This window comes from Citrus clementina, unplaced genomic scaffold, assembly GCF_000493195.1.
Source record: "Citrus clementina cultivar Clemenules unplaced genomic scaffold, Citrus_clementina_v1.0 scaffold_8, whole genome shotgun sequence".
Lineage (NCBI taxonomy): Eukaryota > Viridiplantae > Streptophyta > Magnoliopsida > Sapindales > Rutaceae > Citrus > Citrus x clementina.
The window spans coordinates 8,681,869-8,753,957 of NW_006262022.1; the positions used below are offsets into that span (position 1 = coordinate 8,681,869).

The 72,089-nt window shown below is 32.2% G+C and overlaps 3 protein-coding genes and 1 pseudogene across 15 annotated transcripts; 3 read left to right on the forward strand and 1 right to left on the reverse strand.

Annotated features, from left to right (window-relative positions):
• The first annotated feature begins 17,910 nt into the window (after positions 1 to 17,910).
• On the forward strand, positions 17,911 to 19,074 carry LOC112096197 (protein FLOURY 1-like). The gene has a single exon (XM_024179339.1). The coding sequence runs from the start codon at positions 17,958 to 17,960 to the stop codon at positions 18,888 to 18,890; it is 933 nt and encodes a 310-aa protein (XP_024035107.1). The 5' UTR covers positions 17,911 to 17,957; the 3' UTR covers positions 18,891 to 19,074.
• A 1,614-nt stretch (positions 19,075 to 20,688) lies between these two features.
• On the forward strand, positions 20,689 to 33,450 carry LOC18035305 (methylmalonate-semialdehyde dehydrogenase [acylating], mitochondrial). 12 transcript variants are annotated; one of them, XM_024178854.1, is made up of 21 exons: positions 20,689 to 21,117; positions 21,883 to 21,930; positions 23,552 to 24,124; positions 25,362 to 25,519; positions 25,677 to 25,748; positions 25,863 to 26,024; positions 26,128 to 26,206; positions 26,295 to 26,449; positions 26,841 to 26,904; positions 27,781 to 27,860; positions 28,602 to 28,667; positions 29,804 to 29,854; positions 29,954 to 30,105; positions 31,101 to 31,191; positions 31,435 to 31,515; positions 32,263 to 32,340; positions 32,451 to 32,486; positions 32,571 to 32,614; positions 32,707 to 32,785; positions 32,957 to 33,047; positions 33,131 to 33,450. In XM_024178854.1, exons 2-21 carry the CDS (start codon positions 21,909 to 21,911, stop codon positions 33,256 to 33,258), a joined length of 2,262 nt encoding a protein of 753 aa, XP_024034622.1. In that variant the 5' UTR covers positions 20,689 to 21,117; positions 21,883 to 21,908; the 3' UTR covers positions 33,259 to 33,450. The 12 variants fall into 12 exon arrangements, with proteins under 12 accessions (XP_024034622.1, XP_006423642.2, XP_024034618.1 ...); XM_006423579.2 differs by having other exon boundaries at positions 25,362 to 25,456; XM_024178850.1 differs by having other exon boundaries at positions 32,451 to 32,614.
• A 1,495-nt stretch (positions 33,451 to 34,945) lies between these two features.
• Positions 34,946 to 45,141, forward strand: LOC18034172 (methylmalonate-semialdehyde dehydrogenase [acylating], mitochondrial). Of its 2 annotated transcripts, XM_006423580.2 has the most exons (19): positions 34,946 to 35,081; positions 35,163 to 35,248; positions 35,727 to 35,798; positions 35,904 to 36,065; positions 36,161 to 36,239; positions 36,354 to 36,508; positions 36,855 to 36,918; positions 38,724 to 38,803; positions 39,107 to 39,172; positions 40,274 to 40,324; positions 40,440 to 40,591; positions 42,717 to 42,807; positions 43,030 to 43,110; positions 43,648 to 43,725; positions 43,858 to 43,893; positions 43,993 to 44,036; positions 44,118 to 44,196; positions 44,485 to 44,575; positions 44,700 to 44,809. In XM_006423580.2, exons 1-19 carry the CDS (start codon positions 35,051 to 35,053, stop codon positions 44,807 to 44,809), a joined length of 1,608 nt encoding a protein of 535 aa, XP_006423643.1. In that variant the 5' UTR covers positions 34,946 to 35,050. The 2 variants fall into 2 exon arrangements, with proteins under 2 accessions (XP_006423643.1, XP_024034685.1); XM_024178917.1 differs by lacking the exon at positions 39,107 to 39,172 and having other exon boundaries at positions 44,700 to 45,141.
• Positions 45,142 to 45,765: 624 nt separating this feature from the next.
• Positions 45,766 to 47,198, reverse strand: LOC18034422 (annotated as a pseudogene).
• Positions 47,199 to 72,089: the final 24,891 nt, after the last annotated feature.

Below are 72,089 nucleotides of genomic sequence, written 5' to 3' on the forward strand. Positions count from 1 at the left end.
ATCACAAGGTGGTGATAGGATTTTTGAAAAGCAATATTGTCTCACGCTTTGGATTCCCTCGAGCAATAATCAGTGATGGTGGTGCCCACTTTTGTAACAAAGCATTCAAAGCTCTTTTGACAAAGTATTCAATCACACACAAAGTGGCGACCCCGTATCATCCGCAAACCAGTGGCCAAATTGAGATCTCCAATCGAAAAATAAAGCACATATTAGAAAAGACGGTGAGGCCGGACAGAAAAGATTGGTCATTAAGACTTGATGATGCCTTATGGGTATATAGAACGGCTTTCAAGACCCCGATTGGGATGTCACCCTACAGGCTAGTGTATGGAAAAGCTTGCCACCTACCTGTGGAACTCGAGCATCGTGCGTATTGGGCCATCAAGAAATTCAACTTTGACATGCAGCAAGCCAGCTCAGAAAGAAGATTACAGCTGGCAGAACTTGAAGAAATTCGCAATGATGCATACGAAAATGCCAAGATTTACAAGCAACGAATGAAAGTCTTCCATGATAAGCAAATTATGAGAAAATCGTTCACTCCAGGTCAGAAAGTGCTTTTATTCAATTCTCGCTTGCACCTATTCCCAGGTAAGTTACGCTCTCGTTGGTCTGGCCCATTTATTGTACATACTGTTTTTCCACATGGGGTAATTGAAATTAAGGACCCAAAGAACGGTGTCACGTTTAAAGTTAATGGTCAAAGATTAAAGCCATATCTAGAGTACCAACCACATGGAGAAGACACCGAAATAAATTTGAGTGACCCACCAAATTTGAATTGATTTTTTTTTCTTTTCGTTGATTTGATTTTTCTTTCTTTCTTTTTATTATTATTCTCTTGCTAATTGAAATTATTTTTGCATAAGTGTATTTATTTTACCATTAAGTTTTCTTTTATCGTTTTTAATCATGAGTACCTTACTTAGACCGTTCCTCCTGAACATTCTTAAACCACTTCAACGTGTCAAAACTCATCTCAAAAGGCAGATTCAATTTTGTAAAACACATCGCATTTGGGCTCTACAACCACCAGAGTTAGTAGCCTATGTTGAGGGTTTAGAAAGCCAACTCAGAGACATTGAGAGAAGTGTTTACGACATCCAGTTGAAGCTTAAGGTAAATTCAATAAGAGGACGATTTTAATTTTCTTTGTGTGTTTTAATTTGTTTTTCTGTTTGTGTGCTTTAGTTTGTTACCCCGGTGAAGTGGCGGATAACGGTACTCCGTGACAATCAAGTCGGTTACTTCAGTTTCCCATAATAACTGATATTCTGAGGCAAAGGTATGGACAGAAACGAGATTCTAGCGAAACTTCACAAGCGATTCCCTTCACTTCCTCAGAATGCCCTCCTTACGATCTATAAAGCTCGGTCCGAATGCATGCGATTACTCATGAGGAATAACATACCTGCTGACATCCGTTGGTTAATCGAGGCTAAAGTACGATCGGCAGGTGAGTTACCTCCAAAATTTATTGCATACATGCCTGGTTGTGGTAAAGGACATTATGCAAGAAAACGACGAGCTCGAAAAATTTCTGTTGCTTGTCATAAGTGTGCCAGAATGAGTTGCAATAAAAACCCATGTTCTTTAGGAATGATGTCTAATAACAGGGAAGATAAGATTCAATTCATTAGGGATGGCTTGAATAAGGAGTCATTGGATGATATCCTTTTGTCTTTTGAAACGCATTCCAGTGGATATGTGCAAGGAGCGATTCTTCAGTTATGGCCATTATTCCAGAAAGAGCATGCACGATATAGTCTCGGGAATCTGACTATAAACGACCCTGTTTGCCAATTTATAAGAAAACTGGATAGGAAGCCTATCCTCGACCCATAGAAGGCGTTCAAGCCGTTTCTGGACGTAAAACCAGAGGAAGATGTGAGCCACAGTCGCAACTACCTGTAAATATCCTTTTACTTTATTGTTATTTTATTTCACTATTGTCTTATTGTTTGCATTATTGTCTTTAATAATTTTATTACTGTTTGCTTTTTCCTTTTTACTGTTTTCTTTTTGACTTGCGAGCCACGTGCTTTACGCGTTATTTGACACTGACATATTACCTCATACACAACCATGACCCACTATCACCGAGATTCTTAAATGTGATTTCCTTTTTGTCAAGCACTCACAAATTATTTTCGAGAAGTATTACAATGGCAGCTACTCTCAATAGACAATTCAAGAACATTTGTGTGCTTTCTGGATTTACCTATGACAAACATAAAGAGTTCGTTGAGGCAGCTATAGATCTTGGTCGAAGCATAGCAGCGAGAAAATTACACTTGGTGTATGGAGGAGGTAACCGAGGGTTATCAAAAATGGTCTCAGAAGCAGCTTTTATCAGAGGAAGTCAAGTGTTAGGCATCATCCCAAGAGTCCTAAAACCATTGGGCAGTTCGTCTGACTCATCAACTGGAGAAGAGTTAGTCGTCTCAGGTATGCAAGAAAGAATAATTGAAATGCTTAATCATGCTGATGCTTTTATTTTCCTTCCAGGAGATCTTGCAACACTAGAGGCACTTATCACACTAGCATCTTGGGCCCATCTGCACATCCACCAGAAACCCATCGGTTTGTTAAATGTCAATAACTTTTATGATGGCTTTATCGCATTTCTTAACCATGCAATAAAAAACTATTTCATTCCTTCTAATGTTAAAAAACTTTTTATTTGTGCTCACACTGCTAATGAGCTACTTGATCTGTTACAAGCTTATAAACCGGAGCCAGACCCCTGGACCTTTGTGTTGGAGCATCCACATAATGATGGTAACAGTAGCCGCAGTAAGAAGTACAAATTAGATTTAACTCTCCGCTTGTAAATATTGTTTTCTGTGTTGCACCACCCAGGTGATGTCTTCTAAACTCTACTTCTTTCATTTCAAACATTGAGGACAATGTTTCGTTCTGGTTAGGGGGAGGGAATAATCGACAATTGTGGAATTTTTGTTAAGTTTTTACTAATTTTTTGTTGTAGAAACTAACTGTTGCTAACTTTTTGTGTTGAAAATGGCTGAATATAGAGTGTAGTGACTCTAGAAACGCATCTTCATCGTTTTAAAAAAAATTTTAAAAAAACTTAAAAAAAATTCAGACATTTTCTTTTTTTTTATTATGTGTTTATGTTTATTTTTCTTCTTTTTAATTTCTCCTCTATAAATATACATTTTCCAACTTTTGAGTCGAAGATGACTGAATATGGAGTGTAGTTCCTCTAGAAACGCATCTTCTTAAAAAAAAAAATCATTTTTGTTTTCTATCATTTTACGTGTAACTTTTCTAATTAGTTTTTATACATCATTTTCACATTTCTGCATGCATATTTTGCTTTCATGTTTAGAATAGGTTGGGGGGTAGAATGTTGTTTAAAAAAAAATTGTGATTTGTTTTAACATTGGATGACATGATTAATTTCAAATTTTAGTATTTGTATTATCTTTGGTCTTAAATGATGTTACGCTATATTTGCTACTTTACATGTTGATGTCGGAGACAAATGTGAGTTGCTTGAAGGAATGAACATGTCATAATAAGTACCAAGTGAGTTTTTGAGCCTATTATTTTTCTTGGAGAATAACCCTTTTGCCCACTCTTTATACAGCTTAGCAGTTTATTATTTTACACACGATCTCTAAATTGCTTTTGAGTTAACCCTTAAAAAAAATTGTAAAATAAAAAAAAAGAAAAAAAAAGAAAAAAGAGTGTGTTGCTACATTTGGAGGCCCATCTAACTAGTAGATATGGAAGATTATTTAGAGCCCTAAAAGACGATGGAAAGGTCATCTTTGATCCGTTTGAGCCTTTCTAGCCATCACTTTTATCAAATATCCATAGTTAACCCTTTTGAGCCTTTAAAAAAAAAAAACCTTTTTCTTTGTCAACTTATCATCTTGACCCACTCCGATTTGGAGTATTACCCAATGTCTTATAAGTTCCATCACCTATTTATGTTTGAGAAAATATAAATAATTATGTTGTTCAGTAAAGTTATGCCAAAAAAAACAAAAACAAAAGTTGTTGTTTCAAAAGAAAAAAAATAAAAATAATAGGTGAAATTCTCCTTGCAACTTCCAAAAAAAAAAAAATTCTCTGCATTTTTCTCAAACATACACTTTGTTTTCCTTATTTTCCTTCTTTGTTAGCCATGTCCCTAGCCTACGTTACGTCCTAATAAAAGTCCTTCTTGATTTTAGGGAACTATAGTTTGAAGTAGAAGCTAGTTATATGGGCTAAAAAGATGTAGTGATGCATAATAAAAAAAAAAGATAAATAAAGTGGGTTTACTAGCATTTTTGTTTGACTTGAGTTCGTATTATTTATAAGCTGAGGGCATATTTATTTCATCTTGGTGAGAGCATGTGATATCACTTCTTTATTATTCTCTCTCAATTACCATTCATTGGAGTGACTATTTTTATTGGTTTTAATTTCTTTGTGAGAGTGTCACTACTTCCAGTGAGATTTTGGGGTTTGACATGTCATTCTTGAAAGTAGCTATGACAAAGTCTACTGGGCTGATTCATGTGGATGGTTGATGTGGGTGTGATGTTGCTTTAGACTGGAGATAATGCTTATACTTTTATTTGATTGCTATCGTTAATCTGACGGAATAAATACGAGTGTTTCTATTAAAAAAAAATATTTTGAATTTGAATTTTGTTTTCGCTTTATTTGCTAGGGACTAGCAATAAGCTGGTTGGGGGGTGTGTTGAGTGTTAGAAAATGCATATTGATAAAGGAGAAAACCGTCATTTTACATTTCAAGTCTTACTAACAACCCTTACTTTTATGTATTTAACCTTCTTGTGATTTAATTACATGTGTTTTATTTTAATTAAGTATTTTATGTATTTTAGGGGCATTATAGTCATTTCACAATAAAGGAGAGATCAGACGGCAAAACGGACATCACTTTTGAACTCAGGACGGTCGAAAACCTTAGGAGGAGCATAAAAGGAAAAATGGCACTATTCATATGTACGGTACTATTCACGTGTACGGTACTAACTACGTTGCTGTTCAAAACACTGTTCACATAGACGGATCGATGACGTGGCATTGACCGATGATATGGCATTGACTGATGAGGTGTCACGATCCTGTTGGGCTAAAATTCTTATGTACTGTTGATGGTGACGTGGCAGCATATCAGTGGATGAAAAATCTCACGTACGGTACATGCATCACACAGGATTATTTTCAACCAAACCGCGTTACTGTTCATCCGAGTCAAACCGCATTACTGTTCATCTGAGTCAAACCGTGTTACTGTTCATCCGCGTGGTCAAACCGTGGACTGTTGACTGATGACGTGGCGCAATCCTAAGCGTCCAAACTGTTTTTAATCCGATGGCCATGATTTACTCCATGTATCTATAAAAAGGGGGCCTTCCCCCCCTAATTTGATATCTCTAAATCCATTTTTGGGATCCATTTTCTGTAATTCCTTCTCCATCTTGTATTTTCTTCGTATTTTAATAAATTTCCATTTTGCCCCTAGTTCAATTATGAGTGGCTAATTTTCTTTCAAGCTTGGGTTGAAGGTGAAATCTCAACATGTGTCATGGGTTTTATTTGGTAAATTTATTTTTTCTTCCCCTCTAGTTTTTGTGGATGTTTTGACTTCTCGTTGACAAATAATACTAATCTTGTCTAGTACCGCCTTGGTTTCACCGGCCCTCTAGTACAAGGTTATTATTATTTGACACGATAAGCCCTTAGCACCATATTGATTAGAGCGCGGTTCATGAGGTGTGGATTCCCCCCTCATGATTTAATTGGCATTAATAAGGATTATTTAGCCTATGATGCATGTTGATACGGATCCAGATACCCAAGTACATCATTTTAATAGAATTCTCTTCAATTTATTCTCGCCATTTCAATTCCAACTTTAGAATTTATTCTCGCCATTTTAATTTAAGTTTTAGCATATTCTAAATCATTTCCACCACAAATCCAATCACCCATTTACAAAATTAATTCTACACACAATTAAAATCCACCTCCTCGTGGGATCGACACTCGTCACCATTAGTCTATACTACAATAGATTCGTGCGCTTGCGAGTACATTAAAATTTGCACAACAATAAACAAGTGTTGGATCACGTCACCGGTCGGAAAGAAATCACGAGCGGAAATCTTCCTCAAGTCACAATATATATATATGCCTTTTCAGATTGTTTAAAGATCTTGTTAATTTTGAAGAAGAATAAACACATCTCAGAGCAGCGATTTTTGATGGCATGTATATACAGCGGTTGGGAAGTTGAACACAAATCAACTTCCCTCTCCCAAACGCGTATGGTAACCAACAAGTGGTTACCATGTGTGGGTCGGGTCGGGTCGGCCCATCTTGGGCGCCCACCGTCCAACAGTTCTTATATCGAATATTTTAGGTACTCAATTTTGCAACTTATAATCTAACTTCTTAAATAAAGTTTAATAATTTTTAATATTTTACATGTAAATGACATAAATTTAATAGCCTGATAATTTAATAAGTATTTTCTCATAAAGACATTATGTTAGTTTAATTAAAAAGTGATAATCATACCAATAAAGTAGAATTAACTATTTAGAAACAATGAATGTATAAAATTAAAAGTTTTTGAAGTTAAATTAATTTTTTGGTATTTTTACCCTTTAAGGATAAAATAGTCAATTTAAATTTAGGTTAAAACAATCTTATTAGTCAAATATAATTAAAAAATCTAAGTCACAATACAATGAATTAAGATAAATTTAATTGATTAATTCTCAAAATTCTTCTTTATTTGAAATTTTTAAAAATAATAAGAACTTTTTGTAATTATTTTTTAAAAGTGTGGTGAATTTATAGAATTTGTGAGGTGAAAATACCACCACCCCTGAAATAAAGGAAATAAAATAAGTTGAGGCTTATAATAATTTAGATGATATTTTGAAGAATGTCATTTTACTGGATGGGTAATTCAAAATTTATACTTTCAATTCAATATATAAACATTGTTTAAATTCAATATATAAATATTGTTTAAATTAAATAGGTCTTCACTTTTAGTGGTTTATCCAATAAATACTCAATCACAAGAGAAATTATTTTTAAACCGCCCATATATCTTTTATTGAGAGTTCATTTAGACCAAATAGATATATCTCATCAGACATGTAAGGTGAAGCCAAAATAATAGCAATTTAAATCCGAATCTGAATATATATCTAAACTCAATCGGATCAAAAAATTTGCTCACCCTATCTACATTATTAAATGTAGACAATCTTTTCCATGATAAATAAATTTGTAGTTTGGTGTATGTATGTGTGTGTGTTAGTTTGTTGACATGGAGTTGATGACACCACCAAAAGTTTTCTTCAAATGTAAAGTTTTTTTATTCTTAGAATTGAGGAAGGAAAATACACTCTCACAATATTTTGTGGGAACTCCAACCCATGTCCTCACAATTGTGAGGTTATGGTTCTAATGTTGATCGATTGGTCTTCAAATGTAAAGTTTGAAATGAGGGAAAAAGACTAACGCACCCCCAATGTTTAATGAAAGGGACATAAACCCCCCAATGTTTGAAAAAAGACATTCACACCCTCATTTATTAATAGAAACTGTTTCTTTTAAAAGAAATTATAATTTTTACATCTAATTATCATTATACCCTCAAAATGTCATATAAAAATAATTTTTGATTATCCAATTTGCCCATGTCGTATAAAAATAACCTTCCGAGGCATTACAACATTCAACCAAATTCTTAAATCTTCCTAATCATTTTTTTTTAATAATCTTACAAACTAAAAACAAAAAACAAAAGCAAAAACAAATATGACTGTCATCATCGTCGTATAAAACCTTGGATACAAAGATGATTTCTGATAATCACAGAAGATTATCGAATTGACGAGTAGTAGCTTACACCGAGTAGAAGCACCAACAGCGGTGGCTTGGATTTGAGGATACACTAGTGGCGGTTTCGATCGCAAGCAGTACCAGCAGATTCAGACAAGGCGATCAGTGGAAGCAACCTGGAGGCGGATTAGCGGTACCAGCAGCGGGGAAACAATGTGTGTGTGTGTGTGTGTGTTAAGGGTGCGAAGATCGGGAAACAATGTGTGTGTTAAGGGTTCGTGTGTTAAGTGATTGCACATTTTGTTTGTGTATGTTAAGTGTGCGTGTGTATCTGTGTGTGTTTTGTTCGTGTGTGTTAAGTGTGTGCATGTTTTGTTTGTGTGTGTTAAGAAGTGGAGGGAATTGCGTGGGATATACCCTGTTTCCCTCATAATACCCAAAATATACCTCCATCTATTAAAATCTATAATTTTACACATATATACTTTAAAAAATCAGGGAAAGTACAAAAATAGCCTCAATAAAATACCAACAAAAAATTAATACTTGACTCATTCAATCTACTTACTCGACTTCTTACTCGACTAGATACTCGATTTATGCAATTGCCTTCACTTCTTGCTCAACTTACCAGACTTCATACCCGACTTCATACTCGAGTAGATACTCGACTTATTCAATTATCTTCATTTCTTACTCGACTAAATGCTCAACTTACCAGACTTCATATCTGATTTCGTACTCGACTAGATACTCAACTTATTCAATTGCCTTAACTTCTTACTCGACTGAATGTTCAACTTATCATGCTTCATACACGACTTCGTACTTGACTAGATACTCGACTTATTCAATTGCCTTCATTTCTTACTCGACTGAATGCTCAACTTACCAGACTTCGTACTCGACTAGATACTTGACTTATTCAATTGTCTTCACTTCTTGCTCGACTTATTCAATTGCCTTCACTTCTTACTCTACTGAATACTCAACTTACTAGACTTCACTTCTTTAAAAATATTAATACTCGACTCAATGTACTTACTCGACTTAACACTCGACCTCTTTAAAAATTACATAAATTTTACTTGACTTGTTCAAAATATTTACTTGACTTCTACTTAATACTCGACTCATTTAATATGCTTACTCGACTTCCTACTAGACCATATACTCAACTTACTTATCTTCAATTCTTACTCAACTAAATTCTTGACTTACCCGACCTCGTACTAGACTTCTTCCTGCACTGAGAGGAAGAAAGGTGTGGATTCTTGATTTTTTTAAGGTTATTTTTTACTTTTCCTATCTTCGTGAGGTATATGTATGTAATAGGGTATAAATTTGGTATTTAAGGGCAAATTGGGGATATTTAAATAAAAAAAACCCGAAAGAGTGTGTGCGTCAAGACACTTTGAATTAGTGTTTGTTTGAGGGGGTTTTGTGGTAAATTTATTCGTTATTAGTATGTAATTACAATATTAGCCTTTTAATGATTTAAGGAAACAATTTCTGTTAATAAATGGGGATGTGAATTTTTTTTTCAAAATGTTAGAAGGTTTTATGTCCTTTTTATTAAACGTTAGGGGTGCATCAGTTTATTTCCCTTAAAATGATTAATAGTCTATTTCTTGAAAGTGAACAAAATCCTTCTAGGAAACATTCAATAATTTATCTAATCATTTACACTGATGAAGGAATCAATTTACAGAAAAATATTAAAGAAACCGCATGTCAAAGAGATTATTGTAACTTCCTCCTTTAACATCGTTTCTTTTATGATCTAACCTAAAAAGAATTCCATTCTACTACTCTACACGGCACTGAATTTCTTGCTAAAGCTTTAATCATGTTGGGTATATCATCAACAATTAATTTTTTAATTAAGGAAGCAACAAATTTTTTAAGGATAATGATTTTTACAAGTCAGAGCATAAACTTAGGGTTTGTTATACAAATGCTAAATTTACATTATTAGAAGTCGTAAATATAACATTTTATGTTTACAGTACTCTTATTGTGTTTATTAATGTCATCAGATTCATCATGACTAGAGATGGCCAATGGACCGAGCGGCACGAGGCGAGGCACGGCACGACACGGGCACGGCATGTGTTCGTGCAGCATGGCACGAAAAGAGCACGTTTCGGTAGGGCACAAGGCACGGCACGGCACGCACGTGAGCCATGTTAGGGCTAGAATTTTAAGCACGCAGGCCTTAAAAGCACGGCACGATTAGAGATGGGTCAAAACATGACACGCGAAAAGACACATAATAAGCACGCTTCATTGTTGGGCTAAGCACGCTGCCCGTGGGCCCAAGTATATCAACATAATTTTTTTAATGAAAAATAAATATAAAATATCATGATTTTATATCTTGAAATTAAATTTTTTAATATATTTTTTAGCATAGGTTTTTTAAAATTAATTCAAGTCCTAGTTTAAATAAATATTCTAATTTTTAATGTTTATAATTTATTAAATGGATAAATAAATATCATGATTTTATAAATGGTAAATAAAAAATTTTACGTCATTAATATTTCATTTATGAAATCATAACTTAGTTACTAGTTAATGGAGATATGTTTCATTTGTGAATGAAATATTTTTCATATTTATGTAAAAAAAAATTATGAACAAAATATTTTTATGATAAATTAAAAATTATATTTTCATTCAATGGAGTTTATGTGCAATTATAATAGTAGTAGTTCAAATAAAATTAGATGTAATTATTATTCTAGAATTGTAATTTTATTTTTATTAATTATTATTATGATTTATGAAATTATTATTATTATTATTATTATTAGGCTGGTGGGCTTAAAAAAACATGTCAGGCATGTGAGCTTAAATAAAGCATGCTGGGCCCTTATTAAAAAAAGTGGGCACAGCACGGCACGGCCCACCCAGTGTCGTGCCGGCCCACAAGCCCGCATGGACCGACGTTTGGTAGGCCGTGCCGTGTTGGCCATCACTAATCATGACTCAAGAGAATATAAAAAAACGTGAATGCTCTTTTTATCTTTATTTTTAGTCTCTAGTGTGAGTGGAAGATTTTCTTAACTCCTTATCAATTTAATTTAATGATATTCATTGGTTTAAAAAAAAAACTATTTTGTTTTATGAAAATTATCATAAAAGTAGCTGATAAGACAAATATTACTGCTATTTACCAAACATCGATTTTTCCATGCATGAAGCCAAAATATCACGTGCCACGGCAAGGCTTGTGATCTTAGGCTTCTATTTTATAATCTATGAGGTATGAGCTATCCCTCTGAGAGAGACGATTTTATTGGTTCCCTAGTTGGCATCATGTGAAAATTTGTGTATCATTTTTTATTCTTTATGTTTTTTTTAAAAAAGAAGTCGGATTGGCGTTTTATTTGCTGACAAGTTTAGAAGAAGCAGAGAACGACACGTGCTCATCATTATCTTGTATGTAATCAATTTTCTTTTGAAAAAAACGGAGAGATTATTTGTGAAAACATATCCTATAATCTTTTTTCGAACGATTTTCAAATAACTTCATTTTGTCTGAATATGCAAGTTTAAATCTTAAATATGTTTAGGAGGTTAAAATTTGATTTAAACTTTGCTCACCTTGCTATCTTTCAAAAGATTAAAAATAAAATTATGAGAATTATTTCATTTTATCAACATAATTTTAACACTTATCTAGAAATTTTGAAAATATTTGCGTAAAAGTGATATCGGTGGTCCGTGGAAGTTTCATTTTTGAAGGCAATAACTGATTTATCTTTTTATTTATATGAACTTTGAATTTAAAAATATAAACTTTAGCTATGATATTTAAGTATTTTTACTATTGCTCTTGATTTTAATGATTAGCTTCAATTTACATGTAGATTCATATATTAAAAAGAAAGGAAAAAAAACCGTACAAACATTTATTTGAAACTTTTAAGAAATACCCTTAAAAGTACAAACGTTTTTTAGCTCGTCCGAACTCAAAGTCTAATTTAATATTTTTTTGGAATTATCTTGATGTATTACTGTTGAAATCTAGTCTAAAATCGGTTCAAAATAAAGAATATAAGAATCGTCCCCCTCTCCACACATATTCTTGAAGAACCAAAGTTTGAATCTCAAGAATGAGATGATAAGATGTCCACTATTTGACTAAAAGTGATTTGCAACATTTCTTCAATGAGTAATAATATGGACACAAACTCTTGTATAATTTTTTTTTATTACCTGCAGGATATGAACCCTCATGAGTGAAAGTTAAAAATAAAATTTCTTGCTGCAATCCTGGAGCAATTGTAGATGCTTGGTGCGGCCCTTCGGCAAGTGTATTAGTGGAAGCAGATGCAGAATGAAAGCCATCAGACTCAGAATACGAAGTTTCACGAGTGCAAGATGGAAATAAAGTTTTTGGGTGCAACCCTAGTGCAATTTGAGAAGTCTGGTGCAACCCTTGAGCAATTGTAGTTGCTTGAGAGGATGATCCCACAGGCTGAAAAATCGGCTTATCCCTAAGTTTCCTGCTAATTTTTTAAGCTAGGTATTTGTTTACCTTCTTCTTTTTTCCGTGCAGCGTCATCCCTAGGAGTCATCACTAACAGAAGATGGAAAGAGACAAGAAAAACAAAATATTACAACCTCCCAGTTGCATAAAAATTGTTATGCTTAAATAAAATTCATTTGGAGATGGAATATTTGTGGAGGTAGAAGGGATAAAGCCAAAGGCAGTTAGAAACCTTGGTTAAGAAAGATATTTCTAGGACCGCAAGTCTATAGGATCTTTAAAAACTTCATCAATTTGATGTTGCTCAACAGGGTCGATAGAGGTGCATCCCCATGACACTGCAAAAAGAAAAAAAGACAGAAAAAGAGTAATTACGCTAATAAAGAAAAAGCACACCCTGTATCAATTTCTTATGAAGCTACCTGGAGTAGAAAAATGGGTTTGAACCCGATATCCAGGACACATATCAGGAGAATTTCCTAACTTCCAATCCCCAAGTGCGAAAAGCCAAGAATCTTTCTAGGAACCATCATGAGATTTGCCTTGTGCGATTAAAGGGGAAGATTTACCCCAAGCACGGACATAATACCAACCCTTGAGGGAGGAGGTTTTTTATCACCTAAAAGACTCATTAGTTGGTAATTTCTTTGAAACCGACTAAATGTGGGATCTAAAAAACCCCTCAATTTCCATAAGATGTACGTGCCTATCATGGCACACCAGGCGCCGGGGAAAAGCTGTGCCGCGGCACAGTTCAAGCATATCAGTATATATCTCAATGAGGGGTGCAATGACAACCTAACAACATAGCAAAAAAAATCAAGATGAAAAGCAACGGCCCCAGAAGGGGGTTGGCTGGCGAGCTCACCAATTTGAGGCTTCCTAAGCTCGATTGAACTTGGGATTTCATACTTGACTCGAAGAGATGGAATGGATTTCTCACAAATTGCATTCCTCACCCGATCAATAGACCAATCGGTTGGAAGCTACGTTGGCCATCAGGAACAAATGACGCAGGAGCAAAATTTACGATAAGAGGTGTTTGGTCAGATGATATGTGGCAGTAATCATCATCATCTTCCAAGTACTCATATAAAGAGGGTTAGAGTTATTTTCAAAATTAGAAGACATTGAAATTCTTAAAAACATGAGGAAGAGAATAGACACTCACCGAGTTAAGCGAGAACCAAAGGGTTGAAACTCCACGAGGTGAGTAAATGTGCAAAAGATGGTTTATATAGAAATGAGAAGAGAGAGAAACAACTTGAGTTCTTATGCTTATAGTGAAACCAGAAGCTAAGAGCTAGGGAGCAGCTGTTGTAGAAAATATAAAGTAGTCAATAAAGCAAAATATACCCCGGAAATTATATTATTCTCCCCCAAGAATGGGGAGTAGGAATTATACCAGACTCCAGAAATCATGCTCCCCCAAGAATAAGAAGCAGGAATTGTACCCTTAAGAATGGGCCCCAGAAATCATGCTCCCCTAGGAATTGGGAGCAGGAATTAGGCTCCCTAGGAATGGAGAGCAGCAGAACCATACTCCTCGAGGAATGGGAGCAGGACTTGGGGAGCATCAGAACCATGCTCCCTTAGGAATGGGGAGTAGGAGTGGAGGAAGGCAGAAATCGTGGATCCAGACAGTTCTTGACCCAGTTCTAAATTATGGATCGCACAAGAAAAGCCAAGTCCAAATAGAGGAGCTATCATTGAAGGACAAAAGAAGGATATTGCTTGGCCTAGAAGCAAATTAAATAGAGTTTAACACGGATACAACCTATGAAAAGACATAAATATTTTGTAATTAAAATCCTAGAGGATAGAGGAGAGTTAGATAGAGTTCAAGTTAGATAAAAAAACTTTATCTATAGAAAGGTATAAAAGCAGAGGTCTCTCATAGTGTAAGGCATCGAAAAATAAAATAGCAAAGAAAGAGAGAGTTAAGTTGTAAGTGCGATCTTAATAAAATATTTATCTTTCTCTACCCGTGAACATAGGCCAACGGCCGAACCACGTTAATTCTCTATCTTTTTATTATATTGCCCCCATATAAATTCATTCTCTAGTTGACCAGAAATTTGCGTCAACATTGAGTATATCCTCAACAATTAATTTTTTAATTAAGGAAGCAACAAATTTTTTAAGAATAATAAGTTTTACAAGCCAGAGCATAAACCTAGAGTTTGTTATACCAATGCTAAATTTACATTATTAGAAGTGGTAAATATAATATTTTATGTTTGCAGTACTCTTATTGTGTTTATTAATGTCATCAGATTCATCATGACCCAAGAGAAAATATAATAAAACGCGAATGTTCTTTTTCTTTTTCTTTTTAGTCTCTAGTGTGAGTGGAAGATTTTCTTGATATTCATTGGTTTAAAAAAAATATTTTGTTTTATGAAAATTATCATAAAAGTAGGTGATAGGACAAATATTACTGCTGTTTACCAAACATCGATTTTTCCATGCATGAAGCCAAAATATCACGTGCCATGCCAAGGCATATGATCTTAGGCTTCAATTTTATAATCTGAGGCATGATTTATCCCTCTGAGAGAGACGATTCTTATTGGTTGCCTAGTTGGCATCATGTGAAAATTGTGTATCATTTTTTTTTAAAAAAAAGAAGATGGATTGGCGTTTTATTTGCTGACAAGGTTAGAAGAAGCAGGGAACGACACGTGCTGATCATTATCTTGTATGTAATCAATTTTCTTTTGAAAAAAAAAACGGAGAGATTATTTGTGAAAAATTATCCTATATTCTTTTTTCGAATGATTTTTAAATAATTTCATTTGCCTGAATATGCAAGTTTAAATCCTACATAGTGTAGGAGGTTAAAATTTGATTTAAACTTTGTTCACCCTATTATCTTTTAAAAAATTAAAAATAATATTATGAAAATTATTTCATTTTATCAAAATAATTTTAACACTTATCTAGAAGTTTTGAACATATTTATGTAAAAGTGACACCGTTAGTTGGTGGAAGTTTCATTTTTGAAGACAATAACTGATTTATCTTTTTATTTATATGAACTTTGAATTTAAAAATATAAATTTTAGCTATGATATTTAAATATTTTCACTATTGCTTTTTATTTAAATTATTAACTTCAATTTACATGTAGATTCATATATTAAAAATAAAGGAAAAAAAAACCATATAAACATTTATTTGGAACTTTTAAGAAATACCCTTAAAAGTATAAACGTTTTTTAGCTCGTCCAAACTTAAAGTCTAATCTAATTTTTTTTACAACTATCTTGATGTATTAAAGTTGAAATCTTGTCTAAAAATCATTTCAAAATAAAGAATATAAGGAGCTTCCCCCTCTCCACACACATTCTTGAAGAATCAAAGTTTGAATTTTAAGAATGAGACAATAAGATGTCTACTATTTGACTAAGGGTGTGGATATTTCCACCCCACTATTTTTATAAATCCACCACACCTTCATAAAATAATTACAATAAGTTCGCATTATTTTATAGAATTACAAATTAATAATAAGTTTGAATAATTAATTAATTAAATCATTCTTATAATATATTTTTCTTATTTTATCTTTTAACAATCTTTAACAATTTAAGGTTGCTTTAATATAAGTTTAATTTAACTAATTTACCCTTATAATATAAAATAACCAAATTACCCTAAGAAATATATATTATTGTAATGAATTGTTTAGGCATTTAGTTTTATGTTTTATAATCTAATATGTTTTATATAAAATTTAATAATTTTCAATACTCCAAATGTCCTAATTACATCTCGTTAGTTTAGTGGAATATTAATAATCATACTAAAAAAGTACTACTTATACATAATTAAAATATACAATTTTTTTGTATAAAAATTTATTAAAGTTCAAGTAAATTTTTAGATATTCTTGGTACTTTTTCCTTCTGAGGTTAGAATAATTATATTAATTTAGGTTAAAATAACCTTATTGATCAAATATAATAAAAAAAAGTTTCATAAAAAAATAATTAATGAATATGGATTTAATTGGTTAAAATTTTAAATTTCTTCTTAATTTGAATTTTTAAAAAATAATGTGTACTTGTTATAATAATTTCTTAAAATTGGGGTGGGTTAATAAAATTTATGTGGTGGAAATATCACCACCTTTTGACTAAAAGTAATTTGCAACGTTTCTTAAAAAAGTAATAAGATAAGCACAAACTTTTTTATAATTTTTTTTTGGTACAAACTGATATGATATGATTAAATTAGTTAGATTAAATAGTTCTGGGTACACGTGATTTGTTTTTATTATTTTATATTTTTATTCAGCTATAAGTTAATGCCAAATCAGTTCGTATAAAATAAATTTGTACAAAAATTTAGAATTATATCATCACTCTTCTTCAAAAATTTACCTCATGATAATTGTAATTAAATTTTTTATTTTTTTATTTTTATTTTTTATTTTATTTATTTTATTTATTTTTTTTTCCATTTCATGTATAGATCCTTAACCTACTCTACCGGATGCACAAACAGTCAAACACAAATGAAATAACTTCTCAGAATTTACCTCCACTTTTCTCTTAGAGAGAGTCTAACGAAATACAACTGGCCGATCAACAAAGTGCTTCCACCATAAAAGCCAAATCAATTAAACTATATTTTTCGTAAAACTCCAAAAGCTATAGAAAATAAAATAGCTAAATTAGAGATATTTTATCAGTTATGATCATAGTAGTATATTAGAATTACAAACGTTAATTCTTTATTCTGAATTGTGTGCTCAAGTGAACCGATGTCACTCTCCACCTAAACAGCCCTGATAAGCATATTCTTATCATTTTTAATAGTATTCACGACACATTCTAAATAGGATTGAAGTTGTGAATTCACTACACAATTCCTTATCGGCTGTCAACTACATACATCTATAAAAAAAATGTTGTGAATATAAAATAAAATAAATTCATAAAACGAAATATATTATTAAACTTTAAGAGTGACAAAAGTAGAAAGCTAAAACACTTGAAACCTAAATAATAAAAATAAAACTTTAGAAAAAGGAAGGCAAATAAAGATTGAAGATAAAATAAGCCCATGAATCCTGCAAATCCTCCATATAATTTTTTTTTTTAAAAGAAAATTCTAAACCAGGGGGGAAAAAAAAACAACAGATCCACTTCCTCGTATGCTTCGCCGTTACTTCCGCTTCCCAATAAATCCACCATCTCGCCTGTCATCAAGATAATTCCTCACTGTATCAGCATCGGTTCCCATTTTTATAATTTTTTTATGTAAAAAAATTTCATCCCATGTTCAATTTTCTATTTGTTGCTTATTTAGGCATTCACTGGTTTGCTGTATATAGAAAGTGAGTGATTCACTCATTCTGAACTTCTTCTCAGTCTTTTGTGTTAATCCTTATTTGGAGCTCTAAACAGAGCAACTTCTTTATAGTTCTTCATTAATCCCATCAAATCTTCATTGATCCCATCAAATGACCCCTTTTCTCTCTTTTGTTTTTCTATTTTGCTTGTACTTTAAGCTTTTGAGAGTTTCAAGTTTGGATTGAAAAAAACAAACAAAGATAAAGAAAAAGAAAAAGAAAATAAAAACAACCCACATGCAGATTCTGTGTCGTTTTTGTTTGTTAATATTTGCCTGCTCTTTGCTTGAGGGTTACAAGAGGTTCTTGGCATTTTTTCTGGGGTTGTTGATAATGGATTCTGCTTCATTTTTGAAGTCTTTGACTGAAAGCAATAGTGATTTTGGATGTGGGTTTTTGGTCTTCGGATGTTTCCCACAAGTTTTCAATTTTTTAGGGTTGTTTTCGATGTTTTATTTAGGGTCAAAGCTTTTGCAATTTGGTTTCCATGGGAGGGCTTTGGTTCAATCTCTGTGTAGTGGTGTTAGAGGAGAATCGAGTGATGTAAAAAGTAATGGGCTATGTTCCAAAATTGGTTTTGGTGAAGAATGTGATGATGCAAAGATTGTGTCTTGCAGTTGTGGTAGTGGTCCATTGAAGATCTTGGAGAACTCAAAATTATTGAAAATTAAAGGCAAAGATAATGATAATGATGATAATCTTGATGATGATGATGAAAGAGAATATTGTGGAGAAGATCAAGAATTTGATGTAATGGTATTGAGAAGATTAGTCAAGATTGAAAGGCAAAGAGCGAATTCGGCTTTAATGGAGCTGGAGAAGGAGAGGATGGCGGCAGCATCAGCAGCTAATGAAGCAATGGGAATGATTTTGCGGCTACAAAGTGAGAAGAGTGCAATAGAAATCGAAGCCAATCATTACCGGAGGATGGCTGAGCAGAAGCAGGATTATGACAAAGAAGTGATTCAATCATTGCAATGGATTGTGATGAAGCACGAGTCTGAGAGGAGCCAATTGGAAGAGAAATTGAAGTCTTGTAAGCAAAAATTGAAGCAACATGTGAATGATGATGACGATGAAATTGAGCAATTTGAAGAATTTGATTCAAGTTTTAGGATTCACGATGGCCTTGTTGGCTCACTTGATATGGATTCTATTACAGAATGGTAAAGTTCTTCATTGTACGTTAAAGAATGCATTAATGCTGCATGTTATTAGACATTCACAGGATTGTCTGAGTTGGAGGATAGGATTTATGTTTTGGGGTCCCGATATCAATATACCTTGTAGCTTATTTCTGTTTATGTAATCCTGTAAATGCATTTTGGTCTGGAGAAAGAACACTTTTGATCATTATCAATAATGAAATATCTACATCTTCATCGTTATTATAATGTAGTTCTGAATTTCGAATGATTTGTGACATAAGATCATGATGAATAATGTTCTTAGGGTCAAATACGTTTGTTTTATTTATTTATATTTCATAAATTATTGATGACCAACTTGTTACTAAGGACTAAGGAGTGGTTGCATAAGGAGAGGATTTTGCTCCCTTTTATTTGCTCCATCCATTCTTAAAACTTAAAAGGATATAATTGACGACTAAACAACTAAGAACAAGTTTGGACCACTTTGGTATGTCAGATGTGGCTTATAAAGTAATTCCGGTTTGGGATGCGGCAAATAAAGTAATAGTTATTCGTTTTACTTCTACGGTTGATGAAATAATAAGCGTTGAGACACATTTAATTATCATAATACATCATGGCACAATGTTGATGAAACAATCATCAAGAACAACCTCTTATTCTTGATTAGAAGACACTAAACCCCATTACTTTATCCTCATGTCATCAAAGCCAGCACTTCCTATTGGGGATATCAGAATCCGAATCTGATGTAGGTGCATCAGAATCCAGATCCGCATTGAACGTTTGATATCTGGATTTGTAAAAAAAAATATACGGATTCGGATATGGGTAATATCTGCACGAATTTTTCGGATATTTGAATCTGCATAATAATAAATTTAAATATAATTTTAAATTTAATAGTTTATCTAATAATATCAAATAAAATTCAATTATAATTTAACAATCAACAATTCAACATCAATTCAACATGAATAATGTACAACAACACCATAAATTCACAAACGATAATTTCACAACATGAATCAAACATAAAAAAAAAATTTAAGGTAAACCAATTCATTACAATATTCTCTAATTATTATTATTATTATTTAGTTTTTTAACATATTTTTCATAGTCAATGAAGATTATAGAGTTAATTATGCTTATACATATTAAATAAATAATTTAATTTATATATTTTTAATTAAAATTTAATTAAATAAATAATTTAATTATAAAATAATACGGATCCTTATATCTGGTTTTCTAGATCTAGATCCAAATCCACACGGATCTTGATTTTTAAGATGCGAATCCAAATTTTTTTGGATCTAAATCTTTTGGATGTTTACGAATCCGGAATTTATTGACATTCCTACTTCCTATTGGCTTACACGGTTACACCATAACAAATTCACAACCCTAAAGTTCGTACCTTAAGCCCCAAAGGAACTGTTGCTATGGTATTTCACAATTTAGTCACAGGCATTAGATTGGCCAATATAGGGAATCTGTCGCAAGATCAGTTGAGTCATAGGATCCTTTAAAAAAGCAAATGAATTTTTCAGTCAAAGTTCTAGTGTGCTGTATGAACCTTCAATGAATCCCAGCCCGTCAGTAAGATTCTATTTGGTATAACTCTCTAAAAAAAAAATTATAATTATAAAATTTAATATAATTATCATAAAAAAATTTATAATTATAAAATAAAAATTAATAATACATAATAAATATAATTATATATATATATATATAATAAATTCTTCATTATATAAATATAAAATTATATCTACTTATCATTCAAACTACATTAGTTAGGATTTACCAAACATATCCAATCTCAATTCCAATCTTAATTCCAACCATGCATATATATTAGGATTGATTGTAAATTTTTTTCAGTTTCTGTGTCAAATGCTTATGGGTACTGTTGTCTACTAATATATATTTTTTGTAGTGAAATGAAAACCCATACAGAAAAATTCACACTTTTTACTCCCGAGGAAATTTTCGACTTTTCGTTGAGAACCGTCATATGTGCGAAATTTCCCAGAATGATGTTATTTGCCCTTTTGGAGAAATGAGCCACTTCTAGTGCAATTTCCATGTTAAGCAACAAACGAAAGGCTTGGCTTTCGCTTTACCCTGGGCACTGATTGACTATGAGGCAGCGCATCTTAAGATTGAAAGCAGAAACTCGGGACTGCTTCGACGCGCGGTGCCTTCAACTCACCGTCAGATAGCCGTCGCCTTCGCCTGTAAGAATTTCCTTAACGCTATACTCAGGCTAGTTCTCGAATAAAGAAAATGAAATGCTGAACAGTGTATAATTTTGAATTTAACTGGTGGAATCGTTGTTTTAGGCTCGGTTGAAAAATGGGTCTCGTCCAAAATTCAATTTTGATACCCGTGTTATTGAACTGCGTAAACTTTGGACTATATAGACTTAAAAGCTTGCAGTTTTGTTTTGCCAAATGTTTCTGTAAACAATTGTAAATGTGTAATGGATTTGGAAACGAGCATTAAGTAGCTTCTTGCTGATGAGTTTGAAATTTTTCTGTTCATTTGTTCTTTGTTTTTTGTATGATATGTGGGAAAAAGGAAAAATAAATAGTTTGTAATTAGCTTTATGTTAGGAGTTGAAAACGGCTTGAGGTCAGGTTTTCAATTATGGCACTGGAAATTTACTTGAGTAATACGACAATGGTGCATATAATGAATATTATGCTGATTCCAGTACATGTCTTTGTGGCGTATCCTTATCCAACCCATATATTGTTATCAATTGGTCTTATGGAAATCTTTTACCTGCCTGAATCCTGCATTGACTGAAAAGATAAATCTCAATGAGCATGTTAACTCTTCTGTACCCTTTCATTGCAAGCCGGTTTTTAAGGGTTATATCACCCATGGTTTGTATCAATGGTATCTGAGTCAGTTAATTCCAAAGTCCTGCTCATTACAGGGTTGTATGGTGCACCCTTCACATTCCGTTTGGCTTATTTTTCTTTTAACTTGTGCAGCTCAAAGAAGCTTCAATTTATCTATAATGCATCCATGTCCAAGTGCAAGTAAGTTTGGCATTAATACTTGAGCTTTGTGATAGTATAATGTGATAGTAAGGTAGAAGTATCTATGTTGTTGAACTTTATAATGAAACACATGTAAAATGTTAGGACATGTTACTTGTCCTCCAATTATTCTATTTTGACATTATGGACTAGTAATATCGCTCTTTTGTAGAACTGTGGTGACAGCGTTTGTTATATTAGTTTTCTGTTTCTTCACAGGCATAGATGTTTTGGATTAATTTTCTGATAAGGGTGCAATCATGCAAAAGTGAATTTGATACAATTACAGATAGAGCAGGTTTGTTTGTATATAATTCCAGAATGACGGGGTGGGGACTAATCCTGAAAACTAAATTAGAAATGAGGCAAGGACTTTAGAATTCGTGCTAAGCAAGTGTAGTGCTAGTTTATTTGGTTATCTTTTTCTCATATTAGATTAGGAATGATGGTCCACGAGAAGTTGAAGTTGGAGTTGGCAGGGTAATTTTTGGATATCATCTTTACCTTTGTAGATTGAATACATACTCTTGTTGTTATCAATAACTGTGCAGCGTCTCTTATTAGTAGAAGATATCTTATGATTGTTGATGTGCTGAAGATTATTGCAAAAGTAGAACTTCATGGGTATGCTTGAGGGTTATAACCATATGATATAGATTGCCCGTACACACATCTGGCTTTGTTGTTTTTTGTTTTTGGAAAGGCACCTAGTGCATAAATTGTTGCTTTTTAATTGGCAAATATTACTGACGACTTAAAGGTGGAACTTGTACTCAAATTTCAAGTCCTTTTGTGGGCTTTGACTCAAGTTAAAACAATACTAGCGCAGTGCTCAAAAGAAAGTACCCGATGACAGCTTTCTTACCCTCATGTTGTGTGATTTGTATAAACACTATAGGGCACAGCTGATCATTCTTTCCTTCTCTGTTTTGAACCATGAACTTTTGAGATGCAGAGTGCAAAGAAGCAAATTTTTCCCTGGCCCTTCTTGGTTTAGTTTTTTTCCCCTATGATTGCTTGCTTTTGTAGAAAGTTTCCACAAACCTGTTGTAGAATACTAGAATTTTTTTTTTTCCTTTTCCAGTTCATGCATTTTCATGAACTAGGTTTTTAATTTGTATCACTTTATTACTCCGTCACAAATACACATCTATTTATGTATAGTAATATATACATATGTTTGTATGTATGAATATTTCCGGACCAAATAATTGAATCAGAAAATCTTCGGATACTATGATCACTTTTGTCTTAACAGAAAGTGAATTCTTGAAAGAGGATGATAACAATGCTGCTGTATGATGTGTGTGCCATTATGCTTTTGTGGCATTAATGTTGTGCTGCTGCATTTATGTTTATGTGATGAGAGGAAAAGAAAAATGACCACAAATTGACGCTTATGCACACAACTTATATCAAGAGCATCTATCTTCTTGTTTGCAAGCTTGATATATGCTTATTGAAGCCTTGGTACAAAGATCTCTTCTGCATGCATGTTTAGTGTAGTATGGATCTATGAAGTAAAGATCTGTGATTTGAATTTAGCCTTGGTTCTCTTGAGAAGAATTACGATTGTCAATGGCAAGAACTTCTAAAATGGCAAATTGTATGTGTAATGCAGGTCATCTCCTTCATAGTTTGATGATGGACTTTCAAAGTTCCTCAGAGTTCAATGACGCCCCACAAATGCTTCCTCCACCTCCTGGAACTTTTGTAGATCGTGAAGAACTCATCCAACATGTTGGCGACTTTGCCGTATCTCAGGGATATGTGGTAACTATCAAGCAATCAAAGAGGGACAGGGTGGTTGTCCTTGGTTGTGACAGAGGAGGTGTATATCGTAACAGGAGAAAACCTGTTGATGAGTCTTCTGCTGAAAGTCTTCGCCGAAGAAAAACAGGTTCTCGACTTACCAATTGTCCCTTTGAAGCTGTTGGTAAGAAAGATGATGGTTTGTGGAAACTTTCTATTAAAAATGGTGCTCACAACCATGAACCTTTAAAGGACCTCTCGGAGCATCCTTCTGCTCGTCGCTTCACTGAAAGAGAAGTTTTGTTAATTAAAGAGATGACTGAGGCTGGATTGAAACCTCGCCAAATTCTAAAACGACTGAGACAAAGCAATCCAGAGCTTTTATCGACTCCAAAGCATGTTTACAATGTTAAAGCTAAGCTTCGACAAGGAAATGTGACAGGTGGAGCCTTTTAAAATGTGTTATCCTCAAGCACTCTTTTCTTTTTATTGTTTTATGCTTTGTTTATCTCTTATATTTTCTTTTCTAGTACATTTGTACATAGTTTTAAGTATGAATCAGCACAGGTAGCCACCTCTATCAGTGTGGGCTAGTTTGTCATAGATATATAAACTCTTGTGCAATGGTTTGCGTGGAACATTAACTGTTTGAGAACAATATTCACTAACTGTATTATATCTACTGAGGCACTTGATCATGGTGCTGAGTACTGTTGGTATAGCAGGATGAATAGGAAAAGGCAACACATGTTTGGCCATGGAGTTTACTGTTGGATGCAATTTTAAGTTAAAAGTCTTATGATTAGTGCTAGGGTTAATTCTAGCTTCAAATGGGATGAATCTTTTATTTGAGGTTTATGCATTTGAAATTATAACCCAAGGGAGTAGCTCTATCTATTGACAAAGTTGATTCAGAAAATCCAGCGTCTTGATCTCAGATACTTGCTCTTGGATCCATCACTGCCATGTATGAGCTTGTAATTGCTTGCTGGTTAAGTGACAGTTACCAATATCAATAAAGAAACAACCATGCTCAGCGATTAGCAGCATGCTTAAGTATTTGAGGGCTTACTATGGTGGTAATTAGTAAATATTCATTTACTGTACCTGTCTTTTAGGGTAGGATTCCTTCTACTTAATTGCTTGACCTCAATATTGTTTTTATGAAACTTCAATGATATTTTGGATCATATTATTGATGTTCTTGTTGTCTTAAAGATTAGATATGTTTGTATATTTGTATATTTGATATGCTTGTATATAAAGATTAGATATGTTTGTTTATTTGATTCTTGATTATAGGAGTTCCTTTTTTCTTTTTCTTTTTCTTTTTCCTGGTAAGATTTATGTCGGGAAGCTTTGATAGTCAAATAAATTAAAAGTGCCAAGTTGTGCAATAGTGTGTCCTTTGGGAGATGTGCTATTAAGGGAGGATTACCATAGGCCTTTTGAGCGCAGAGTTGTGAGAGGTATAGAGTGTGTGATGTCATCCTGTCCCCCCTTGGAAGGACATTACCGCAGTGTTAATATTGCAGTTTTTCCATATTTAAGATAATTGATCTGAGTGATGGTTGATTTTGCTCTTTACCATCTTTTTATTTGAAAATCTGTTCTGTATGAGCTAGCACCAAGTGTTCGAGTTTTCCAATTTGCTTATGGTGGTGGCATTTTCTTTGCAGTTAGAAATTTCAAGTCATTAAGACCACAGAAAACTGCTGTAAGGAATAATTATCAATCTGTTATGGAGCCATCTTGGAGGCAACGCAACCCTCCGGTAAGCTTTAGATGTAATCCAAGGCAACTCAGATCAAGAAAGCCTTATCCCAAATTACTTGGGGTAAGAAGCAAATAAAGAAAAGAGATCATCTTCTAGTTGTTTACTTCTTAAGTTATCATTGTCTTCTCTTTCTCTCTATGAACACCTATTGCCCAGGCGATGGTTATTTTTTCCGAAGTTATTAACGGATATTTGCTCAATTGTTGCTGTATGTCAGAGGGTTCCCAATCTAATTGGAGGTAGATTTGTTGATTCGAAATCATTAACATCTATTGATGTTGTGAACCCTGTAAGAAAATTCTCCTAAAGTTCCATTCTTGATGATTTCCTGACATAATCGAGTTAATAATTATAAAGATCATTGTGCATTTCTTTTCCTAATTTATCAATCAAGTCATGATAGGCAACACAGTTGATTGTATCTCAAGTGCCTTTGTCTACCAATGAAGAAGTCAGAGCTGCAGTATTTGCAGCAAAAAGAGCTTTTTCATCATGGCGAAACACACCAGCTACAAACCGTCAACGCATCATGTTCAAGTTCCAGGAGCTTATCCGAAGAGACATGGTAATTTTATAATTTTAAGTTGTCTTGCATGGTAATTTTATAATTTTAAATTGTCTTTGTCCTATATAATTTAGTAATATGAGTCATTACAAATTGGTCCTAGGATAAGCTTGCTATGGAGATTACTTCTGAGCATGGGAAGACATTGACGGATGCATACAATGATGTGTTGCGTGGGCTAGGTTAGCGCCTTTTTGTCTCTTTGTAATGCATGAACAGTTTCAGTGGGTGATATTTGTGCTGCAACAAGCATTGGGTTATCCTTTGTAGAGATTGTTGAACATGCCTGTGGAGTGGCAACTCTGCAAATTGGGGAATTCGTTTCCAATATATCTAATGGGGTTGATACCTATAGCATCAGAGAACCGCTTGGTGTTTGTGCTGGGATTTGCTCCTTCGACTTTCCAGCTATGACCCCTTTATGGGTAACCTTTCAATATTTCCTTATATGTTTGCTGGTCATTTGGCTCTGGCCTGTTCTATAGTTAAGAGTGCAAATCTTATGTCTTAGGAGAAATTCAGGAGTTATTGCATTCATTGCTAATAATCTACGGAAAATGAGAATGCATTCTGGTTGTGACCAGTGATCTGTTAGTTATATATTGCTGTCCTTTTTGAGAATGCATTCTGGTTGTGATCAGTGATCTGTTAGTTATATATTGCTGTCCTTTTGCTTTGTTTATGGATTAGAAGTGTTCTTACTGTTACTAAAGGTGAAACCATTACGATGTCAACACGCTACTGGAAGGGGAGATGATAAAAAAATAAATGATTCAATCCAATGTTGTGGTCATTTATTCATTCCTTTGTATGCAGATGTTTCCTATTGCTGTCACTTGTGGTAATACCTTCATTCTAAAACCATCAGAGAAGGTTCCAGGTAATTTTAATGGTTTCCTTCCCAGTTTTATGAAACTCCAAAAATTTTTCTGCTTTGTATTGTTATGGAATCCATTTTGGCTTACATAAAGTTAAGAATATGGGATTGTATCTTTCACTTTTTTTCTTTTTTAATTATGAGAAGGTTCCATGTATAACTTTATTGCTTCCTTCCTAGTTTTATGAAACTCCATGATTGTTTCTGCTTTGTACTGTTATGAAATCCATTTTGGCTTACTTAAAAGTTAAGACTCTGGGATTGTATTTTTCACTTTTTATTATTATTATATCTTGAGGATGAGATTCTGCGTAGATGCATGAAGAATTTACAAGGAATGGCTTTTCCGTGTGGTTGTACCACTTTTTCTTATGTCATTTGCTTTTTGAATTTTTGTGTTGTCAAAACTAATTGGTTAGTAGTCGTCTACATTCAATATCGTAATAATAATAATAATCAAGTTATTACCTAGGCAAATTGTTTACATCTTAGTTTCTTGTTTCTTGATTTTAACAATTTTTTGTGCTGTAGAAACATTTTCTGCAGTAGAAATTAAAGCACTACCTTCAAACCTAGGTTGTTTGTATAGTATAGGATGGATTTTTTACCCTTTTTGCTTCTCATTTCCTTGTCTTTGTAGAGCAAATATATTCCTCCCATCTTAACCTTTGATATCCCTTTTTGTTTGTGTTGGGCGCGGGGTGGTGGTTGGAAAGGAGGTGATGACTTGCTAAAATTCAGAAGTGATAGATTTATGATGAAAATCTGATGTCTGTACTTTCGATGATGACTTACTGACTTGGTTATTTTTGTCTCAATTGCATACGATCTTATTTATTCTGTAAATTAAAATGATATACTTATTTTGTGTTCCGTCAGGTGCTGCTGTGATTCTTGCGGAGTTGGCCGTGGAGGCTGGTTTGCCTAATGGTGTCTTAAATATTGTTCATGGCACCGATGTGAGTCTCATTCGCATGATTGTATAATGGTTCTTGTGCCCACCAATAATTTTCATTGAAGCATCAATGGTTCAGTATTAATGCCACCATCAGAGTATATTTTATTTAACCTTTTCTTTATACCACCATCATATATAATTCTTTTATAGGAAACAGATAAACTTTTATTTAATAATATAGGATTACAAAATTGAACCTGAGGTTCACAAACAAAAATCTACCCAATGGTGTACGATTCCAAAAACCATACAAAACTCTAAATATAGTATACTACCCTTATACCTGAGACAGAAGAAAAGAAAAATCCAGACCAGCATAATCAAATCAAGACTGCATCCTCCAATCAAGCTGGATGAAAAAGAATGAAGAATCTTGAAATTTTTTAGAAACTGAAGCCCAAATTGAAGAAAAGAATCATGTGACATAGTCCATTAATATCTTCTCCTTTTGCCCCTACAAAAATGCTGGTACAGTACATTTTTCTTGCCATATCCGCCCACAAGAGAGCGAAGACTACACTCTTGCATTAAATATTGGCCTTCCTTACCTTTCTAACAGCAAAACTGTTCCCCTACCACCAAAATTAAATTTTGTCTCTACTGCATCTGTTTTATGCTAGTGTTTCCTTATCTTCTCATCAATTTTTTCATCAAATTTTCATTGAATCCAACTAAGCTTTGATTTTTCTGCCATTTTCGTTTCTGTTCTTAACTTCTTGTTTCTAAAATTTTGTCTGGACAGGACATTATTAATGCTATCTGCGATGATGACGATGTCAAAGCTATAGCATTGGTTGGTCCAAATTCTGTAAGTTTCTCTTCAGTGTTGAGTTGTTTGAAAATATTGTATGATACTGCAGTGATTACAACACATATGGAGTTTGTTCTGCAGAAGTTTATTTTCGTTACTTGGTTAGCACCTGCTTTGGTCGTCGATGTTTTACTCAAATCTCTATATTTCTTGAATTTTCAATTGGTTCAATTTGTCTCTTGAGGTTTGTAATTGGTGACTTTAGTACTGTGGGATTAAAGTCCATTATAGCTAATGATGAATGATGGCTCAACATTTCTGGCAATTGTTTGCTATAATGGCATTGAGATATTGAGCTGGTAAAAAAAATAAAATTAAAACTTAAAACAAAAATTCAGAATGCAGATGTTAAAGCTTTAGAAATTGAATAGCAGGGTGTTTCTTTTGTATGTTGATATAAACTGCAACATATAGATATTTTCGTGAAGTTTTAGTTTGATGCATGAGAATAATGGATAATCATCTACTTTTATTGAGTTCACTAGTTGGGGTTCCTTTAGTTCTTGTCCTACACTTTGCAGTTTTTGTATAGTAGACCAAGTTTGCTCTCCAATATATCATCAATAATGTTCTTGTAAAATAAGCTGTGTCATAAAAAATTGGCCATGTGAGCTAAAATAGCCACAATAATTTGGGGGCCAAAAGGAAAATAGAAAAGAGGAAGAAGCAGAAGAAGAAAGTCATGTCAACTGTTAGAACTAATCATTTTGGATATCAGCCCCTTATTAGAATACTTGAAAAAGTTACAAAATTTCAAGATCTAATACTAAAACTAAATGTACTAAATTACACTATAATACCATTAGAATGAATTCTTTTAGGTGGTGTACTTGAGCATATGCCCATAATGTTATCCTCATGAACAATTAATTTAAAGAATGTGTATGCTTATATCATTATCATAGTGTATTTTTTGAATTTGTGTTTGAAATTTTATTCTTGTTTGTCTATGGTTCTTTAAATTTTCAATGATTGAAGAGTATATACATACAACTTGAGATTTACAGGACATGGATGTGATACTTGTATCATTATTTGCTCTTATATCATTACTTGGTCAACTTTTTAATGATCTTCTCTTAGGGCTGTCTGCAACTTAATTCTTACATTGGCATTTTTCCCCCCCTTAAAAGGATGTTGCAGATATATATTCAAGAGCATCAGCTAAAGGGAAGCGGATTCAGGTAAGTTTTGAAACAATCCTGCTGTTTCTTTTAGTACGGTTACTTTTCTAACTGGTCCATTGTTGAGATCAATATTGACTAGCTGACTATTTTCTGCAGTGCAATATTGGAGCAAAAAATCATGCAGTTGTGATGCCTGATGCAAGCATTGATGCTACTTTGAGTGCTTTAGTTGCTGCTGGGTTTGGTGGTGCAGGACAAAAGTGCATGGCACTCACCACAGTTGTCTATGTAGGAGGCATAACTCCTTGGTATTTGTTTTATCTTCCTTATTATAGAACATTCTAATTTGGTAACTTTTTAGCTACAGTAGGTGAAGCCTTGACCACCATTTGAAATAGAAGTACTTTTAGCCTTAATTAATAGTGTTCCATTCATAAGATATTGGAAATAAATACTTTTTGAAGCCCTCAACAGGCTTCCGAACTGTAGCTTCTTTCTTAATTTTTGGGAAGGGGATATTGGCCATCATATCTCACATCTTAGCTACTCTATATTTATATACGTACATACATAGAGATATGCGTTTGCCTGTAAAAATCAATCAGTCAGTTACTAATAATTTCTTAAGAGAAAAAGTATTTTTGAGTTTTTGGATGGAACATATGATGCCAATTATCATGTATGTCTTCCCATTTTGCCGATTTTATTTTTATAGTAAGTTAATTCTGTCCCTAGCATCAGCTCTTTTGCATATCCGTCTAATAGTGTTATGATTTATGTTAAAACATTTTTTCCTATCTTGTATTTAAAATCACAGTTTGAAATATTTTCCCCACTTTGAAACATTTTTCCCCACAATAATACACAAATTTTATGAATCCTACATTTTATCTATTCCTTAATACCGAATTGGGTTGAAAATGGAGATTGGCATGGTTGTAGTTATGGTATTCTTGTATATTTTAAATTTTATAATTCAAAATTGCACGTCTGGTATTCCCAACAAAGATTCATTTCCAATGGTAACCTGTTTGTGGCTCCTTACGTGGAAAATCTTCTTCTGGTACCCTCTTTTAGACCTTGTTTTAGAGTATAAAAGGGTTGACTTGCTTGAAGGAAGAAGCTTTGCCAATCTACGCCGTGTTCCACGCTGCCTTGAAAAATTATGTTTTAATATGATAGCTCAAGGGCTCAGGTGTACTTTCTGGAGCCCCTAACTTAATAATGTGTCTTGGATGTGAGTTCAGTGAATATGAAGGACATGAGACTTAGGTTTAAGAGGCATTTGTTAATATTTTGCCAGGGAAGATAAACTAGTGGAGCATGCCAAAGCAATCAAAGTAAATGCTGGAACTGAATCCAATGCGGACCTTGGTCCAGTAATTAGCAAGCAGGTGCATTCATAATTGATCTTCTCATCTATTATTTTCCAATTCAAAGAAGGGATGAACTGGAAGTTTTGATTTTTTTTTTAATTTTGTCTGCTTTCCTTATTTTGACATTCTAGAGATTGTTTACGGGTCTGGCATTTTTCCTTTTTGAGGGCATTTGTGGTAGCTTTCTCATTGTTGATATTTTAATTAAATTTGTCCTCCATTATGATTCTATAATGATGTGATGCTATTAGTTATTTACAGGAAAAGGAAAGGATATGCAGATTGATCCAAGTAGATACTGAAAGTGGTGCAAAATTATTGCTTGATGGGAGAAACATTTTGGTATTGGGTTTTATCTTTTTTTTCTTAAGGCTTTCACATATATTACTCTTACACTTTTTATATTCAGATTTGTTTTTGTTTCTGTCTGGTATGTATGAAAACTCTTTAATTTCATAAGTTATATTATTTCAATCAAGTTATTTGGCTAATAAAACAGGAGCCTCAGCAGAGGACAGAGGAAACTAATGCAAAAGAATGAAAGATCACCATTCAAAATTTGGAGAGAATTTTGTTCAAATGAGTTTGATCTAATTGAATTGAAAATTCACCAAATTTTGCCAAACTATATATAATCTCAAATGGAAACAATAAATTAATAATAAAAAATAAAAGCTTTCTAATTAAATGGTGAAAATTTCTAATTACTAATTAGATTCATTGTAGATTTGCTTCACATCTGAAGTTTTACTCCAATTATCAACTAATGTTCTCTTGAAGAGGAATTGGCTTCCTCACAAGCTTGGGCATGGGTTTTTAACCTCAAAAACATGCAATAGTCAATGTTATTGACCCGCATTTTGCACCATAATGGCAGGAAATATCTCATTTTAATCATTAATATAAGTTGTCTCACTGATTATCATCTCGTAGATTGTGAATATTGATATTCTGCTATAACATAATTTAAATTGTTCTCCCCTTATCTTAATTTTATGGAAACGTGTTTGTATGATGATTTTGTGATTAGTTTGAAAAGAAAGTTCCAAACTGGCTAGCTCACAATTACAATTTCTGAATGACCTATAGGTTCCTGGGTATGAGAATGGGAACTTCATTGGTCCCACCATCTTATCTGATGTCACTGTCAACATGGAGTGTTACAAGGTATATCGTATCACATTCTGAAAATGAACATTGGATAATATCTAATTTTGCATGGAAATAGATTTGAGCAATCTTTGTCATAAATTCATGATTTGAACTGGTTCGTGCAGGAGGACGTTTTTGGCCCAGTTCTACTTTGTATGCAGGTTTTGCCACTTATCTCATTTTCTGTTGGCTCGCTTATTAGCAAGTTGGTATTTGTTGTTAAGTTACATATTTTTGTTAGTCAGGCTGAAAGCATTGATGAGGCCATAGAAATTGTTAACCGGAACAGGTAACACCAATTTTAAATCTCTCTTGACCTCCTTGTAAATGAGAATCTGAAGAGCATTTTAACCTTTTCTCCTCTGGGTTATCGTGTTACAGACATGGCAGTGGAGCTTCTATATTTACCACATCTGCTGTAGCTGCCAGAAAATTCCAGATCGAAATTGCGGTTGGCCAGGTAAGATAGCCGTGCCCATGTGCACTTTTGTCTATGGACTGCTTTTGATAGCAAAGGAATTGCATAGATATGAAATGTGCATCTTTTGCATAGAATGATGAAGCTTCTTGTATTTGGTTCAGCGAAATACTTCACTACTTCAACTGAGATGAGCTGTGTGTTTTGACTCAGGTTGGCATAAATGTTCCTATCTCAGTTCAGCCGCCCTTTACTTTGTTCACTAGCTCCAAACCATGCTTCGCAGGTGATCTAAATTGTGATGGTTAGTACTTGCTACTTCTGATTATACGTGTTCAATGATAGAAGAATAAATTTCCAAAGTAGTAAGAATTCTGAGAATTGCAGGCAAGGGTGGAATTCACTTTTACACCCAGATTAAAACGGTGACCCAACAATGGAAGGATTTGCCAGGCAATGTAGAAACGCCAACTTCAAACAGCAATGGGGAATCTCTGCAACTGCTAAATTCTTAAGAGTTCATGATAGATGCACATTATAGAATGGAATCCATTAATGTGACTTGCATTCTTCAGATTTTGTAGACATATTCTGTTCCCCATATTCAAGTAAATTTATAGATTTAGCTGGGAACATAACCTGCAGTACAATAGCAAATAAATAAATTTTTTGAAATATTATTATACGTTAAAATTGGTACGTCAAAGCTATTTAATTGTTGGGTTACTTGGGTTCTCATTATCTCTTGTAAATATTTATTTTTAAGTGTCTGGTAGGTCTAGCCTGTATTGTATGCAGATTTTTCAAATTATGCTCTGCAAATACCATGACTATGTCATATAATTGTATGAATTTAGACTCTAATGGACACTTGATAATATAAATATTTATTTGTTAGTGAGAGGTGGGTCTTGTCTCTACAGGGCACGGATTTTCAAGTAGCCGAAGCGAAATTCTAGTGAACGATTGTAATAAAATTTTAAAAAATTGGAGGAAAAATGGGTATTCATTACACAGAATTTTGTAAGGTTAGCTCCATTTTTGATATGAGAAGACGGAAGATTTGTGTGCAAATTGATAAGATCAGATTCCTTCTGTCCAATTATTAATGATATCATCAAATATTTTATCTATAAGACGACGAAAAAATTAATAAAATTTAATTATTTAAAGATGTCTAAATTATGGGGAATGATCGGAACTACAAAATAGGTTCTCTGTGTCAAATTTCTTTGCAAATAATCTAATTTAAAATATATGATTAATCATGAATGAGTGAAAATTACATTAATATGCATATAATAAATAATTTATTTATATAAGAAAAAATATCTACCATCCACTTATTTTTTACACCTTTTTTAAAAATATACAATTCTTTCATTTTTTGGCTGGAATCCACCTAAAGTTATATTTTGTTTCACTTTTCCACTTCCGTTTGAAATCCGTTAAGAAAACTAACGGAAACTTTAAAAAATGACCATTTTACTCCCAAAACGAAAATTACAATTTCACCTTTAAAATTACCAAAAATAATCAGATTAAATCTAATTTTTTTCTCCATCGGTTAATAAAGAAATTAATTCCACAACCATCAAATGTAGGTATATTTTTTAAAATATATCTGTAATTAGAATACTAAATTATAACAGTGGTATTAAAAATAACCCAATCTCACAAACCATCAATTAAATTTAAGATAAGTAGAGTTTTATTATTTATTGAGTTATAATCTCTAGTAGTTAAAATTTTTTTGTACTTCATTAACGTACCAATAATGATATTCATCATTAAATCTTATTATTTTTGGTATTTTTTAGGGTAAAATTATAATTTTTATTTTAGGGGTAAAATGGTTATTTTTTTAAGTTTCCATTAGTTTTTTTAACGGATTCTAAATGGAAGTAGAAAAATAAAATAAAATATAACTTTAGGTAGATTTTAATTAAAAAATAAAAAAATTATATATTTTTTAAAAAATATAAAAAACATATGAACGGTGGATATTTTCCTTTTCTATAATTATGCCTTTTTATTTCAGTCTTAGCATGCAATCTGCGAATTCGGAAATGCTTGAAAGCGTTTCAGTCTCCAAACCAGTTTTAAATCTCCACCGTCGATGTTTTCCCAATGCTGGTTGAGAAAATATCCAGCGGTGTAATCATTAATTATAAAATAATTATTTACTGACAAATCCACGTAATATAATCACCAACGAGGCAACGAACGCTCTCTCGTAAAACGCTTCTTTGTTATGAACAACAAATTCAGTGAATTAAAATTAAAAATTAAATAAAAAACGAAAAAATGTTGACGCGATTCGCTTCGATTCAACGAGGTAAAATAATAAATCCAGTTTTTTTTCTAATAATTTTTTTAACTTCTTTTCGCGTTATTAATATTTAGTTTAATTTTGAAGTGAGGAACTTAAAGGCTGTGAGGCCTCAGATTTTTGCTAAGTTCTCTACAGACGCAAAGCTATATTCAAAGCAGCACAATCCTCCGGTAAGCTTTGTTTGTTTCTCGGGAAAATGTTTTCCCGAAAAGTTTGATTTTCCCGAGAAATTAATGAAAATTCATGGTCGCGTGGTATCTTTGCGTTTCAAGTAACTAAGTAGACTTTGAATGATTTCTCTCTAAAGCTTCATTGTGAGGTGTGGAGATGGTTCAGCTTATGTTTGCTTCCTGAGAACTGTGTTTGGAAATGAAAATTTTGAATGTTAAATTTCATTTAACTAGATCAATCGACAACTCATTAGTAATTTTTTTTTTTTTTGATGAAAAATGATTAAAAAAAATAGACCTGTACTATAATGTAAGTTTCTTTTTCCTTTAGTTGCTTCATATAACAGCAGAACGAAATTCCAGCCAACTTTAGTCTTATTATTCAAACATTGCCTTACCATTGATGTTTCTTGCATTTAGTTTAGTACACGTATACTCGTGTTTTACTTTTCTCAATGCATTGCTTGTAATGTATCAGAGGGTTCCCAATCTTATCGGTGGTGCTTTTATTGAATCACGGTCATCAGAGTGCATAGATGTTATAAACCCTGTGAGTACATCAAATACCATTGGCTTTTATTCAATTTCGTTATAGAGCTTATGTTGGAATAATGTGTTTTGAGGTCTAATGGATTTGTTCATGATTTTGCAATAGGCAACACAAGAAGTTGTTTCGCAACTTCCTTTAACTACAAATGAAGAATTTAAAGCAGCAGTTTCTGCAGCAAAGCAGGCTTTTCCATCATGGCGTAACACGCCAATTACAACCCGTCAGCGTGTAATGTTGAAGCTCCAAGAGCTTATTCGGAGAGACATTGTATGCTTGTGATAAGTCTTGAGTTTTCTGTTTGTACTTCTTTTTTAATCCATAGGAAACACTGAGTAACTACAATCACTGCAATCTTATTTTAGGATAAGCTTGCCATGAATATTACCACTGAACAGGGAAAGACATTGAAGGATGCCCAAGGAGACGTGTTTCGTGGTCTAGGTGAGTTTCAATATTCTGTTACCTGTTTGTTAATAGATCTCTTATGTGAAGGGGTTAAGCTCAATTTGTTATAATGGATGTCTCTGATTTTTCTTGTTTTACTGTTTTATGCAGAGGTGGTGGAACATTCATGTGGAATGGCTACTCTGCAAATGGGGGAGTATGTCCCCAATGTATCAAATGGAATAGATACCTACAGCCTTAGAGAGCCTCTAGGTGTTTGTGCGGGGATTTGTCCCTTCAACTTTCCTGCAATGATTCCTCTATGGGTAAACCCGATACATATTCTTCTCCTTACTCTGGTTACTTCTTTTTTTCTCACTCAATAGTTGGTTTCACTACATTCATACCTCATTGGATTATTAGAATGCTTTTGTATGTCTTGACTGTTATGAAACAAGAGGTTGAAAATACTGATCTTAAAAAAATAATAATGATAAAAACTTGTGCTTAGGTGAGTGATAAGAGTTGAATAAATTATCTTTCAGTAATTTCTTATGATTAACTTTTTTGAACAAGTGCAAGGCATTCTAAAGTTCTAGTATCTCCCAATAGTTCAATTCCTGGAAGAAAGAGTTTTTCATATTGAATGTTTGTCTTACTGCTTCGCTGTAGATGTTCCCAGTAGCGGTTACATGCGGTAATACTTTTGTTTTGAAGCCATCAGAAAAGGATCCAGGTAAATATGATATTCTTAAATTTCTGGTATATAATATCCTCTTTAGGTTAATCTACCTCATTGTAGTGCTGCCATCTATAGGACAACAGCTTGAATGGGTATGTGAAGCCTTCGTGATTAGAATTAAGGGAATCACCAGTATTGTCAACTTTTTCATTGAAGAACCGATATCATCATATCTTATACTAATTTGCTCTTTAACTATCTAGAGTTGTGCAAGTGAGACATATTCTGTTGTTTCTAAGAATAGTGTGTAATTCATTATTGAAAATAACTCGTATTCATTGGAAGCAGAAAACATGCTTCGTGGATTTATGTTTTTTCATCTAAATGGCTCGTGTTTACTAATTATTCACACAAAATACTAATGTTCATTTTGCCTAATGGAATTCTTCATAAATCAACAGTGAAACATAGATTATTGAAGCATGTGCTGATTTTAACTCGTATCCTTGGTTCCATCCATGAGTTGTCAAATATCTTGCCTTAGCTTCTTCTTTCTCACAGTCAACATGAACCCCAATTATTGAAGGGTCACCTGGAGAGTTTATATTCTTGTAGACACCCTATGACGGACATTCCATAAAACCGAATCAGTACTGGAAACAAGTCATTGGTTGATTAATCCTTGCTGTAAAGAATGAGAAAAGGATGGTCCGGCTGGCCATAATTAATTACTGTTTTCTTTACATAGGCCAATCTATCACATGCAAGCACATATGTAAGATTGTCTAAGCACAATCAGTGACTAAATTTCATTCATTTAGCATTTTATAAGAAATAGAAATTAGAAACAAAGAATTTTTCCTGTACAGTAGTTATCTAAATCGAAGGTCATTTTTTCTGGTGGTTAGTGTTGATGATCCGTTCTCTATAATCAAGTTAAATATTGCTCGACAGATTATCATCTTGGATTTTCACATGAAATTTATGTTCAATATGATTTGGTGAACTTCAGGGCGGTGCAACTTTTTAATTCTCAAGATATTTGATCAAACCTCAAGTTTGTAAAGTGAGCTTATTTCTTAATTTTACCGACTATTGATATGTATTTTATCACAAAAATGGTTCTTTGTCAAAAATTTGCTGTATGTATCATGTGATGATTTCATTTGGAACAGTTGATATTTTATGATTAATGTCTTCAATGTCACATCGGTTTCATCTCCATTTGTTGCATGATTTCTTGTTTTTGGAGAGCGTTTTTGCTGTCAGGAGAGGAAGAAAAGCCCACAGACTATGAAGTTTTGCAATCTCAGCTCTTTTCTGAGTGATTTGGAGTGAAAGAACTATAGAATCTTTAAGGAATCAAGAGAGGACAATATTGATTGCTTGTGGGATAGAGTTCGCCCATTTGCTTCACTTTGGATCTTCAGTTTCCAAGGAGTACTGTTTTTTCTCTTTCGTCTTTTTTTTTTTTTTTTGGGGGGGGGGGGGGGGTGTGTGGCTGGGGACCTTTTTACATAGATCTTCTCAATTCTGTACCAGTACGAGGATTAGTGGTTTTCTGGGATTCAAAACAGAATTTTGGTACTGTTGGTTGGTCTATAGCCTTGCTTCTTCTCCCTATAGTTTTTCCTTTTTGTAGACACCAGCTCCTTTATACACTTGTAATACTTTTCTGATACTTTAATATATTATTTGTAGTTTCTTATCTAAAGTATAAATAATAATAGTAAATAATGTAAAATTCCCGTTTTACTGCATTTGCTTGTTTCTGTTACAGTTTGGTTGATTTCCAATTTACCTTTTCTTCAAATTTCATATTTTTACTTAAAAAAGATTTTGCTTGGTTGCTCTTGCAGGGGCTTCTATAATGCTTGCAGAGTTAGCAATGGAGGCTGGTTTGCCTGATGGGGTTTTGAATATTGTTCATGGAACTCATGTATGCTCTTACTAAATCAATGTGTTCTCCGGTTCTGTGTTGTTTTCTTTCACCTTTTCTTTTGAAACTGCTGCAAACGGCTTTGTAAATTATTTAGTTGTTTCTTGAATTAATATGCTCAAACTTTTGCTGAAATTTGTCTTGAAGATATCTACAAGAATAAATTCCTACATCATATGTCCGATAGAAAGTAATTTTATTTCTATGATTGTTTTTTCAGACACAATGTTGTGATGCTTCTATGAATCAATGTTGCACATCCAATGATATTGATTTCCTTAACGTGGTTCACATTTGTGGCAGGATACCGTGAATGCTATTTGTGATGATGACAACATCAGAGCTATATCTTTTGTTGGTTCTAATGTTGTAAGTTACAAGCCAATTACCACATGATTCAGTTGAACAGCTGGTAGTGGGAACAATTATTATACCTCTCCCCTCCAACAGTTTAGATGGGATTGTTTACATTGTCTTTAATTAATTTAGAGTGTAGAAAGCATTTAAATCTAGCTTTTATGGATTCTGGTTTGTCTTTTGTTCTTCAAGATCATTTATTTAAAATATTATTATATTTAGTGTACTGTGTGAGGGAAATATATTGGAATGCACGACCTGCCCTTTTTTCTTTCTTTTTTTCAGTTTTTTGCATTTTTACATCTCCCCTCCTTTTCCAAAAGAGGAGAGAAAGGATTTACAAAATAATGTGGTTTTTGCTCTCATTTAATGTTCGTTGCAAGAAATTTGTATAGCATAAATTTGTTTTGGAAAACTGTTGTTGGTTTCAACTTCTCAGTGGTTATAATTTTGTATTATAATTTTTAGTTGGTGAATTCCCAGAATGGTTTTCCTCTCCTCAATTTGGTTTTTTTTTCCCTCTTTTTAAAAAAAAAGTGAAAGAAATTTCTAACTTGTTGCTTATCTGTAGCTTTTAAACATGAAAGAAATTTCTTACTTCTTAGCTTATTTGTAGTCACAATAAGTGACATGATACACCATTATTTTTCTTAACTGTTTTGCATCATCATGGGATTCATATGCTTTGATAGTTATGACATTTATGCCGGAACACATCTTTGCATATATTCTAAGTGAATCTAAAATATCCTGAACTTCGTCTTCGATTCTTTAGAAAGTGTAACGTCATCTATGTAGAACTTTATTTCATGTAATTCAAATATTTCATGGTTGTTTTTTGTAAATTATATATCTAAGTTCATCCTGATTATTTGCACAGTTTATGTTGATTTATCTATGACTTCTGAATTTATGCAACTAAGATCATTATCACATAGTTGATCGGTTTATCCGGATTTTCCTTTATTTTATTTTATTTTATTTTTTTGGTTTACAATGTTAACAACTGTTGCAATTTAGTTGTGTTCTTAAAAAAGTTTCTCAGTTTCATATAAAAAATTAAAATAAATATAAAATCCTGTTTGTAATTGATGTTTGAAACTCTCTGTAAAGGCTGGCATGCACATATATGCAAGAGCATCAGCTAAAGGGAAACGTGTTCAGGTAAGTGCATTTCTTTTACTAACTATACTGGTTCTCTTATGGGAAAGAGGGTTTGATTTTTAACTATGTTTTTAAGAAGAAATCTATTTGACTACTTGCTAACTATTGTGCTTAGTCTAATATGGGAGCAAAAAATCATGGAATTGTTCTACCTGATGCGAACATGGATGCTACTTTAAATGCTCTAGCTGCTGCTGGTTTTGGTGCTGCTGGACAAAGATGCATGGCACTTAGCACAGTAGTTTTTGTTGGAGACTCAAAATCATGGTATTGAACATTCTAACTTTTGTCTTATTTCATTGGTTTTTATGCCACTCATTTACTATTTATCTTCTTCATCTTGAGTGCAGAAAACATTGCTAAGATGTGAAAATGCCTAGAAGATTAGTAGGTACTCCTAGGTGCCAAGAGACCAGGCCTACTGCTGTTTTGTATGGTTATTGGTGCCAAACTAAAAATAGTTTATGACATCAAGGACATCTAATTAGGAATATTTTTATCATTACAACAGATTAGCTTTTTTTGCATTTTCTAATTATTGTCTGCCATTTTATAAAATGCCGAACCAATGCAACACATTATAGAATCTTTATAAGAGTTCATGGTGGGGGTACCCAAGGATAGAAAAGTGGATTCTACATCTCTGGAAACTTTAATTTATCAATAAATTCAAGGTAAATGAGCCACTGTCTCAAACAAGAGAATGATATAGGCTTTCCATTTAAATTCATCTGCATTGTGGAAACTAGAAGTTGCTGTGTGGGAAATCATTTTTAAGCTACTGAAGGCAGTTCCAGAAAGGCTTGTAGGTTTTGAAGTTCTTAGGGACTAGGAATGCATTTTACTGCCATTTTATTTGCTTGTTGAGCTAAGGAATATTTAGTTCTCAGATTTCAATTTCTTTTTATCCATGGAGATAGCTTTCTGTAAAAAAAATTATCAGTAATGATTTTCTCTTAAAACTGTAGTAACATAGCTCTCTGTTGAAAATTCAATGTGGAAATCAGAAATTCCACAATGAGAATCCTATCCAAAGGTAGTCTAAGTGAATGCTCTTTCAATTTCTTAGAAGCCATATGTTTACCTGATAAGTCCCAAGGAAAATCCCTTATTCAATCCCGAATTAATGGGTTAGTATGAGCTTTTCCCTGCAATTACGCAGTGTTTGAATGGGAATACTTTAAAACCCTCCAAGCTTTACCACTCTTACACAGGTGCGACTCGCTGAAGAGAATTGACCAGGTGGTAGAGTCGTGGAAATGATATGTTTCTTCTATATTTTGGACCTTTCCTCCATGGAACTGAAACAGTGATGAGCTAGCCAGCTAGGATAAACAGTTTATCAATCCAAGTTTAGAGGAAATAAGTAGAAAGATAGGTTTTAATTTAGGAAAGATAATATCTCCATGAATCCTTGCTACAAAAGTCATGCTTTTTAACCGTAGAAGTGAAATATTCCCCTCTTTATAAGGTAAGAAGGGTAGAGATCATACTTCAAGCCAAAGCTAGTACTAGGTTTTACGATGCTCTGACCTATGCTATACTCCCAGGTAAAACCACACAAATGACTTCCATCGAACACGCTTGTCCAGAGCTATATGTCTATGAGATTGAGTATGGAATTTTGTTTGTTCACTTTAAATTGAGTATCCACCCCCAACCCAACACCAGCTGCGCCGCCCCCCACCCAATCTCTTTTCCTTTTGGGATCAGAAATCTTGTATTTTACATATCATGCAATTGACTACTTGGGGTTTCTGAAATAGTTTATAAAAAAGTGCTTCAATCATTGCTATTTGACCGTGACTTGCTCTAAAGAGTTGAGGCATTTTGAATTATTGCTGACACAAAGTCAGGGAATACCTCTATTATTTTTTATATTGGATCTTAGACTAAGAAAGAGCAAATTAAACTTCATAAATTTCAAAAGTTCATTGTAAATGTGAAAGACTTGTAGAAATTAAAATGTTGGGGAGATAAAGAAAGTTGCATGGTCGTTTGTAGACAAGAGCTAGGTAGGCAAGTTAGAAGGAGAGGCTACAAGAGTTTGAGGCAGGGAGCTCTCTGAGGCAGCTCTTTCATTCTATGGGAATTTTGTGGGGGTGGGGGAGAGGTGGGGCACATAGCACCATTCTTCTTGGAGGGTTGGTTTGACAAAGTTATTTTATCGCGGGGGCATTTCACAGGCAGTGAGTTATGATTTTCCCTTCCGAAATTGTAGTGAACTACAAAGTTGTTTATTTCTTTCGCAGAGATTTATCTTTGGTACAGGATACTCCATGTGTTGACATGTTTGTTTAAAAACAAGAATTTTTGTGGAAATTGAATAAAATGAGACACCATGAGCTCTTAAAGTAGTTGGAACAGAATTTTTTATTGTACTCTTTTCCAGGGAGGACAAACTAGTTGAGCGTGCAAAAGCTCTTAAAGTAAATGCTGGAACAGAAGCTGATGCAGACCTTGGACCAGTTATTAGCAAACAGGTGCGGAATTCAGGAATTTTGCACCTCTTTCTGTACTTGCTACATTAATTTTGGCGGCATTACTTTCAACAATTTGCTACGCATTATTAATTGAAACTCTGATCATCTTGTTTTGTGGAGTTTAAGCCTCAATTTTTGGATCTAAAAAATTTAAATTCTGATAAGATCTTGTGCAGGATTCTAATCACTAAGTTTGCTTTGGAATATTTCTTCCATTAACAGGCCAAGGAGCGAATATGCCGGTTAATTCAAAGTGGTATTGAAAGTGGTGCCAGGCTACTACTTGATGGGAGGAATATAGTGGTAAGTTAAACTGGTTACAATCATTTTTCTTGCTTCTTCAAGGCACTTTATGGTAACATGATATTGATTATTTCTTATTTATTATTTTACAAGAAGATCATAATATGTACTGAAAATTGCAGCACAACTAAGAAATTCCAAGAATGAAAATTGATTAAAAATCTTAATGGTCACTCTATGAAAGTCCCATTATGATGGTTCTTTTAGAGTTTGAAACCAGTAATGTTCGGCAGCCTTCCAAAATCCAACCCTTTTCCTGATCTCTCTCCCTGTTCATCAAAGCATTTTCTTTTTTGGCATATGAGGTATGACTAAATCAGAACATGAATTATAAAATAGAAGCGAGCACCCTCCCTTACCCGCAATAGTAAATGGAACCAGCAAGCTGGGATGGCAGCATACAGTGAGCTTGTCCTTTAATTTTATTCTGTAATCGGTATTTTTGTCATTATTGGGTATTTGTTTTGCATTATTTGAACACCTTCATTTTCTAATGCTATAGTAATCTGCTTAGAAGACTTAATGGATGACAAACAGGTTCCAGGATATGAGCATGGCAATTTTATTGGCCCCACTATCTTAACTGATGTCACAGCTGACATGGAGTGTTACAAGGTGTGTTTATATTCACTCTGTAATTTCCTGCTATATGTTTCAAGATTGGGAAATTTTATCTTTCCCAGTGGAAAATGGATGAATTGGACGTTGAACTTGACCTAAACTTTATTATTTTATTTTGATTTGCAGGAGGAAATCTTTGGCCCAGTTCTTCTGTGCATGCAGGTTTGTTGATTACTCCTTTTCTGTTTCTTGGTTTGTTCAGCTTCTCCATACTTTGATCTGGTGATATGCTGACATATACTTGTTCCTATGGACATTTAGGCTGACAGCTTGGAAGAGGCCATAAAAATTGTCAACAAAAATCAGTAACTCCTTTGTCATACCTCGCTTATCCTAAATTATCAATATCCAATTTGAAATTACATTCAATATATATCCTCTTACAGATATGGCAATGGAGCTGCTATATTTACATCATCTGGCGCAGCTGCAAGAAAATTCCAGACTGAGATTGAAGCTGGGCAGGTAAAACTTATCCTCTATTAACATGTCCCGTTGATTCATTTGGAAAATACATATGAATAGGATGACAATAATTATGAGCTTGTAACTGTGTAGCTCGAGCTTGACATTGTGGGGTATTAAAATTATTGCCACATGTCTGCCTTTTTAGTCTTGTGGATGGCCGGATTAACACAAAACAAATAGTTTCATTGTCGAGTTAGATGTTAATTTTTTGCTGAATAGTTTTGGCTGTATTTGGGGTTGAATTTAAATTCATATAAAACCATTAACAATTTTTCTTTGACATAGGTTGGCATCAATGTCCCAATCCCTGTTCCCTTGCCCTTTTTCTCATTTACGGGCTCAAAGGCATCTTTTGCTGGTGATTTGAATTTCTATGGTAATATATATTTTCTATCAAAATTTTTGTTGTTGCTCTTCTTTTCCCTTTTCATTGTACCAGTTGCATTAAGCTTAGTCGTACAGGGCTGAATTTTTTGAGTTCTTGAATTTGTAATTTGCAGGCAAGGCTGGAGTTAATTTCTACACTCAGATCAAAACAGTGACTCAACAATGGAGGGATTTACCTGGTGGCAGTGGCGTTTCACTGGCAATGCCAACCTCTCAGAAGTAAGAGCTGTGGCAGCGAGTGTAACTAAATGTTGTTGTGCAACTTTTGTGAACCCTTCAATAAATTAGTGCAATCTCTTGCTGTCTTGCACAAATGTCCCTTACCTTTTGACTCTTTTTCCTTTCTTCTTTTTTTTTTCCTTTTGAAGTAATTCAAACTCTAATAGGAGTAGAAGAGTAATGAAAATAAATAACACAACACTTAACATGTTTTGCTTGCAAATTACTGGAGCATGTTAAGCGGTTGTAGCTGTAATTTGTAAATGACAATCGACTTCCATGATACTGTAGTAACTTTCATGTATAGTAAAAGGCAACGTGAAATTATTCTCCTTATACCATGCCTTGAAATCTTGTAGTCTACATGGGAACCTAGTCAACTAGACAGTAAGGACATTTGGTGAATTCGCAGGCAGAATTATAGAACTGTACCCAGTATCATAATGTAACAGCAGTAGGGATAAGCCGATAGTAACAGCTGATAGATAGATATTTATTTTACAGGAAACCGAACTGCATTTTCGCAAAACCAAGTTCTCTGTATCCAATTCATCTGAAAAAAAAAATTGATATTTAATCTACAAGTAGAAAAACTTCATAATATCATTAGATTAATAGAAACATTTTGTATCCGAGTTGATGTCTTGTTGCCTGTTTACTCCTTTGGTGATATCTTGATCTTGATGCTACATCAGTTTGGTGGAAGTAACTGTTTCTACTTTTTGAAAATTTGTCTAAATACTAGATATAAAATGTAATTACTATATTGCCAAAGGATAAAAAATATGCGTGCCAAATGTAATTTGATATAACGAAAGGGGGAATGATCGAGTTGAATCTTGGGGCAACAATATTTTCTCATGTTTGCTCCCAATTATTGCTGAACACTACGTGAAGGGCACTTTCGAGATATTTGAGATACTTTTCACCAAATTTTTGAAATCTCGAGTGGCACTGCCATTAGGGCTTAGGCCCTCCAGCTTCTATCACAATCTCTTTCAGGTGCCGGACATTTTCTCTCATTTTCTTACCTTCATGAGAAAACATGAGCTCCAAGCTTTGAAGCACTCCGCTCTTTGTTAATACTATACCTTCAACTTTCACACCAATCCCCCATACTTCCTCTACCAACCTTGCGTTCATCCGATGATCTCCGAAAAACGGCCTACAAATCATCAGCACTCCATTTGCAATACTTTCACACACTGAATTTGCTCCACAGTGAGTCACAAACACGCCTATGGAAAAATGCCCTAGAACTTGAGTCTGAGGTGCCTGTAGAACTATTTTGCCACGGCCACTCGTTCTCTGAAGAAATTATTTTGGCAACTGACAGATCTTATCATCCTGAAGGGACCAAAGAAATGGAACGTCACTCTCCCCTATTGCCTCTGCCAGAGCTATTAATTCGTCCTCAGGTGGAATTGCCACAGTACCAAAGCTAATGATACGCAACAGATTTTGCCTTTTGTCTGTCCAACCATTGCAGGCAGTTTCATCTGAATCGATGGTGGCAACGGAGGTGGCGACAATGGCTGAGTCAAAAAACCCACACTCAGCAAACTTGGAACCTTGGAATTGAGATCATTTGTGAGCTGAGAAGAACAATAGAGTTCTTGATAGAAGTTAATGACAGCAGTACTACCCTGTGGCAGGACACCTCCAAGTTTACTTAGCATGGAAGAAAAGAGAGATTCTCTAGAATCTCCCCATAGTATTTCATCCGATAAATCTGAAATTCGCATCATAGATAACCCTGGAATGATATCTAGAGTTTGATCTTCAAGCCTTAAGCTGCCGCTGCTGTTGATGAAAAACTGGTGAATGAGACCAGTATGAATATGTGCAGATACATTATAGGGCATGGCAACAAAAACCGGAAGCCAAGGAATGTGCATATCTCTGGCCATCTCTCCGGAAAATGTCAAGAATGCGTCCGTGAGCATGCAACTGATTTTTCGACCAGTCTCGAACACTGCCGCATTTAAACCTTTTTTAAAGTTCTCAGGTGTCGCCTTTTGTAACAGCTCCACAGCCTCCAGTCGATTACTTTCTGTAGAAGCATTCTTCATCGGCACTCCATCTTCTATATCATAGACTTTGATGTTGTCTGGAAGCCTAGACTTGGAAGCCGAAAGCAACGAGTCATTTGATTTCTTGGTGCTAAAGAAAGAAAATTTCAGATTTGGGGCAGCTGATGCTAGCTTGAGCATCAAGTTAAAGATTGTTAAGCCATGGCTACCAAATCGGAAAGCCAAAACGGCAACATGTTGCTCACTTGAGCTTTGAGTGGCTTCTTGCACGGAGGTTGCCGTCCGTACATGGAATTGAAGAAACCGACCAACAGTTCTGCTTATGTCTCCATAAAGATATCTGAAGCCAAAATTTAGCATGGAATTTTACGTTTTCTACTGGAAATTAACTCAATTGATATTTATTTATAGCCAGTAAAAGTTATTACTTAATCTCTGCTTGAATTTTGCGTTTTCTTTTATAAATTAAACGTTCAAACTTAAAAATCATGTCACTAATTAAAAGGAATGGAAACGTTTCCATGATGGTATGTTATATAATCTTTAATGCTCGGGAACACATTTATAGCGAATCACATAAAATGGTAATGGACCTCCATTGCTAATACTATCTCTCTATTTTTCCAGTGAAACCCCTTGTTGGTACAATTCCAAGCTTGATTTGGCATTGGCACTAATTTAAAATTATTTTACCTTATTTCACTTGACACATGTCAAGGAATAAGTTACCATAAAGAATTTAAACCTAGTGCTGACCTGAGCTTTGCTCAATTGTTCATAATTTTTTTGCCGCACTTACATATATAATAATATACGGTCAAAATTTAATTCATTTTATATTTTTATCCAAAAATTGCCAATTATATTTTTCTAAAAGTTAAACAAAAATTCTAACTCAATTTTGAATCCAAATCTTGCTATAAAATATGACACCTCCAGAACAATCTTATAAAAATGAAGGTTCACTAGTTTCTCCTAATTAATAAAAATATTGGATTAACTATATTATCTATTGAAAATGATATGTAAGAACAACTTAAAACACTTACACTTATTAATAAACAATTTTCTTCATTAAAAAATAAAAATGATAAACCTTAAATAATAATTTTTATGTGAATTAAGATTAATATTAATGATTTTCTTATCTATTATTAGAGTAATGTAGGAGATGCAAACTATTGTGTACAAATTGATGTGTCATTTGAGTCGAATATTGCTTAGATAAATATATGAAATTTAATACAATTAATGAAAATGAATCATGTGGCTTTGTATAAAAAATAATAATAATAATTGTTACTAATATTATTGTTACTTAAAAGTTAAAATTCAAATTAAGACCTCAATTTTTATCAAAAGCTTAAAACAGGTCATCCAGGTCATAAACTCATAATATAATTGGCTGTAGCCCTTGATTGATTATTACTAGAGAGCGTTTTCTAGGTTTCCTTCTTTCTCCCTCTCACTCTCTCTCTCTCTCTTTTTTTTTTTCAAAAATTTATTTTACCTTCTCTTAATATCAATGACATAAATGAAAATTGAAGTCTATCTTTACTCACGTGAATGAGATTCAATTTTTTTGTACCAATAGAATCATCATCATTGAAATTTACATGCCCCGAAGCTCAAGGAGAGAGCTTGGATAGAATACAAAACTTTCTTTCTAAGTCAAATAAATAGCAAATTCGATAGAATACAAAACTTTCTTTTTAAGTCAAACAAATAGCAATTGATATCAGACTTATGAAGCATAATCCTTTGTCTTTCTGTTCGTGGACATGACGTGTGATATTTATAATTTCTCATCTCTTCGATCATTGAATTTGAGATAGACCCATTACATTGGCACCTCCAACAATTTTCTGTGGTTTTGATTTGCTCATTTATTCACATTAGCATGTTTGAGTGCCTGAATATGACTTTTGTGGCATATTTACTTTTGGGGAAGGGAAGACGTTTGAATCTCGAAAGCGATCATCCTTCTTAAGTTTTTTTTTTTTAATTAAATCTAAAAATATATTAAACAGACAATAAGAGAAGGGATATTATCATTTTGCTACTAAAGTTTTACTGACATATCATATCAGTACCAAGGTTTGCCGAAAAGTACATTTTACCACCAAAGTTTTGCACCGTTATCAATTTACTACCATTCCATTAACAACGTTAAAAATTTACTGATGTCATAAGGGCATCAAAGACATTCTCAGCTGTAAGAGTAAAATTGTCTGTTAATTTAATAGATAAATTATCATTTTACTACTAAGTTTTTAGGGGAATTATCATTTTACTACCGAATTTTTAGGGGAATTATCATTTTACTATCAAACTCTTGGGGGTAAAATCGACTTTTAACTCAATTTCCGTTAAACATTAACTTTTTCTTAACGGAATGGTAATGAATTGATAACGGTGCAAAACTTTGGTAGTAAAATGCACTTTTCGGCAAACCTTGATACTGTCATGATATGTCAGTAAAATTTTGATAGTAAAATGATAATTTCCCATAAGAGAATTACAAAAGCATTATGTATAAGAGGTCAAGTTATAAATAATACTTAAAATAGTTTCAAACATCCTCAAATAATTTTTTTGGCGAATAACAATTGGTGGAACATCTCACCAAATGTACAGAAAACAAGATAATCTCTGATTAGTTAATGCTACAAAATTTCCTTCTTGAAAGATATAGAAACACCTAAAAATCATGTTTTTAGTCCATCTAAGTATATATACCTTTAAATAATAATAATAAAAATAATAATTATAAAGGATTTCATCTTGTCGGTAAAAATGTTCGAGTGTCTCTTTATAATAAAAATTAAACACGCCTCTTTCAATATGGAGGGTAAGGCGGTGTTTTTTTTTTAACTTAATAACTTAAAGTGGCTTAACTTAATTAATTAAGTTAATTATAGGTGTTTGTTTTTATAACTTAATGAGACTTTTTAGATAATTTTGACTTAATAAAATAAGCCAATTTTTTTGGCTTTTTACTTAATGGAGAAATTTGAATTAAGTTAATTACTTACTAATGTCAAAAATATCCATGTTTTATAATTTATTTTCATGTCTATCCCAAAACTCACCCATAGACATTTACCCCACATAAAAATATCCCTATTTTTTCTTTCTTATATTAAATACGATAAAATTTGAAATTTATGGTATTTTATATATTAAAATTCTAAAATAATTAGTATTCACTTGAATATAGTTTTACTTATAAATGTTAAAATATTGTGGTATTTAATATATTATTTATTTGACATTTAAATTTAATAAGGATACAAATGTAAAAGTACATATTTTCAACTTTTTTAGTTGAAAAAAATAAACAATTTAATACTTATTTTTCGAGATTCAGACAAAATAATAAACATATTATTCAGATTCAGACATTCAGATCTATTCAGAATTTAGACTAATTCAGGTCTATTCAGATTTCAGACAAAAAAACAAACGCCACCTAAGTCTCAAACCATGTATCTATCCGCGTTTAGGAAAAATAAAAATAAAATATTGAGGGGACACCCAAGTTCAGGTCAATATGGGACAATTCAGAGCCAGCAAAATCAAGGCAGACAGAAAAAAAAAAAAAAACATTTGACCAAGTTTACAAAATGGACTTTCTGAACCAATTAAATTCCTTTTTCATTTTTCTTTTCTTGGCTACTCGAAGGAAGTTTTCCTTCTCCAGCAAAACTATAAAATATTTGTTTGATGAGGAAGAGGAGAACATCGAATCCATCAATGGTGCCAACCGATTAATTCTGTAGATATTGTATTAAAAAGAGTGGAATTAATTAATTAGCATCCGGTTTCAATCATGTCCTGCGTAATTTTAGGGGATTGAATTTGAAGATTGAAATCCAGATGCATCACGATTTGTGTCTTGAATTGTCATCATGCATGGCATGCCTTGCATTATGCATGCATGCAAAGGGCAATGGGGGAAAAAACATTCTTATTTGAATAATATTGGCATGTGAAATTCCTTATCTTATAAACACGGCAAAGTGTATACAATTATCGTGAAATTAAATCACAGAGAAAGAACAATGATGGCATTATTTTATTTATATGTTGGCATACTCGACACACACTCATATCTCAATGTGTCCTGCTGACAAGGCCGACACATGATCAATGTTGCAGAAAGTTCTAGCAGATAAGAATAAATGCGCCAAAAATTTAACATAGGCTTTATTTCATGTGCCATGTTTAATTTGTGTATAATTAATAGTGTATTGATGAGTTGAAGTTTAGTTATTACATAATGCATTTTTATCTAGTGATAGTAGTTAAATTGCCGCAAACGTTATTTATATCCGTTCTTTACTGTGAATACATTTCGCGTCCGCAATCCCTTAAGTTTGAATAATAATAAAAGGAGGTGAGCGAAATTTCTCATCTCAATTTAAACTTTTTAATTTTAATTAAAAAAAAGGGATGATTTAGAATTTATATAAATATCAACTTAAAAATTATATTGGTGGGTCACAAGACCGATTTTACTTAAACTAAAATTTCTTTTCTACTCAAATTTTATATGTATGAAATCACGCAACCTCTTATTGGATTATCAAAGTGATTCCACAAATCATCAATAATAAAAGAAGAAATATTAATTTCATGATTGGTAGCCAAGAATAATTTCTCATTTTCATTTCATTTTCTAGCCATACGAACTAACCAAAATTTTGTAAATTCCATTTCTCTTCAGCACCTTTAGGTTAGATATGACGCCAATTTTGTTTTGGCATGCAAAAGGCTTCCACTACAATTTGCATATTGCCCACTAATGTCAAATCTATAGTAGCATTCTTTGAGAAAAAGCCACGTTATTATTGATAGTCATTGTGGGAACATTCAATCCATGTCAACGTTGCATCAACTTAACTTTGTTTTCTATAATTTTAGTGCAGGAATCAACTTTACATGATGCACCATGAACACCGCATTTATATTTGCTGAGTCAATGATCAATGCTTCAACAAAACGACCAGTCAACCACACCAAGGAACCTTTCATTGAGCATGCATTGGTTGACAATGGTCAATACGTGTGCTGCACTCACAAACAAAAGATTAGCTATTATGATAAGATTAGACTACCAAATAAAAACAACTTGGGAATCTCTCCAAATGGGGAAATCATTGAAGACAACTGGTCACTAAAGGAAGAAGAGTTTCGTAAGTTTTAAAATTTAAACATGTCCACATTTCCTCTGACCTGATAAGGCTAAGCAGGGGCTTCACTCTTTCTGTGCCAATTTGTTTTTTTTTTGAAGTATATGTATACTCTAAGGTCTTTTTAAAACAGTCAAATAAAAAAATTTGACCAAGTGTTTATAGTTTAATGGTAAGGAACTCTCTTTAGGTGTGCACACACATCTTCCTACTGATAGAAACTCGACATACGTCCAATTATGGTGCGCGATGGCGCACATAAAATTAGGCCTCTAGTGGTGAGAGTATTATTTAATAATTTTGGAAACTTAGTTCGAATCAAAATAGCTACATGATTTTCTTTTTTTAAGATATTCGTGTAGATTACCCAAAAAAAAGATTATATTTTACAAACTACATTAAAAAAAAAAAGGCCACAATGAGCCCAATATTTAAAATAAATAATTTATTATTTTTTCTAAAATTTTAAATAAAAGAATAGAGTTTGAGTTTTTCATACTTCAAATATGCTCAAGTAAACAGTAAAAAAGTTAAGCTACCCAAATTAAATAATTTTTTTTAAATTAAACCCCCCCTAATTTACGTGTATGTATCTGCCACTACCTTTCAATATATCATAAACCAAACCCAAAAAGAATAAGTTATTGATACACATGAGTAAAGACTATAGACAAAGATTAGTTTAATAACGATAAGTGATAAGACATTGTTGGGAAAATTAGCAGGTGTAATAAACACACAATTAAAGTAAAATTGAGAAATAATGATCACATAAGGACATTAAAATTTACATGGTTCGACTTTTAACCTATATCCACGGACAAAAACAGAAGGAAATATTTTACTAGTGAAAAGAAGTTACAAGTATTGTAGTGTTTTGTCTCACAACTCAAAACCCCAATACACTCAAACTCTAAAAAACACTAGAACTAGAGCTAAAAGCTCTCAACACTCTCAACTTACACCTCTTTACTCTCTCACTCGAATTGAAGAAAATGGGATGGATGAAGAGGGCAATTAAAACCTCTATTTATAGGCCAAGTAATGCCCAAAAATCAATAATGGTGAGCATTAAAATAATATATATTTTTACTCAACTTTCTACTTTGGTCCCAAAGTCAAACATTGTGTGTCTCCCACTTACTTATATCTCTCACTTATTCAACAAATTTATGCTAAGAGTCAAACACTTATTCAACAAATTTATGCCAAGAATCAAAAGTTGCATGCTAGCCACATGCATGCACATGTTCAACAAACATGCCATGATTGAGCTTATTTGAATATTTGGGTTTTAATATATATAAATAAAACATGCAGTAACCCAAAACTCAAACGACACATTTTTTTTTAGAAGTTTGAAAATGCTTTTTTTTTAGTTATCATTTTTGGAAGTTCCTAAAAATGTATAATTCAATTAGTGTTTCCCCATAATTTAGGGGTTCATTATTATTTTTAGGTTAGTATTTTTTAAAATAAACGATGTCTTGTATTTTCTATATTTTGAATAAAAGTATGTGCTTGGTATTATTTTCTATCTATTGTATTTTAAAATTGAAAACAGTAATATGTGTTCGGTACGGTAGACATAATTTAGAAGGACCAAAACAATAGATATGTGTTTGGTAGTACTATTTTTAAAAATAGCTTTTACTAAATATTGTCATACTTATTGTTACAAAATAGGGCACATTTCGATATTCTTTTCATTTGACATTTTTATTATACAAAAATGAGAATGAAAATAATATTTTAAAATTATTGTTTTCGGAAATTGAATATATATTTGGTATTATTTTTTATATTATGTATTTAAAATATAAAATTAGTAATATATATTCAATAGCCAATTGAAAAATTTGAAAATAACTAAATATGTGTTTAGGAATATTAATTTTAGAAACAATTTTTAAAAACATTCAAGTCATAATTGTAGTTAAAAAGTTGAAATAATGAAAAATAATATAAAATTAATTTGCTTAATCTCCACAGCTACAATTAAATTTTTAAATAAATATAGATTTACAATAAATAAGTTAGCAATAAAATTCTAAAAATGATGATATTACCATAATTACACCATGTCTTTTCCAATTGCTTTCTTGTTATGTCTTCTCCATAACAAGCAAATAAAAATATACATTAAAATTTCATTTGCTTGCAATTCATATGTTTTCCGTTATTTAAAGAATAAGTGCTGCAACACAATATGGCCACGCATACTCTCAAATGAAGCACCCCACAACTCTCACCCACATGCTTTTAAGGGGAAAAAGGATAAAAAAAAACTAAGAATATATAGGAAGGGAAATGAAGATCCAACTTGCCTACTTGTGAGAGAGTTTAAGAGAATAAAATATGATAAAATTAATATATATATATAGTGATTTCAAAAACTTTTTGTTCAAGAACTGAAAAAATAGAGATGGGGAATGAGAAAATGTTAGATGAATCCAAAAATTTAAGTAGAATTATGTATGAGAAAAAAAAAATAGGGTGAGAATTTACAAAAATACTTGAAATTTTGGTTTTGAAAGAAGAAGAGGATGAAATATGAGGATGAAAGATGATGAATAAAATAGCTACAAAAGAGGAAGAAAGTAGAGATAAATGTTAGAAAGATGAAGAAGAATCTGTGCTGATAAATGAGAAAGAAAACATAGACGAAGATGATAAAAGGGGATTTATAATGTGTTGGAAAAAAGTGTAGTTTATTCTATGGAATAGGTAAAACGTAATAAAGTTGTTTTCTTATTTATTATTATCGTGTGGCTTCAAGTTGGTCAATTATCCACCAACCACTTGTTTTTTTCTCACTTTTTTCAAAAATACATAATTCATAATTTTTTTTGGTTGAGTTTCTTTGAAGTTATATTTTTTTGTACATGTCCAATGCTGTCTTCAAACTGTTAAGAAAACTAACGAAATATTATCCAAATTACTTTTTTACCCCCCAAATGAAAAATTGCCTACTTACCTTAAATAAACACAAAAAAATTACATTTAACATTATAGTTGTTACCTCCCAACGGCTACAATTTTGGGTATATAAACCCATGAACCCAGTAACGAGCATGCATGAGACCTGTGCCATTCAAGCAATTATACAAGCTACTCACAACCAGCCATAACTGACAATCATCCATATAAATCTGCTCATACAATCTAAAATTTGTTCATACAGTACATACCTCATCTCTACACATTCAAGCAAACAATTGTGCCATTCATTGAAATTCATTATCTACACTTTTAAACATCATAACCAATCAAACATTTATTCATTCAAAGGCAGCATCTACTCAACCATTCATTCAAACACATCATCCACACATTCAATTCAAAAATGACATCAAGTTATAATTTAAGTTTTGCAGCCAGTGGACGGCCACATAGAAAAGTTAAATGCACTCCACTTTACTGCTGGTGTGGTGTGTAGGCATGTGTTATAGTTTCCACTATACCACAGAATCGTAAAGCAATGTTTTGGTCATACAAGTTCAATAAATGCAAGTTTTGGCAATGGTTTACAACTGAAGCTCTCATATACCCTAATAGTAGTGACCAGACACTACAAGAAAAATGACCTATTATGATAGGTAAAACCTGTCATCTTAGGGGGTAGATGACAATTATCCTTATTGTCATTATAGCCAGCGTCAAGAAAAGATGACAGATAAAATCGCGTCACAAGTTGTGATAGATTTTACCTATCATAATTATGTCATACTACTTAGAAGAGGGAAATTATTTTTTTATTTTATATTTTCATTTTTTTAGAAATTTTTGGATTGTATTTTTTTTTTTTGGGATATCAATTGTGTGTATGACTAGTATTTTCTATCACATTTTTTTTGAAAAAATTGATTATTTATTTTATTTATTAATTTAAAATAAAAGTTATGAAATTTAAAAATTTAAATTATTAAAATTATATGAAAGAAAATAAATTACTAAATGCAATTAAATCCAAAACCAATGAACTAAATTAGTAAACTTTATTAACCATAAAAATATCCAAAGTACACTACATTAGTTAATCCATATTCCAAAGTCAAGCCAATAGACAACAAAGGCCAATCCAAAACCAAGTAAAGTACTCTGCATTCAGCAACATCCAGCAACAAACCTACACAAAATGTAGTCTTCCAGCAACAAAATTGCAAAATCTAGTCTTCCAGCAGCCCTAAAGCCAAGACATGAAAATTCATCCAGCATCAGACCTATGCAAAATGTAGTACTCTGGCTATTCAATCCACTAACTAATTAATTAATTAATCAAGCAAACTAACTTATGTAATTACACTGAAAAGGACGTGGCACACCAGATTAGCAACAATTACAAGTGAGGCAGCAGTTAAAGCCCAAACAGCAAGAAAGCCACAAGCCACACCTTTAAGTTCTTTTGATCTTTTGTAGCTGCTGCTACTACTACTACTACTATTACTAATAATAATAATAATAAAACTATCATATTAATTTATACAAGTCCCAATATAAGTATATAACTAAACATAGGGTTCAGGAGTTCCACGTGTTAAAAGTTACAATCATAGAGACATTTCCATAATGGAAAAACGAAGATAAAGCTCATGAAAAGTAAATATACCTATTTAGTAATTTAACAACCTCATAAACCAATCATGGAGACATTTCCATCGGCCCGCAAGTAATCAATCATAGTCTTCAGATTATCTTTCTGACAAACAAGCCATCAACTTTGGATGGACCTTAATTACAAGAATAAAGTCCAACAAGATAGGTAATTGATCTCATGAGCAAGATTAAATACAACACCTCATCAAGCTTTGCCATGAATTGTATCAGCTTTGCTTTGTGAATGAATATAATAAGCTTCATATTCCTTCGCTCCTCATAGGTAAAAATGGCCTGCAATAATTAAATAGCCAAGATTCATTCATGCTTTTTATCAAACACTTGGAGGGAATACAAAAATAATGACTATATCCCCAATTCGAAGGTAGTGAGCATACGGCTACATGCAAGTATATATCAATATGTATATATCTTCTAGGAATTCTCTGCCTTGGAGTTGAAACAATTTGTGGTGCTAGCAAGCTATGTTGTTAATTGGTATAAATTTTTTAATGGTACAAAAGGCCTGAGATTCAAACCATGCTCATATGAGTGCGGAGAGTGGAAATTGAGTAGAAACCACAATACTATTGATATTCTTAGAGGATCTTTCCATGTGACATTCGTTCAAAATTGTAACTAAGAGCAAAATGTTTAACGATTTTTAATGTATTGTACACATATGTATCAATCAATATCTTGTAAGATCGAAAAATTGATAACATTCCCTCAAGACAAATGAAAATGGAAATAAACTAGTCAATACCTGCATTACCCAAAAGAGAAACTCTGATGTAATAATAAATTCTCTGCTCGGTGCAAAAATAGCCACTGGAAACACACATTGGTTGGATGATATTGACATTATTTCCAACACACACAATAGAAACAATACCAATTGCCCACCAAGTGCATGACGCAATATGCGCCCAGACCTGACACCACTTCCTGCACATGCGACTCGGCCCACAATCACCACTAATTTCAACGAATTAGTGAATTTAACCAATGAAATTGAAAAAAAAAAGACTTTGCATCACAGTGAACGAATTTGAGAACTATCTATATATATAGTTCCATGCATCCACAAAAAAGTGAAAAAAAATTAGTTATTAGAAAACCCCAATGATAAAGCAGCCTAGACAATATCCCAACACCCATCACGATTAAATTGGCAAGGATCTTTACAGTCTAAATCAAATTAATTTAACAATAAAACTATAATAATTAAATTCCAAAAAAATCAAATAAATGTTTAAAATTCCATAAATAAAGAAACATAGAAGACCAATCAAATAGATCCAAATTTAACAAGAGCACACCTAGGATTTTCAAGTTTTACACGTACAGGGTTCAAATTTGACAAGAAAACATCTAGGTTTTACAAGATTTAGGTGTGTAGGGTTCGAATTTGACAAGAACACATCTAGGGTTTTTAAATTTACATATATAGGGTTCGAGTTTGACAAGAACATTAAAATTGAAATGGAACACAACACTAGAAATATTATTTACCTGTATTGATCAAACGGTTACAATAGTGGGTGAGCGTGGGTTCTCAGTTAGCGTATTGAAATTCAATAGTAGTAGCACATGCGTTTGGTGGGTATTCCATATAGTTCTCGGTGAGAGCCAAAATTGATAGTGAAATACAAGAGAATGGCAGCAGTGGTTCAGTGCCCATGCAAGGATTTCGGGTGAAAAGGGCTTTGTGAGTGTGAGATTGACGAGAGTGACTGAGCGAGAGACGAGAGTGAGTGAGAGTGCCGACACTTAGGGAAAAAAAATGGATTAGTGAAAACTGAAGAGGGTTTTGTTTTTATTTAGTTTCAATCTAAACGGTGTCGTTTCTTGTCCGAAGAGAAACTTTTAATCCAAACGGTACCGTTTATTCTTTATTTATTTTTTTCATTTATTTTAAAATTTTCAGTCAACCTTGTGAAATAAAGTCAAAATAAAAAAGCTATTTGATGATCAAAATTATATCACAAACTTGTCATTACTTCTTGATAACCAAATAATTTATCATCAGTCTATCATAAGTGCTTGATAGATGAAATTTCTAGCACAAGTATGTCATAAATGAATGATAGAAAAAAAATTTATCATCCATCTATCGTAGTAGCTCTGCAGACCAAAACTGTCACACAGAGGACTGTCATGATAGGTCATTTTTCTTGTAGTGAGATGGCAGATAATCAAAATTTAGAGCTAAATGTAGTTAAGGTTCTAGTTGATGTTGTGCTGAAGATAAAGAAAAGGCTAAGGGTCACTAAAGGAAGGCTTAAATGTATAATAATTATGCTAGCATGTGTCTGTGCAATTGTGTTTACTAAAATGTAATATAACCTACAAAATATGTATGAATGAAATGAACTTAATTATGTCCTAATTTTCTAGACTTGATTGCGCTATAATACGTTGTACATAATATAACTTCAACCATAATAAATTGAAAATAACATATCTAATTATCTAAAAAAAATCTGAAATAACCATTAATAATATCATCAAAATATAACCCAAATAATAATTAGCAGCCATATAACCAGCAATATTTCAAAATAATTAGCAATATTCCAAAATAACAACCAAAATAGCAAGTTCAAACAAGTTTAGTTTGTTCTCATTCATCATTACAAAAAACCTATCACATTTGAACCTTGAGATGGATTTTGGGATTGTGTCAGTCCCAAACTTGATTGCCTTTTTCTTGTTCCAACATCTCCAGAACTAGCTTGAGCCTTTTTTTCCTTGTTCCAGCATTAGAACTCTAACTGGACCACTTGTTATCTAAATATATGTTATGTTAGTTTAAGAACTTAAACAAAAAGAACAAAAATATACAAACATGCAATGAAGATAGCACCTTTCTTGCTGTCTGTGATGCAGCAACTTCTAAATCAGTTGACTTTGCTTCTGATGCCTGTAAAACATGTTGATTTATAAATTAATCTTATGTTATGCAAAAAGCAAACTAGACAGCCACAAAAAATGAAATATATATGCAAGTTAGCACTTGTTTTTTTCTCTTTATTGCCTGTTGTGAAGCATTTAATGACTAACTTGAAGTAGTTGATGCCGACAAAATATGATATATGTTATTTAACGATAGTATACATATAATAAATAATAACAGTTGCATATAATGTATAATAATAAGCTACTAAAAAATAGTAGTATAATATTAAGTATACCTGAGAATTACTGTTTTTAACTCTATTTGTCCTTACAACAAATTACCTTAATGGACAAGACCTCACATTGTGGTTGGAGCCACCACATAATGAACAAATAACAAAGAATTTTTTTTCTCTTTTCGATGCTCATTTTCTGCTCTTTTCTTGGATTTTTTAGGCCTTCCAACCTTCTTCTACACAATTGGTGTATCAACTAATGGTCTTTCTCTACGCTTTTATGTACACTGATCCAGAAAAGGGCTAAACATCACTGAATTTGTGTTAAGGTAAGCCTATCTAGTAAACCATGTTAGAACATACTCCTCAATTGCATGTCTTGTATATCTAATAGCAGCCATCGCATGTTGACAAGGGAGGCTGGAAATTTCCCAATAACCGCAATCACATGTTCCGGTCTCTAACTTCACCACAAACCTCCTAGATGGATTATAGGCTATATCTATGACTTGAAAATTCAACTCACTAGAAGCTTATACAATCATTTTCTATGCAAGCTTTCTTTTTTTGTCCAACTCTCTCCAAACTTTAGATGTCAACTGTCTTTTCCAAGTGGCTGCCTTATTTCTTCTCTTTGTAAACCATTTCATAAGTCTACATCTGATTCTTCAAGCATTGTCAAGAAAGGTCTATCTCGGTAAGGTAATATCCATTTGTTGAAGCACTCCGATGCATTGTTTTCAGTTCGGTCTACCATGTATTTTCTGTCATAAGTGTGCATCAATCAATTATAACCATGTAGTTCTCTTTCCAACCACTCAAATTCAACCTCTTTTACAGTCTTTATCTCTACCATTGCCTCAGCAAAATCATGTTTGTTACAGCTCTTAGTAGCTTTCCAAAATAGTTATTTCAACTGTGCACCAGCAAATGACTTGGAAAAATTAGCATAAACATGCCTAGAACATGCCTTATGATAAGCAGTAGGCCATGTATTTGAAATCGTATTAATTAGCCCCTTTTGTCTATCACTGATAAAAGTCACATGCATTCTATCATCCAGATAGCTATGTAAGTGCTCCATTAACCATCCTCATGTCTCTGTATTCTCAATCTCACAAATACATACTGCCAAAGGGACAATCCTATCATTACCATCCATGTCAATAGCGGCTAACAAAACTCTACCATATTTACCTTTCAAGTGACATCTATCTACTCCAATAAAAGGTCTACAACCATTAAGAAATGCATTTCTTTGCGCTGGAAACAAAACAAAAAATCTTTTGAATAATACCTTATCGGGTATAGAAACAACATCACACAACACCTTGTATATTGCTCTCGGATTAGCTTTGTAAATGACTGCAGCATACTCAAACAATTTCTGATATCCCTTCGAATGATCCTCAAATACCTCCAGTCGTGCCTTTGCTCTAGCCCGATACAATGTTATCTTTTCAATCTTCAAACCATAAGTCTCTTGCATATAATTCTTCAAAAGATCAATCTTCACATTCGGGTTAAAAGCAACCTGACTTTTTATTTTAGTAGCTACCCAAGCATAAGTAACTTTCACTGTCTTGCTGGTAAGTCTACACTTATACTTCTTATTGTATTCTCGCAATATGAAACTAGTTCCATTATTTAATTTTTCACCAGCCACAAACCATGGACAGCCAGGCTCTTTACAAGTACCCATAAATCTTCTTGGCTCACTATATATTGTTGTAATGACAAACCCTTTCTTAATAATCTTTATTTCTCTAAAATGAGTAACATCTTTAAACACATGTCCTAATTTTAGCCTATTTTTCCTATGAACACCCACTTTATACTCATGATGTTGTACGTAATTAGTCAAATTGACAGTGCTGAGCTCAATATCATCATCAAAAGAATCAACAACCCTTTTTACCTCCTTTTTATCATTAGATAAACTACCATCTGAATCAGAATCAACTTCAGCTTCAGCAATGCCTTTATTATCCTCATCAACAAGAGTAGCTTCAACAGTTCTATCAACTTCGACTTACATCACTTCTGCATTAACATCATCATCGCTGCAATCATTTTTGTCTGAGTAGTCAATAGTAATGTATATTTATTAGATTCATGAGCCCCAACAGTAGCTTGTCCCTCAACAACAGCTTTCCTAACAAAAGCTTGTCTCCCAACAACAGTTTCTCCCACATAATCATTTAACTTATTAAACAGTTCATCAGGCAATACAACTCCTAGGTTAGTCAATAATGCTTGCAGTAAGGCAGAATCTTGAAACTAATGGTACAACACTGGTGTAACTTCAACTGTAAGAGTATTGACACCCAATGCTTGATGAATTCTAAGTAAACATTCTAACCCAAAATCTGAATCCAGTGCAATTTTAACCTTATTCCCTGGGTTCATAACATTTAATAGATTTTTTTAAGCAGAATCTAACCTATATGGACTCATAATATTTAAAACGGCATCCTTAATCTTTACAATAGTACAATCAGGTTCAAGCAACCTAAAATTCTTCTTCATGCCTCAAAAGGATATCACTAACTCTACTTGTCACATCCTGGATGTCCCAAAAAAAAAAACAAAGATTCAACACTTGTACAGTTCTTGAGTATTGAAACGAAGCCAAGTATTGATCATTTAAACTTCTTATATTTTATAGTACAATGTTAGTTACTAAACTATATAAACACAAACAGATACTTACAATGTCATTTCAAACATCTTTATTGTTTTCTTTATTTTTTTATTGTCTTCCTATTAATGTATTATTACTATTATAGGTAAGAAACTTAAAAAAAAAAAAAAAGGCATGGAAACAAACATCATGCTGGACTTTGTGAGATTCGAAATTGCAGCTAGTTTTTCATAGATTCTAATTTTGCATGCAACAAATAAATCTTCACCAGGAGACTGAGGGATATGGACACATATATAGTTAGGGGTTCAAATATTTCAAAAAACCACGGCCCATAGTTCAACAACTAAAAATTTTCAAAAGCCCCAAATTTTATACGTATACCACAGGCAGAGATACATTAGTAGGCAGGGGATAAACATGCATTTAGCTATAATAGCACAATCTTTCATCCATTTGCAAGCCCTCCTCAATTTATCATTACCCCCAAAAAAATTGTTACAAATCGACCTAATCTATATTCTAGGGTTTCAAGTAACAACGATTAACAACAATCAACAGAAAAATCGGAAACAACATTGTTTCATATGAAAAATTAAATGAAAATAAATAAATAAAACAAAACTTACTTGATTGTAGCTTCAAACCCCCTAAAAACTAAAACATTGCGACTTCTTAACAGCTCACTATTTTTCTCAATGTCTTTGAATCTTCGAAGTAACAAAAGATTTGAAACTTAAGTGTGGTTCATTGATAAAAAGGCATGGAAACTACAAGAAAAATGGTAGGATTTTGTTGCTTCTTCATGCATAGTGGTGGAGAATAAACTATGGTTGTTTTCGTTGCATGTTGTGCTGTGGACCACTACGCCTTCTTTTTTTTTTTCCTTATCTCAGATTCTAAACGATGTCGTCTTTAAAGCACAGAATTATCATTTTATCCATCTGACGTCAGCAAAGTCTTAACGGTTTGAAGATGGCAGTGGACAAGTGCAAAAATATATAACTTCAAGTGGAGCTCAGCAAAAAAAATTAAGAATTGTGTATTTTTGAAAAGGTGAGAAAAATAGGTGGTCAGTAGATAATTGTCCTTTCTTGTTTTGTGCATAGTTTTAATTTATCATATTTTTAGGAAGTATCCACTGGGCATGTATCACACTTGAATTAAGGGAACGAAAATGAAAATAACTATTATAAAATGATACCGAACAAGCCCTAATCTTTAGTAACGTAATATCTTTTTTTTTTTTTTTTTTGCAATTGGAAAGCATTTGATTAGCAATTTCAAGTAATTTTGATTATTTTTGAAAATTAGAAACCTAACATGGATTATACTATTATGGCAATTTATATTTTTACAACCCTACAAGTGATTTGTTATTATACTCATGATGGAGATTGTTAAAAGATTTTCCTCATAGTTTTTGATATATTTTATGCATGTTGAGTGGAGATATCTTTCAATAATATCATGATAAATTATTTTTCTCTTCGCTCGTCAGTTGAATAATTCAATTAATTCGTTTATTGTAAATTTGTAATATAAATATTTGTGTTACACCTCTCTTTGTGTTGTTATCTTATAAGATGAGGGTCCAATTAAGTATGACATCATAACATTATTGTCATAAGTGTCCCTTGTTGAAGAGTAAGTTTTTTGTTATTGGTACTAACATTGTCGTTATACATGTCGAATATTTTAACACACAATACATAAGTTGTGAATGGAAACAAATAAGTTATAAGGGAAAATTATAGTTTGTCCCCTCTAATTTGGCCAAGAAACACTTGCACTCAATAAGGCTGCTATATTTTTACCCCCACTAGTTTGGCCAAGAAACACTTGCGTCCAAATTCGATAAGGTTGTTACACTTTATCCCTCGTTCAAACTTTTGTAACAATTTTGTTAAAGTTAAAAGAGCAATTTTTTTTTTGTGTGTGTAAAGCCATAAATCAAGCCCCTTTTGAGTATAATTTTCAAAAAAGATCACTTTTTAATTTACATAATTTTAGTATTTTCTTCTAATAAAATTTGTTATCTATCCCCATAAACTTTGAATTAAATGTAGAATAAAATTTCTAAAATTACTTCTTTTTTTAACCTAAATCAACTTAAATTTGTACATTATATCTTAAATACTTACTTAAATTGTTTCAAGGTCAAGAAAGTTACTTAAATTGACCAACGATATTATGAACTTGTTTCTAAAATTTAACATATTATAGTAATAGAGATTTACAAGTTAACATGAGTGGGGAAAGTGTTGCGGCCTTATTGAATTTGATTGCAAGTGTCTCTTGGCCAAACTAGAAGGGAGAAAGTGTAGCAACCTTATTGAGTTTGAGTGCAAGTCTTTCTTGGCTAAACTTAGGGATGGCAATGGTATCCGCAAACTCGCAAATTTGCACAAATCCACCCACTGAAACCCGCTCGTTGTGGGTAATTTTATGAGTTACAGGCTGCTTTGGTACTATAAATGGAAACAAGCACTAGATTGTTGGTGGGTTTGGTATTAGCCAAATATCTGGTGGATACTCGTATGGATATCTGCCAACCTGCATCTTTTTTTTAAATACTTTTAATTTTATTTATTTTAAAAATATTTCAATTTAAAAATATATAAAGTAAATAATGTAAAGTGCAAAGTGTGTGCATGGATTATCATATACTTATTAAAAATTTGTATAGACTATTATTCTCTAACTTAATGCATGGATTATTTCATTATTATAAATTCATTCGTTGGATTAGTACTTATTCTTTAGAAAATATTAATCTTAATAATTATTTAGGAATTGTGTTAGATAGTGCTAATGGTAGTGAATGAAACGAAAATCTTCTCTTGGAGCTTATATTGAATGATAATATGAAATGATAATTGTTATTTTTAGAGACTAGTTTGTGATTTTTTTTTATGGATTTGTGTGTTTTATACTTAAATTTGAGAATTTGTGTTGAATTGATATTGAAATTTTAATTTTTCATTTATATTAGTTAAATTTAAAATCGAGTATGTTATTTTGGAATTTTAGGTTATTAGTATAAATTTACATATTGAACCTTTGTGATTTAAATATGTAAACTTGTAAAAAATATGTTGGTTACCATCGCAAGTTTTATAATTGCCAAAACCCACAACGAATGGGTTTGGTAATTTAAATTTTAAGCGGGATTGAGTTTGTTAATGATAAACCCACTGTGGGTGGTGCCCATTGCCATTCCTAGCTAAACTAGAGAAGAGAATCTATACTTTTCCTAAGATAAAGCTAATAAAAGAGGTTTTTAGCGGGAAATCTTGCATTTTAGTCTAATCTGATGGCCTATTAAATAACAGTAAAGTTGTTACCATTTATTTTTTTTTTTTTTTAGGTGAAGATATTTCCACTCCACTATTTGTGAAAACCCGTCATACTTCTAAAAATATTTACGACATGTTTTCATTATTTTTAATAATTATAAATCAACAAAAAAAATTGTACGATTAACCAGTTAAATCCTTCTTCTAGCTTTTTTCTTTTCTTTTTGACCGTTTTTTACCATTAAGGTTGCTTTAAAATACTTTTTATTTGACTGTATTATCCTTACGATATAAAATGATCGAATTACCCTAAGAAATATGTGTTATTTTATCTAATAATTTAGGTATTTAATTTTATGACCTATAATCTAACGTTTTTAAATATCCTACATATAAATGGTATAAATTTGGCAATCCATAATGTACATGAGTATTGTATTAAAAGGACATTATGCTAATTTAATTAAAGATTAATAATCATATTAATAAAGTAGTATTGACACATCATGTAGAAAAATAAATTTTATATAAAAATTTAAAATGTTAGAGTTAAAGTAAATTTCTTTTATATTTTTACCTTAACAAAGGTTAAATAGTTAATTTAAACTTAGGTTAAAGCAGTTTTAGTAGTAAAATATAATTAAAAAAGTATGAATCAAAAAAATAAATCAAGATAGATTTAATTTACTAATTCCTTACAATTCTTCTTTATTTAAAATTTTCAAAAAATTACTTGAAACTTATATAATTATTTTTTAAACAAAAGGTGATTTTTAAAAAGTGTGGGATGTAAAAATATCACCGATGTTTTTGCTTTAGAGCAGAAGTTGTTTCTTACCACTGATGATGAATCAACGGTCACGCGACTCACGCCCATAAAATAAATAATTACTTGAAAACCAAAAACAAAAAGTTAAAGCCAAGTATGATGTACGCATTGAAAGCGCGATGAGGATCACCTGGCGAGATTCCGTAACACACGTGTACGACAACCATTTGTCAGTACGTGCACGTGAGTACAAAACATGTGATGGAAAATCACGTGACAATCTCCGCAATCCTGATTCCTGACAAACTTGACGAAATGGACAAGAAGGAAAAATAGAGATAATTGTCAGGCTAAAATTCCGGTACATTTGTCCTATTAAAATTACATAGTTGCCCTTTTACGGACAAATATAATTCCAATATCTATATTTATTTTTTTTGGGGGGGGTTATTTTTTCTTAAGTCTATTCTCTTTTGATGAATGAATTTGTTGGTATGTCCTTATTTTCTAGTCATATTCTAATATGGACCAAAATGGATCAGCTTAAGTTCAGAGATGAGGCTCACAGCACTTAAAAGACTTCCGAAAAAGCAGAGGCGCAATTTTGCAACTTTGATTGGCTTTGGAGAATTAATCAACTCATCCAACAGTTAATGTTTTTGACCGTTTGAGCTTAATTTGTTGATAATCTGATCAGGGATCACTTAAAAGATTGGAGGTGGATCTATAGTTAGATATGGGTTAATTAAGTAGAATGTTTTTGACCGTTTGAGGTTTGACTTGGGAATTATGTGTGCTGTTGTCATATTTCATATTGCGAAACTGTGCCTAGTAAAGCTCTAACTGTAGTCACCAAACAAAAGTTGTAATTTGGGTTTGAAACTTTCTAGAAATTCAAAGGGTGAGTTAGAATATAGGGCTAGTACTAGTTCTTTTCTTTGTGCAAGGTTTGGATACATAAGAGCAAAAGGATAGGCCATAAGGGTTTCTTACCCCTAGAGAGAGTTTTAACGGTTATGGACTGATTTGATGTGCTAAAAATGGATATGAATCTAGAACTGAGTTGATCTATATTGAACTCTTTATAATCTTCTGCCACACGTGCATTTATAACAATGTACGATAAATATTTAACTAGTTTTATATTTCTATCTAATAACTACAAAATCTATATGTTTCTAAAAGATTAGTAAAAAATTTAGTTCAGTATTAAATTTAAATCCACTAAAAACACTTGATTTCATGAGTTTTTAGGCTTAAAGAACCGTGAATCACACACTAAAGTAGGTAATAAATAGAGTTAATCTAAACCTTAATAAAATCTAGCGTTTAATTTGGTAAGTGATTCCATCACATCAAATAGTTTAAGACCGGATTTTAGGTTTTTGATGTTTTGTTCTCTGTTCATGGCCTGGGGCGCCATAATAGCTTGGTGCATTCGAGCATACGTACCTTTAGACATTGGGTTTTTTAAGCCTAGTGATAATTTTTTGTATGTAGTAACAAACTGATGACGGATACTATGGATGCCAATTAAATTATATTTAAACTTTGGTCAAGACAATTAATAAGACGCATGAAGAATGAATAAAGACCTCATTATGAGCCAAATTCAGAAAATTGGTTGACCTAACTAGCCGGTCTTAAATATGCACCCTACTCGAGTCTTCATATCTAACTTCTCGTTGATTTTTTATTTTCTTTTACCTTGAATGACCTTTTATTGGACAATTGCCGATTGTATGTGATTCTTCAGCCACAACAGCAATTTCGGATTTGTCATATTTAAAGGATTGTAATTAGGCAAGTGACACGTCACACGTTAGCTACATTTGCGTTGGGTTGTTTTGAATTTTATTTTTTTTGTGTGTGTTGAGGATTTTTCTAAATATCTGGCTTATTCTCTTTGAGATTTTCTTATTTGAAAATGAAAGAAATTACCATATACATTCTAAAATAATAATAATAAATGAAAGAGCTACACTATGGAATAAAATAAATGATATTGTGTGTTCGTGTTAGTAGATTCAACTAGTAAAAATAATGGTGCAATTTTTATCGCATAAGAGATTCCAATATTTTTATTTACATTTTTATTTACATAATAGATTCACACATTACAAGATATTGTGATTCTGTTGATGCACAAAAGATTTTTAATTTCTTCGGATTAGAACATCAATTTGTAGTTGAAGCCTGAAGAAAATAAATGCAATTCGACAATTTAATTTCTGTAATATTTATTAAAAAAATATCATCAAAATTTTTTTATTACAATGCTTTGACATTTGCTCGAGGTTCTGTCTTCACTTTCGATTAAAACATGTTATGCATGACCTTTATGATATTGCTCACGTCTCTTTTTTATGATATTGTTCAGTCTCTTTCCGTATTGTCGGTTACTTTTTTTTTATTACTTTTTTCTGAAAACATTTATCTTACGGGTAATAAACTTGCGATTATTTAACTACAAAAATATCACATCCCAAATACCTCTCTTGTCAACCTAATATGATGTGTCTGTTAAAGGGATTCCCCTTAGGTGCCACTGTTGCACCGTAGCCTGATCCCTGTTAAAGAGTCATATTTAGCCCAGTTTAATCGTAAAATTATAATGTCAGAAATGCGATGATTAAAATTATGGAATTAGATGATGAACTAAACTATATATGTCATTTTCTCATATTAACTAGGATGAAGCTAGTTGCAGTCTCTAAACTACTCACTACACCGGCATCTGAAAATAATTTTTAATTATTAAAATGTACCTAAAATAAATTGCTATTTCAGAAACTAAATTGTACAATAAATATGAACTTTTCAATTATTAATTTTTAGGAGTTTAGGTTTTGTTTGTCCAAAAAAAGTCTAATAAAAGGTGATTTATTTGTATATAAAATACCGAACAAAATAATGATCAAATTCACACAATAACAGTTATAAATGGTCACTAAAATTTTTATCATTATTCAAATTCAATTAAGTTTAACAGGTATCACTATCTCTAGAAGAAAAAGGGAAAGAAATATTAAGGGTTAAAGTTAAGCCCAGAATTCGTTCAAAAAAATAATAAAAATTGACAGGAAAATAAAAAGAATCTCTTTGCTTTAAAATCCCGACTTATTAGAGATAAATGAGATAATAATGCTCTTACCTAAAAAGGTGATGTTTATATTAATAAGAAAATCCTAAAAACGTAAGCTAAAAAAGTAGCAAGTAATATATATGATAATCAAATATATAGCAAACATTATCATTCGTAAAAATTATTTGAATGCTTTATATGGAAGATTATACTTATTAATGGGTCATATCATCAAAAAAAAGGAAAGAAAATAAAAATATTACCTATTTATAACTTAGTTATTAGTGTTAAAAGTTTTATGTTTATTAAGGGGTAAAAATGTTATTTTGTGCTTATAATATAATTTACATTTGTAATTATGTAACATATTATGAATTTCTAATTATTTTTTAAATATTTGATTTTGTGTATTTTTGTGTGTTTATTAGGTAAAAATAATAATTTCTCACAATTTGAGGCTCCAAACAAATGTAAAGATGTTAAATTTGGATTCTGAAAGTCCGAGAAATTAGGTCATTACCGAGGAGGATTCGCGACTTTGTTGTAAAATTATAAGTTTTTATCACAATAAATGTGGTAATTGTGAAATTATAAGTTTTTATCATGTTAGGTGTAATAATTGTTAGTGGGGTTCCTCTATGATGCTGTAAAAAATTTACAACATCAATAATGTATTAATTTTGAACCATTAGATTTAATCAATGGTGTACAATATTTGTACTAAAAAAATAATTTAAAAATAATAGTAAACAGTTTGTTAACCGTTCAAGTGGGTGGAGAATTTTTGTAAAATAATTGTGACCACCCTTAGTGTTTGAAACAATTTCACTTAAATAACATATTTTATTTAAAATTACTTTTCAGCCCTCCTTTAAATTTGTAATATGATAATCTTTTTTAAATAAATCTTCCAAAATCAATTACCATTAAGTTAAAATATAATATCAAGTAGGTTATTTAACACAAAGTCTTATAATAATTTGTATTGTATGAATTTAATTACAAACTATTAATACCTAAATAATAATGATAATAGAAGGCATTTCAATAAACTATTTTATATGTGTTTTTATTAATAATACTATATGAGTCACAACAAATGAGAAATATTTTATTCACCAATTATTATTGAAAAATATATATGTCTATATAACTATAGAGTGGGAAATATTTTGATTTAAATTTTTAACAAAAAATTAAACTATTTATTTCATGCAATTCAATGGTGGAGGATATAACATTATGAAATGTTGCTTTGACTTTCAATATCAACTATTAGATTATGATATATTAGTGGCTCAAATATTGTGTCAAAATTTTAAGTTAAAGTATCCCAAACCATATCTTTATAATGGAAATATAAAAACATGCAATGATTTTTTTTCTTCATTTTGTCCATTAAATATTATTTGATGTGATATTTTATTTATTGTCACTATTAATTATCATAATAAAAGTAATGACTCTTCGTAACATAAAAATTTATAATTACTATCAAATAATAACAATAAAATAATCTTTCATGATTCATAAACTAAAGTTAATTAGGAATATGTGGTAGATTTAACTTTTATGAAATTAATAAAGTGACATTTGAAAATAAAATGAAAACAAACTTGTGAAAATTAAATTTTATAAGGCTCAGATAATTTTCTACCATGTCAATAAAAATCTAAAAATATAAATGATTTTCGTTCACTTTTTTTCCCACGTAAATATTATCGGAGGTAATATTTTATTTATTATCACTATTAACTATCATAACAAAAGTAATGACTCTTCATAATATAAAATTTTATAATTACAAGCCAAGGATATCAATAAAATAATCTTTCACAATTCATAAACTAAAACTTATTAGTAATATATATTCGATTTAACTTTTATGAAATTAACAAAGTGATATTTGAAAATAAAATGAAAATATATAAGCTTGCAAAACTTAAAACTCCCACCATATAAGGATATTAACTGTAAGATAAATATAAAGTACAGAAAATAAGTATGTTAAATGGGTGTTAAAAATGATACATATTTCATGATCAATTATACAACGGCCTTTAATATTATATAAAATAATGAGTATTTTAATATACAATATTAAATTTTATTAAAACATGTGTGATCAAGTAATTTTTATGTTACAAGCAATCTCAACAATGAGTTTATTGATGTAACTATGACATTTACTTAACTATATGTACTTAGTTGTGTTATTTATTAGTGTTATATCATATATAAATTTTGCAATTGCAACTTATTTATTTGATTTGTGTTAAATAACCTACCATTACATTTTATATTTAATGGTAATAGATTTTGGAAGATTTATTTAAAAAAAATTATCACATTTCAAATTCAAAGGGAGATTGAAAAATAATTTTAAATAAAATATGATATTTAAGTGAAATTGTTTCAAACTCTAAGGGTGGTCATAGTTATTTTACAAACTTCTCCACCCCTTACATATTTGTTAACCGTTTACCATCATTTTTTTTTTTTACCTACAAATATTGTGTACCATTG

Coding starts and splice junctions, on each gene's coding strand:
- LOC18035305 (XM_024178850.1), top strand. CDS start 21,909: ATGCATCCATGTCCAAGTGCAA. Junction 21,931..23,551: donor GCATCCATGTCCAAGTGCAA/GTAAGTTTGGCA, acceptor TGTGTAATGCAG/GTCATCTCCTTCATAGTTTG. Junction 26,905..27,780: donor ACCATCAGAGAAGGTTCCAG/GTAATTTTAATG, acceptor GTGTTCCGTCAG/GTGCTGCTGTGATTCTTGCG.
- LOC112096197 (XM_024179339.1), top strand. CDS start 17,958: ATGCAGATTCTGTGTCGTTTTTGTTTGTTAATATTTGCCTGCTCTTTG.
- LOC18034172 (XM_006423580.2), top strand. CDS start 35,051: ATGTTGACGCGATTCGCTTCGATTCAACGAG. Junction 36,240..36,353: donor AGACGTGTTTCGTGGTCTAG/GTGAGTTTCAAT, acceptor TGTTTTATGCAG/AGGTGGTGGAACATTCATGT. Junction 43,894..43,992: donor CAGTTCTTCTGTGCATGCAG/GTTTGTTGATTA, acceptor ATGGACATTTAG/GCTGACAGCTTGGAAGAGGC.